This window comes from Suncus etruscus, chromosome 6 (genome assembly GCF_024139225.1).
Source record: "Suncus etruscus isolate mSunEtr1 chromosome 6, mSunEtr1.pri.cur, whole genome shotgun sequence".
NCBI classification, from domain to species: Eukaryota; Metazoa; Chordata; class Mammalia; order Eulipotyphla; family Soricidae; genus Suncus; species Suncus etruscus.
Window position 1 is genome coordinate 118,487,110 of NC_064853.1, and position 57,500 is coordinate 118,544,609.

A 57,500-nucleotide genomic window follows, 5' to 3' on the forward strand; every position below is an offset into this window, starting at 1 on the left:
CAGGCCTCCAAGTGAGCAGAGCAGCCCACACCCCTCATTTTTAATTCTTACTGCCGCCCTGTGTGAGCAGGAGGAGGCGGGCCGTTGTCAGGGTCCCTGGGAAAAGAAAGGACTTGCTGAGGAGTCCCAGCTGGTGAGTGAGGAGCGGCAGGGGGTGGGCGGTGGGAGCCTTCGTGCAGGGCTTCAGCCAAGGAAGAAGAAGCCACTTGGAGGGCCTGTTGAAGGGCAGAGTTTGGGGTAGAGGGTGTCCTGGCAGTTCTTAGAGTGCTTAGAAAGCCCGGATCCACTCCTGGCAGAACTTGGCTTACTTTTGTTTTCTTTGGAGGGTGGGCATATCTGGGTCAACTCCTGGTTCTGCACACAGGTATTATTCCTGGGAAGGCTTGGGGGGACCATATGGGATGTCGGGGATTGAACCTGGATCATCATTCACATGCAAGGCAAGCACCCTACTTGCTGTACTATTGCTCCAGACCCCTGTCAGTGCTTGGCATTGGTGGCATTAATGATACAGTGGTTGGGCCAAGTGATGCTGGAGCTCCCCTGGGCCGCTCTGGTGCTGATCAGGGAATCCCCAGATGTCTGGCATGGCTCGGGACATTAGAAAAGTTGTTTCGACCTGAGTCACTACATTAACATTCCTGCTTAAAACACTCAGGGAGGGGAGTTACAGAAGAGATAATGCAGTGGGTAGGCACTTGCCTTGCACATGGATAACTTGGTTTTGATCCCTCACACCTTACATTGTCCCCCAAGCACTGCCAGGAGTGATTCCTGATTGCAGGAGTCATCCCCGAGCAGCACCGATGAATGCCCCAAAGTAAAAATGAAAACAAAACAAACACTTGGAATGGGTTGGGTATTGGAGAGATAAGATAATAGGCAAGGCACTTTCTCTGCATTTGGCCAACCTAAGTTTGATCCCTGGTACCCCATAGGGTCCCATGAGCTCCATAAAGAGAAATTCCTGAGTAGAGTATAGAAGCCTAGAGCGCAACTAGGTGTGGCCCCAAAGTCAAAAAGACAAACAAACAAGCAAAACCACTCTTGGGGGAGAGGGAACTGGAAATACAGTATAATGGATTTGGGTGCTTGCCTTGCATGAAGCTGATCCTGAGCACAGTGTGGTCTATTGAGCACTATCAGGAATGATCTCTATACAGAGTCAGGAGTAAGCCCTGAGCATCATTAGATGTGGTCCCTAACCCCCCTCAAAAACAAACAAACGGGTCCGGAGAGCTAGCACAGCAGCGTTTGCCTTGCAAGCAGCCGATCCAGGACCAAAGGTGGTTGGTTCGAATCCCGGTGTCCCGTGCCTGCCAGGAGCTATTTCTGAGCAGACAGCCAGGAGTAACCCCTGAGCACTGCTGGGTGTGACCCAAAAACCAAAAACAAACAAACAAACAAACAGACTAACAGGTGTTGAAGTAATAACATAGTGGGTAGGCATTTGCCTTGCATGAGAGGACAACCCGGGTTCCATCCCTGGCATCCAGGGGTTCCATCATCCAGTATCGTCTCCCAAGCCTGCCAAAAGTGATTTCTGAGCGCAGAGGGCGGCCAGAACAATAATGCAGTGGGGAAGTTGTTTGCCTTGCACATGGCTAGGCTGACCTGGCTTTTATCCTTGGCATCCCACATACTCACCAAGCTCCACAGTGATCTCTAAGCACCCAAGCCAGGTGTAAACCCTGAGCATCAAAACAAAAATGACCCCAGGTTTCTCTAGCAGCTAGCTGCTTAGGGCTGGCTCCTCATTCCTTTTCCCTAGGTCTAATTTGTCTTTGCAGGTTCCACCCTCTGGACTCCCAGAATTGCTCCCAACCCCCGACCTTTTTCTGACTGGCTCCTCAGTCTCTTCTCTGACTCCTACCAGGGGCCTTCCTCGGGTCCATGTGTTGGATGGATGCCCACTCCTTTGTCTTCACGAATCAATTGTATTTGACATCACTTGCTAGCTTTTTGCTTTAGGGTCATCAGGTTCCCAGAGCCCACCAGGACCACAGTCAGTGCTTAGGGCTAGATGGGTGCAGGGCATCAACTCAGGGCCTCATACACCCAAGGCAGGTGTTCCAGTCCTTTGAGCCACCCCTTCAGCTCCTATGCTTCATATTGGTTCCTATCTATGCTTCCCTATCGGTTCTCTACTCCAGGCAGGCAGTGGTTCTTGGATCTTGAGCTCTTAGGCAAGTCTGCAGCCCCAGACCAAGAACAATGGCAGAAGTTAATATGCGTGCTTGGAAAAAGCCTGGTTAGTGGTTAGTGGACTTCATAGTTCCTTCCTTCCTTCCTTCCTTCCTTCCTTCCTTCCTTCCTTCCTTCCTTCCTTCCTTCCTTCCTTCCTTCCTTCCTTCCTTCCTTCCTTCCTTCCTCCCTCCCTCCCTTCCTCCCTCCCTCCCTCCCTTTTTCTTTCTTCCTTTTTATCATGGTTGTTTTTTTTTTATTTTTGGTTTTAGAGCCACATCCAGTGGTACTCAAGGGTTACTCCTGACTTTGTGTTCAGGGATCACTCCTGGTAGTGTTTGGAGGACCATATGGAATGCCCAGGATTGAACATGGGTCAGCTGCATGCAAGAAAAGTGCTCTAGCCCCACCTACTGACTCTTTCAATGGGCCACTTTGCCACACTTTCTGCCACTCCCTAATATCTTCCTTGTTTGCTCTTGTTTTTCTCATGAAAGAGTGATATTTTCCAGGTTACAGGATCAAAAAGGCAAAAAATGAAAACAGATCCAGTTTATGCCACCCATATTCACTGGAACCCCTAAACTAGTGACCCTCCTTTATATATATAAAATCTTTAAGCACTATGATTACAAGCATTATTGTAGTTGGGTTTCACTCATAAATAGAACACCCCGCTTCACCAGTGCAATATTCCCATTACCAATGCCCCCCCTCCTTCCCTAACCCTTGCCTGTATTTGAGACAGGCATTCTACTTCTCTCACTCATTAAGATTGTCATGATAGGGGCCAGAGTGGTGGCGCAACCTGTAAGGCATCTGCCTTGCCTGTGCTAGCTAGGACAGACCACAGTGGACCATAGTTTGATCCCCCGGAGTCCTATATGATCCTCCAAAACCAGGAGCAATTTCTGAGTGCATAGCCAGGAGTAGTCCCTGAGTATCACCAGGTGTGTCCCCAAAACAAAACAAAACAAGATTGTCATGATAGTTGTTAATGTAGTTATTTCCCTAACTGCACCACTGCTCTTTGAGGTGAGCTTTATATTGTGGCCGGTCCTTCCAGCCCACATCTCTATTGGCTCTGGGGATTACTATAATAATGTCCTTAATTTTTCTTAAAACCCATAGATCAGGGGCTGAAGCAGTGGCGGAAAGCGGTAAAGCATCTGCCTTGCACACGCTAGCTTAAGACGGACTGCAGTTTGATCCCCCAACATCCTATATGGTCCCCCAAGCCGGGAGCGATTTCTGAGTGTATAGCCAGGAGTAACCCCTGAGCATCACCAGGTGCAGCTAACCCCCCCAAAAAAAAAACCCCACTATAGAACAGTGAGACTATTCTCTCTCCCTCCGACTTATTTTACTCAGCATAATAGATTCCATTTACATCCACGTATAGGAAAATTTCATGACTTCATCTCTCCTGACAGCTGCATAATATTCCATTGTGTATATGTACCACAGCTTCTTTAGCCATTCATCTGCTGAAGGGCATCTTGGTTGTTTCCAGAGTCTGGCTATTGTAAATAGCACTGCAATGAATATAGGTGTGAGGAACGGATTTTTGAATAGTGTTTTTGTGCTCCTAGGGTATATCCCTAGGAGTGGTATAGTTGGATCATATGGGAGCTCAATTTCCAGTTTTTTGAAGAATCTCCACATTCTTTTCCATAAAGGCTGGACTAGACAACATTCCCACGAGCAGTGAATGAGAGTTCCTTTCTCTCCACATTCCTGCCAGCACTGATTGTTCTTGGTTTTTGTGATGTGTGCCAACCTCTCTGACCCTCCTTTTTATTTTCAGGGGGGGGGGCACATCTAGTGGTACTTAGGGCTTACTCCTTTCTGTTCTGGTCTTTTTTTTTTCCTACTTTTCTTTTTTCTCTTTTTTCCACCCCTACCCTAAGCCTGCCAGCATAACAGGCCCATTTTAAGTTTTTTTTTTTATAAATAATATCTTTATTTAAGCACCATGATTACAAGCATGTTTGCAGTTGGGTTTCAGTCATAAAAAGTACACCCTTTTGGGGCCGGAGTGGTGGTGCAGAGCAGTAAGGTGTCTACCTTGCTGGTGCTAACCTAGGAAAGACTGCAATTTGATCCCTCCCAGCATCCCAAGCCAGGAGCGATTTCTGAGCACACAGCCAGGAGTAATCCCGGAGCGTCATCGGGTGTGGCCCCCCCAAAAAAGTACATCCCCATTCACCAGTTCCAACTTCCCACCAATGCCCCCATTTCCCTTCTTTACCACCCCTGCCTGTATTCCAGACAGGTATTCTATTTCTTTCACTCATACCGTTGACATGATAGTTGTTGGTGTAGTTATTTATCTAACTGCACTCACTACTCTTTGTGGTAAGCTTCATATCATGGGCCGGTCCTTCTAGCCCTCAGCTCTATTGTCTCTGGGCATTATTACAACAATGTCTTTTATTTTTCTTAAATCCCACAGATGAGTGAGACTATCTTATGTCAATCTCTCTCCCTCTGATTTACTTCATTCAGCATAATAGTTCCCATGTCCATCCATGTATAGGAAAATGTCCTGCCTCTGCACTCAGGAATCACTCCTGGCAGGCTCCGGGAATGTATGGGATGCCGGGGATTGAATCTGGGTCCATCCCGGGTTGGCCATGTGCAAGGCAAATGCCCTATCACTGTGCTATTACTCTGGCTCTTAGTGTTGGGTTTTTTTTAGATTTTTTGTTGTTGTTGTTGGAAGTGGGCCACATCCAATAGTTCCCAGGGGAACAATAGTTCCTGTGCTAGGACTGGGACACCCAGGGCAGAGCTCTCCCATGTTAAAGCACACACTCCAGACTTGCAGTGTTTCCCTCTCAGTTCTAGACCTGTGCTCTGCAAAGCAGTGTTAGTCTACAGAAACTTCCTGCTGGTTCACTAAAGAGCCATTGCTGCTTCATTTGATAGTTTTCAGTAACCAATGCTGATTGGCGCATGAGATGGCTGTAAAACATTGTTCCAGCACATTGCCGCTGAGTTTCTGATGCAGAGATGGGCTGGGTGAAGGACACATCGGTGAGTGAGATATTGAATGAGTCACTGACCGGTTTCCTCGTAGGATGTGGCTGGCTCTACTTCTACTGCCTGGCCTTCACACCATGCCACCATCATTGAAAGCACATCTCGGGGCTAGAGAGATATTACAACAGGCAAAATGCTTACCACCAACATGGCCAGGAGTATTTCCATGAAAATGGAGCCAGGAGAAAGCCCTGGGCCTAGGTGGGTATGGGCTATATAAAAAAAAAAAAGGCACAAACATCTAGAGGCCAGAGAAATAGTACAGTGAGTAGGGTGCTTGCCTTGCATTTGGCAAGCCTAGGTTCAATCACTGGCAACTCATAGTATGACCCCACTCACCCACACATACTCTGATTCTGCCAGGAGTGCAGAGCCAGGAATAAGTACAGATCATCACTGTGTGTGACCCTCCAAAAAAAAAGATAAAGAAAAGAAAGAGGACACATGTGCCAAATTGTTTCCTCCTTTACAGGGACCTCATTCAGTAGGGCTTAGGGACTCCTCCTGGTCCTGTGCTCAGGGATTGCTCCAGGTGGTGCTTGGGGCCCATGGCATTGAACTTGGCCTGCATGTGAAGCCTGTACTCTGTCCATTATGCTTTCTCTCTGACCCCTGCAGCCTTTCTTTGCAGCTTTCCAGGGTTGGTACAGATGCCAAGTGGCAGCTTAAGATGCACTTCTTTGTTTTCACTGCCAGGAAAATGGCCTTTTTCAAATTGTGAGTTAATGCTTATGATGTTTTACGTGAACCTTCTCCATTTCCCAGTTTCTGTTGACACGACCAGGATGCATTTCTTCAGACCACTACTCAGAGGCTGATCAAATTAGAAGGCTCCCTCTAGCAGGTGCTTTTCAGTTGGCCATGCTCCCACCACACCCCCTTGTCTTGTACCCCTCCTTTCCTCACTTAAACTGCCTGCCTGACCGCAGGGATATCTGAATCCATGCCTTGAAACTCCCAAATGAAATCTTAACTTCTGAATAATATTGTGGCATGTGGGGAGATGGAGGCTGTGTGGCCATATGGGTGAACAGGCCTTGAATGAAATTTGGGGTTTGGGTTCTTGTCCTCAGCCATACTGGCAAGAGATGATGCAGGGGCTCAGTAAGGACACCTGATCTTGGCTTACTGGAGTCTCGTGTGTACTTTCTCTCGTTTTCAGAACCCTGGGATGCACTTGTGAGAGGAAGCAGGCAGTGCGGAAGTATCAGCCTGGCTCTTCTGCCATTGGAAGAACCACAGCACCCCAGGACCCCAGCCCACAGACCTCTGCTGCCCACAGGATGGGAGCCTGGGAGCAGGGAGACTGGCCATGAGGGACTTCCGTGACTCCTCCAGGCAGACCACCAGCCCTGCACCTCCCAGACACACTCCGGCTCCAAGCCCCATCATGGACTCCAGACACAGCAGCCCCACTGGGGTTGGGGAAGGGGTGTCCTGTACTGAGGCCTCTGGTGGAAGCTTGGCCTGCCCTGCCCTGCCCTGCACGCTTCCCCCAGAGGCAACCGCCAAGGGGACCTCGGGGACCACTGTAGCTTCCGTCTCAGGGACACCCGAAACCAGCCTGGCTTCGAAGCCAGAGACTGCGTCCCCCGAAGAATGCGACCCTTCGCAGGCAAAATGCGACCCTCCGCCTTCGGGGAACAGGAATCCAGAGAAGAATGCCCAGAACCCGGCAGAGTCCACATCCACCGGCGAGCAAGTTCCTGCAGCCTCGAGAAAAGCTGACCCAGTGCTCATGGGAAAGCCAGACGCGGCTGTCGTGGCCACCAGGGAGTTTGCGTCTTGTGGAAGCCTTGGTCCCGGGACCCCGAAGAAGGAGACGCCCGGGAATACGGGAGAAGGGCTTCAGGCATCCTCCCCTCAGGGAGGCCCTACCGCTGGGTGCTCAGCCAAGATAGAGCCTGGAACTCCGGGAACGCTCGGGCCAGGCCCCGCAGACGCCGCGGTGCCCACGTCCTCAGCGGAGCCAGCGCCTGCCCCTTCGGGGGTGACGGAGGCCGGCTCCCTGGGCAGAGGCGCCCTGGAGGCGTCTGCCAAAGCAAACCCTGAGGTGCTGGGGGCGCAGGGTCTGGGCCAGGGCCCAAGGGAACCCGCGGGCGGGAGTGTGCACACCACCCTGGACGGTCGATCGGGGACGCCCTCGGCCCAGGCCGCGGTTATGGACGGAGCAGCCGGGGCGCCGCAGCCGGTCTCCCCCGCGGAGGAGGGCCCCGGAGGGGGGAAGCCCGTTTCTCAGGGGGACACCGAGGCCTCCTCGGGAAGGAAAGAGCCCGTGGCTGCTGGTCCGGGAGGGACCGGGGGCGTGGAGGCCGTGGGAGCTTCCCCTGCGGGCCACGCCGCGTCCTCATCCCCGTCCCCGTCCTCGGTGAAGGAGGAGAAGGCAGGTCCCAGTGGAGAAGGCGCCTCGGTGCGCCCTTCCGGAGAGGGGCCCCCCGGGGCTCTCGGGAAGACGCTCGGGGGGTCCTCGGGGGTCCCGGAGGGCGGCGGGGCGCGCGCGGAGCCCGGCAGCCGCGCGGGAGCGCAGGGCTCGCAGGAGGCGGCGGCGGAGCCGGGGACGGAGACGGGCACGGGCGGCCCGGGAGCCTCGCGGCCGGACTCGGACTTGGAGAGGGCGCGGGGGGGCGCCTCCACCCCCGGGCCCAGAGCCGCGGGGAGCCGCGCCCGTCGGAGCGGGGCCGGGACCGGACGCGCAGGGCCCGCCGCCGCCGCCGCCCCAGGACGCGGGCACGCAGGCGGGCGCGCCGGTGTGGGCGTGCGTGTCGGTGGCGCTGAGCCCCGTGGCGCCGGCGGAGGGCGCGGACGGCTCTGCCTTCGGCTTCCAGGCGCCGACGCGGCGCGACGCGGGGCTGCAGGTGTCGCTGGGCGCCGCGGAGACGCGCTCGGTGGCCACCGGGCCCATGACGCCGCAGGCCGCCGCGCCGCCCGCCTTCCCCGAGGTGCGCGTGCGGCCCGGCGCGGGCCCGACGGCGACGGCGAACCCCGAGGCGGCCGAGCCGGTGCGCGACGTGAGCTGGGACGAGAAGGGCATGACGTGGGAGGTGTACGGCGCCGCCATGGAGGTGGAGGTGCTGGGCATGGCCATCCAGAAGCACCTGGAGCGCCAGATCGAGGAGCACGGCCGCCAGGGGGGCCCCGCGCCCGCCCCGCCCCAGCCCGGCCCCGGGCCCGCCGCCCGCGCCCCGGGCCCCGCCAAGCGCCCGCCCGGCCTCTTCCGCGCGCTGCTGCAGAGCGTGCGGCGGCCGCGGTGCTGCTCGCGCGCCGGCCCCACGGCCGAGTGAGGCGCCCCGGCCGGCCACGCCCGCTTGCCGGCCTTCTCAGGTTCCCTCCGTAGCCCCGGGCGCCCCCAAAGACAGACAGACGCGCCCCGCCGCCCTCCACGGCACCCCGAGCCTCCTGGGCCCTGTCCCCGGCGTGCCTGGCCGGAGAGCGCAGGCGGACCCCTGGGACAGGGATGCTCAAGACCCCCACCCCTTCTTGCCCAGGGGAAACCGGCTGCCCACCAATCCCTAGGCGTGCCAGTTTGGGCCGCGGTGCCCCCACCCCGTCCTGGTGTGCCGGTGCATCCCAGCACGGGGCCCCAGGTGTGGTGTGCGTGAGTGAGTGCGTGTCCATGCGGCGGGCTGGCCCCGGAGCCTGGGCATCTTGCATGCTGATGGTGACCCCAACTCCTGTCGCCCCACCCCACGAGCCCCACGAGCCCCAGCTCTGTCTCCCGTCCTCTCCGACCCTGATTCCCAGAGAAGCCCCTGACAGGATAAAGGCAGCAGCGGCAGGAGTGACCCGGGCACAGTGGCAAGACGGAGTCCCAGAGGGGCTCTGTAAGGTGGAAGATCTGGGACATGATGCAAGCTCATCGCACCCCACAATTGTCCTTTAAAAGCTGCTCTCCAGCCCCTCCCCCACGTGCCGTGACCCCACAAAGTCCCCTGTGACCTCTCAGTACTCCTGCCTTCCCGGTCTCCATGGCGATTTTTAGCTACACGCTGTCACCGTCTACGTTGGTAATAAAATCTCCCCACAACCGTTTGTTAGTATGATTGGTTTCAAGAAGAAAAGGGCAGGGCACACGACGTGTTAAGTCAGGGCGGGGTTGGGGTGGCGGTGATGGGGCCTTTTCCGGGTGTAGGCCAGAAGCTGGGAGGCCCCGTCATACTTTCGAGTCATCGCTGATGTTCAGGACAGGGTTAGAGAAGGCCACTTTCTGCTGTCCACCTGCGCTCTTCTTCCTGTCAGAGAGCACCATGCTCAGAAGTCCTTCATCATCCTCCACCTGACTGTCCAGGGGTACTTTATCTGCCTTCTTCTGATTCTGCTTGGATTGCTTCTGTTGGAAGAGGAAAAGGGGGTGAAAGGGGAGCCAGGTGATGGTATCTGGGAGAGGGCCTGACTTCAGGCCCATAAGTAGAATCAGTGAGCTGGGGAAGTGTCCCACCTGCTCCTCCAGGGATCCTCTCGGCTGGTGCCGGTGGAGAGGTGGCCCTGCCTGAGCTCCCCAAAGTCCCCCACCAGACACCTAGCAAAAACATAGTCACAGCCCAGGGTCCTGTGACCTGCCTGAGGCCAGGAGATCATTTTTCGGTCTGGTGTGCCTGGCAAACCTCGCATTTGGGCAGTGGCTGGAACAGGTAAGATTGCATGACTGCTCTGAGCTCTCAGAAGTCTCCCCCACAAAAATTTGGGAAGATCAGCGAGGCAGGACACCAGAGATCTATAGGGAAAGGCCCCAATATCTTCCCACCCGGCCAAGTGAGAGGAGAGAGAGGCTCCCCAGGGTGGTCCCTGGGCCCGGAGACCCAGGATAACCAACTGATGCAGGAGAGAGTGGAGTGTCCACCACTACAGGGAAACATGCAAGTTGTCCTGGGCCTTCTTCCCTCTTCCCTGGTTGGGCAATTTGGCCTTCTCTGATTGCCCAATCCGAGCTATCTTCTGAGTGGACTATCTGGGCTCCTTCCTCAATGGACAGTTTTGGATGGGCTGTCTTAGTTCCTTCCTTATTGGACGGACGGTCCCTGAGGCTCTGCCCTCAACCTTTCCAGGGTCTATCCCCCAGTGCTCCTTGTCTCAGTCTACAGATCTGCTCCACACTGGGATCCCCAACTTCACTACCACTCTGGAGCTCAGCTTTGACTTCCACCAGAGCCATCTGCTTCGTGCAAGCTCGGATCTGCTAAGATGGTTACCTTCGGCCTTGATTTTCCCCAGCACAACTTTTACTTCCAACGCATCTTCTTTTCCTTTTGTGTTTTGTTTTGTTCTGTTGTTTGGGGACCACATCTGGCAATGCTCAGGGCTCTGAGCTGAGGGATTACATTCTGGCAGAACCATTGGGTGCTAGAGATGGAACCCAGGTTGGTCACTTGTCTTACCTGCTGTACTATGTCTCCAGCTCTATCTCACCAGTTTCTAAATTGTATTTTATTTATTTATTTTTGGTTTTTGGGTCACACCTGGCAGCGCTCAGGGGTCACTCCTGGCTCCACACTCAGAAATCACTCCTGGCAGGCTCAGGGGTCCGGTCATATGGGATGCAGGGATTCAAACCACTGACCTTCTGCACGCAAGACAAACGCCTTACCTTCATGCTATCTCTCTGGCCCCTAAATTTTATTTTAATTTGGTTACCATACCTACTCATGCTCAGGGGACCATGCAGTGCCAGGCTCCTGCATGCAAAGAATCTGGTCCAGCTCTTTGACCCATCCTCCTGGCACCCCTTCTGTTTCTTACATATGTCAAGAGAGGACATGTGATTTCTAACTTTTGCTTTGCACCATGTGGTTTTCATAGGATTGAGCCTCATTAAAAATCCTGCATGGCGGGCCCGGAGAGATAGCACAGCGGCATTTGCCTTGCAAGCAGCCGATCCAGGACCAAAGGTGGTTGGTTCGAATCCTGGTGTCCCATATGGTCCCCTGTGCCTGCCAGGAGCTATTTCTGAGCAGACAGCCAGGAGTAACCCCTGAGCAACGCCGGGTGTGGCCCAAAAACCAAAAAAAAAAAAAAAAAAAAAAAAAAAAAAATCCTGCATGGCTGGATGTTTCAAACTTCACAGTTGAAAAAAAAAAAAACTGAGAACCTGAGGGGGAAAGTCAGTCCCCCAGAGAGACTGGGAATGAATGGAGGAGTAGGTAATGAACCTATTCCAAAACCAAGAAGGTCCCAAGGCAGATACAAGATGTGGCCAGGTCTACTGCAGCCTTTAGGAACTCTGTGTGAGCCCACTCCCTCAGAGAAATAAATACCCCAAGTCAAAAACCCCAGACATCATCTTGCCTTCCTTTCTGGCTTCTCCTTCTCCTTTCCCAGGTCCACAGAGTTTTCATCTAGGGAGTTGAGGCTGTGGGGAAGAATTGGAGTTTAAGTAGCTGGAAATTCTACCATTGTTTTCATTCCTATCATGATCACCATCACCGTTGTCACTACCATCGCCACCACCATTACTTTCATGATACCACCATCGTCACTACCGGTTACCACCACCATCTCCATGACTACCACCATCACGATTTCTACCACCACTCCCATAACCAGCACTTTCACTCCCATCACCATTTGATTATGACCATCATCACTGTCATTCCCACTCCTATCATCTTGATCGCCATCACCACCACTCTTGCCATTGCGATCAGGACCTCCATCCTACCACCACCTCCACCTCTCCCATTGTCCTCCCACCAACCCTCGCCAGCACTACCTCCACCAACACCACCTCCAATACCCTTCCCAGGGAGCCCTGCTGCAATGGTTACTACTCACCTGGTGCGGTCCATGTCACTGCAGGAAGATTGAGACTCGAAGCCCAGGTCCTTGGTGGCAAGGTTTAGCATGGGGTTGGCCCTGGAGAAAAGATGCAATCAAGCACCCATAAACCTCACCCACTCCAGAGGGCCTTTTCTCCACCCTTCTTCAACCCCCCACCCCCGACTCACCGGTCAGTGTTATACAGGTTAGTTCCTGGGATGGCCGAGGAAGAAGTGTTCACTCCGGCCACAGTCTGCCGAGCCTCCTTGGCAGCTTTTACAGCCCGAAGTTCTCGTTTGTAGCTGTGGAAACCGGGAGAGAAGGTCGGTGCTTAGCAGGCACAGGGTCCGCCCCACCACTGCTCTATATGCCAGTGCAGAATCTGAGAGAGTGGAATCATCAGAACCCTGGCAGGGCAGACTGGGCATTCCACCTCCTAGAGCACATGGGATTGGCCAGGGAAGAAAAGGGTTTGTCAAAAGCCACATATCCGGTCAATAGCCAGACCTTTAATTCAACTCCAATGGTGTTACTGATTGCAAAGATACTTAACAAGGGAAAAGAAGCAACAAAATATCTAAACACAATGTCAGAGGCACTGCCCTTCATAGGGGGTCACTGGTGGTGCTCTGGAAAGCAAAGCAGTCAGCCCATTGAACTATCTCTCCAGCCCTAAAGCAGCAATTATTTTTGTTTTCTGGTTCACACCCAATGGTACCTAGGGCTGACTCCTGACTTTGTGCCCAGCAATCACTCCTGGTGGAGTTCAGGAGACCATATATGGTGGTGGGAGTCAAATGTAGGTCAGTTATGTTCAAGACAAGCACCCTACCCACCGTATTATCACTGAGTCACTTGAAGGAATATGGGGTCCAAAGAATGGACCCAATTGTGGTATACTTCAAATCCTAGAGTACAAGCCAGGCTATGCAAGGAAGCAAGTTCCAGCCTAACTTGACTCCTTAAGGAGTGTTCTAGGGCTGCAGTCCTCAACACTAGTGGGCAGCCCCATTCCTGCCCTGCAAACACCTACATGGGTGTGACCCTGGCCCCATACTCAGTATTCAGTGCCCTCAGTGTGACTAAGCCTGGTTCTGGCCCAGCCCAACACTGTTCCAGTCCCAAATCTAGCACCATTGAGTGCCTGGATCCATCCCCCGTACTGCTGGGTCTAGTTCCCCTAAGGAAACACTATGAACCCAATATTGCCCGGGGTGAGAGGCACCACCAAGTCTTCTTGGGCTGAAAATAAAGCTGAGAGATGGAACATGCCCCAGCCACAGAGATCCCAGCAGGTCACTGGGATGGACAGGATAGCACTTCCATTTCCAAGCCCCAGCTCTTCCTCCACAGTGAAAAGCTGCAGAGGCACATGGGGAGAGGGGACACACACTCAGTAGGGCTATTGGGACCATGGGTGTCAGAGATGGAACTTGGGGTTCCCCTACACGGGCTCCAGCCCTCTGCACCATCTCTTTCGACTCCCGGTCCTTTTCCTTTTTTTTTTTTTTGGATTTTGAATCACACCCGGTGGTGCTCAGAGTTTACTACAGGCTTTGCTCTCAGAAATCGCCCCTGGAAGGCTCGGGGGACCATATTGGATGTTGGGATTCGAACCACCATCCGTCCTGGAGAGGCTGCGTGCAAGGCAGATGCCCTACCACTGTGCTATCTCTTTGGCCCCTCCCAGCACTTTTCACACCCTCCATTGTGCTGGCTGTGTAGCAGTGGGTGGGAGAGAGACCCCAGGGGCCCTCACCTCCTCCGCACACACACAAGAGATGTGATCATGATGATGATAAGCAGCACCAGGGCGATCCCCAAACCTATGATGACCCCGCTGAGCCTCTGTGTCACGTCTGAGTTCTGTGTGTCTTCGGAGCCCTAGAGAAGTAAGAGCAGGGGTTAAGGGGGTTCTGGTGTCTACATCCACCCCATTCTGTGACCTCTGCCCTGGCCCTTCTCACCAGCACCACCAGTCCCAGCTGCAGCAACTTCATCAGTGAGTCCTGGTCACCCCGGATCATCCTGGACACAGAACCCCACTTAGTCTTGAGGATGATGATGCAAGCACAGACACACGCATTCCCACCTCAGGCATCTGGCTCCCCTGTCCTGGCTCCCCCCCAAGACAGTCCCACTCACGTGCTCAGTTGGTCAAGTTTCAGAGCAGTGCCATTGGAGAAGACGAAGTATGCATCAAGGAAGGTGCGACCTTGGGCTCTGGGGCAGGGCAGGGGCGAAGGGTTAGCACCAAAGTGCCTGCCCCGGGCCCTTCCCACTGTGGGCTCTTGCCTTACCGCACACTGTTGTCTTTGTCCCGAATGCTCACGATGTAGACACTGGTCCTGGTTGCTTGGCCAAGAGCCCTGCCAAGAACACAAGGCTTACAATTGCTCAAGATAGGGGCTGAGACTAGGCCTGTGCTAGCACTCTGCCAGTGGAACTAAGCATTGTCAGGATTGGAAAGAGGTGGCCCCACTGGGTAAGCAGGGGTCACATTGGGGACACACTTTGAGGCTGTGTTTGCAACTTCAGGAATCAAGTGTTCTAGTGCAGTGGATCACATTTGCAAGTGGACATGGTAGCCCTTTGAGGCCTTTCTGCATGGTCAACTTTCTCCCAGGTAGAAAGGAGATGGGGTCCCAGACTATAATCAAAATGAGCAAAAAAGATCAAGTGTGGGTTGGGTTGGGGAGAAGGTCGAGAGCAATTTCATCCAGGTGCTGTCAGATCCAAGCTCTTAGGTTCTGTCTTCCCCTCTCAGGACTCTCCCAAGCCCCCAAACGTACTCCTTAATCTCCTCCACATTATCGCCCACTTCACTCTGGCTGGTGGAGAACTCCAAGGTTATACGGTAACTCTGATCCACAGTGAAAAGCTGCAGAGGCACAAGGGGACAGATGAGATACAAAGGGTGCAAAGGCTGGCAGAGGACACGGGAAGATGGCGGTAGCACCTGCAACTCACATTCAGGGTAGTTTCTGTTTGTAAGGGTGATCCAACAGAAGGAGTGTCCTGAGCCTGAACTGTCACTTCATAGGTGCCTTGGAGCTTGGAGTCAAGGCTGGTCACCAATCTAAGAATTGAAAAGGACATGCAAGTCTTGGACCCAAACAGGAGACTGATGGCAGCCACTTCCAAGATAGGATCTTGAAGTCCCACCCTGGCCCCTGCATGGCCCATAGTTACTCAATGCTGCCAGTAAACACGTTGGCCTCAGAGGAGGTGGTGACCCGGAAGCCATTGAAAGTTATCGTAGATCCTTCCTTAGGGACAAATTCCACTTTCTTGATGGAGAAGTGAATGATCCCATTTTTCCCTGAGTCTTTGTCTGTGGCCTGAAGCAAAAAATGATGACACTGGAGGTCATGCTGGCAACTGTTCCACACCGGGAGGCATTAGAGGTGAGGGGCCCCCGAAGCTCCCAGGAACCAAGGTCCCAACTCAGCCCCCTCTGTGGGTCTTTGTGGGAGAGACTCTCCTCCCTAGACTTCAGAAAGGGTGAGCAACTTATCCAGCTCAGACAGAAAGCACAGTGAGCTAGGTTTGAGGAGGTGGCTCAATACTAAGGCATTTTGAACTTGCATGTGTGAGGCCCTGGTTCCAGATCTGACACCATGTCCATAAACGTAGCCCCTTCAAAAAATAAAAAAGCCGAGGCCGGGAAGGTGGTGCTAGAGGTAAGGTGTCTGCCTTGCAAGCGCTAGTGTAGGACGGACAGCAGTTCGATCCCCCGGTGTCCCATATGGTCCCCCCAAGCCAGGGGTGATTTCTGAGCGCATAAGCAGGAGTAACCCCTGAGCGTCAAACAGGTGTGGCCCAAAAACCAAAAAAAGAACCCCCCCCCAAAAAAAAAGCCACCAAAAAGCAAAGGACCAGAATTAATTCAATCCTAAATAAGCAAATGGATAACTTAGCTCATTGTATTTTATTCTGTTTGGGGGAATATACCCAGCAATGTTCAGGGACTACTCATGGCTAAGCCCTCAAGGATCAGTCCTGATGATGTTTTTTGTTTTGTTTTGTTTTGGGTTTTTTTTTGGTTTTTGGTTTTTGGGCCACACCCAGTGACGCTCAGGGGTTACTCCTGGCTATATGAGACGCTGGGGGATAGAACCGAGGTCTGTCCTAGGCTAGCGTTGGCAAGACAGACACCTTACCTCTAGCACCACCGCCCCAGCCCAACATCCTGGTGATGTTGAGGGGAGTAGTCAGTACCAGAAATCAAACTTGGGCTTTCTAGAGGCAAGTCCATTGAGCTATTTTCCAACCTTGCTAAGCAATTGATTTGAATGAAGTTTGAATAAACTCAGACTCAACAGGCACCCCTAAAGAGGGCACTCAGATTTTCATTGTCTTGGTGCATGGTCTTGGGGTTATTAGGGTCCGGGACCACATCAGCAATGTTAGGGGCCCAAATGGATCAAACCAGGGTTCAAGGCATGAAAAGCAAGAGCCTTCACTTCTGCTTAGCCAAGTTGAGGATCTCTGCTGGAAGTGATCAGAGGCAAGGTTTTAGTTTAAGAAGCTGATTTAAAGAAAAGTATTTGGGAACTGGAGACAAAATACAGTGGTGAAGGCGCTTTTCTTGAACATGAATGACCAAAGTTTGGACTTCAGCATCCCATATGGCCCCCTGAGCCCCACCAGGAGTACAGAGCAGGAGTAAGTCCTGAACGCTGCTGATTGTGATCCCCCAAAAGTCAAACTAACAAAAAACAAACACTAAACAAAAACAATAAAAACATTTTGGGGAGCAGTGGAGAAACTTCACTAGGTAAAACCGGGGTAACTGACAAAGGGTGACGATGTACCTGGACAGATGCCACTTGCTGATTGGGTATCACCAGTTCCGGGATGATCACTACAAGTGGGGACGGGAAGAGGGTAAGTAGGCTAGAAGATGATGCCCACCCCCACCCTAAATGCTCCCCAGAAAACCAGATCAAGGCTGCTCCCTTTAACCTCTCTACTGCCTAGACCCCATCATAACTATCCACAACTTAGCGAGTTCATCCACCTCTCATGTGCAGATGGGGAAACTGAGGTCCAGAGAGAGTGGGGGAGGGGAGGTGCTCAAGTCAGATATGAATTTAAAAACAAACAGATACTTTCTGTTTGTTTTTTGTTTTGTTGGATTTTGGATTTTTAGGGGGCCACACCCAGTGATGCTCAGGGCTTGCTCTTCACTGCAGTCAGGGATCACTGCTGGCAGGTTTAGGGGAGCCTATAAAGCATCCTACCCACTGTGCGGTCTCTTCAGGTCTTCCCCCCTTTGTTTTCCTGTTTAACTCAATGGAGCTGCAGGACGAAGGGCTTTCTTCTTCTTTTCTATTTGTTTGTTTGTGTCACACCCGGCAGCACTCAGGGATTACTCCTGACCCTGGACTCAGAAATTACTCCTGGCAGGCTTGGGGAACAATGAGATGCTAGGGATTGAACCCAGGTCGACCGCACACAAGGCAAATGCCCTACCTGCTATGCTATTGCTCTGGCCCCCCAACTTTCCTCTTTTTTTTTTTAAGGGTTCATCTGTGGTCCAAGGAGGTTTATTTAAACTCCTAGGCTTTTCCTGGTCCTATGTGGGAAGAAAGGGAGCTGGCAGGGGTGGGGCTACTTACCGAAGGTTTTATTATTTTGCAGAAACTGGGGTGCGTTGTCATTTACATCCTGGATGGTGATGATGAGGCTTCCTGGGGGATGATATTGGTGGGGCTTGTCTCCAGAACAAGGCCTGACCCAACCACCCACCTTGCCTAACAACTCAGAGAGGGCAAGCAAACTGTCCAAGGTCACAAACCCAGAGACCAGCCCAGGGTCCTAGAGCTAGAGTACAGTGGGAGGACACTTGTTTTGCACTTGGAAGACCCAGGTTTGATTCCCTTATTCCCAATGTGATCCCCTGAGCAGTAATTCCTGAGTGCTCAGCCAGGAGTAAGCCCTGAGCACCACCAGGTGTAATCCTCCTCAAAAAGATCCCTGGCCAGGTAAGTCTCATCAGGTGGGTGAAAGACCTTGGCCTCAGATTCCTCATCTATAAAATGATAGGGGAGCATTTGATTTGTCTGGTTCTTAGGACCCCAGTATTCCCTTGGACCCCAAACTCTTCTGAGGAATGCCATCCTCCCCAAATGAAAAAATGCCTCTGATGTGGCTGGCATAGGATTCCATATATGTTGTAACTCTTCTTTTGGTTTCTGTTTTGGGGCCACACCCAGAAGTGCTCTGGGCTCTACACTCAGGGACCATTCCTGATGGGGCTCAGGGAACACTATCGGGTGCTGGGGACTGAACCCCGGTCTGTCATGTGCTAGTAAGTATCTTCCTCTATACAATCTCTCTGGCTCATGAATGTTTTGTTTGTTTGTTTGTTTGTTTATGAGTCACAACCAGTGGTGCTCAACACTTAGTCCTGGCTCTCTGCTCAGGTATCACTCCCAGAGAGGCTCAGGGGACCATGTAGTGCTAAGGATAGAATCTGGGGTTCCGCCAAAGAGATAGCATGGAGGTAAGGCATTTGCCTTTCATGCAGAAGGACGGTGGTTCGAATCCTGGCATCCCATAGGGTCCCCTGAGCCTGCCATTTCTGAGCATAGAGCTAGGAGTAACCCCTGAGTGCTGCCGGGTGTGACCCAAAAACCAAAAAAAAAAAAAAAAAAGAATCTGGAGTTCTTCCATGCAAAGTATACACTCAGCTCATTTTGAGTCTTCTTCCAAGTCTAGGCTCTAGTTCATGCAAGGTAGGGAATCCCAATTCAGGTGTTTTCACCTTAATAGCTTGCAGATGCCCCAAACCGGACTCCCTCACCATTGTTGCTGAAAGCCAAGAAGTTTCCGTCTGTCTTTTCGTCATAGGCTCGCACGACCAGTGTCACCTGGTTACAGGTCTCGTAGTCTATAGCCTCGCTCTGATTGATGACTACAGTGCCATTGGGCTGCACATCAAACCAAGTTGAACACAGGCTGCCCACATCCTTGCCATCCTTGGTACAGAAAACATTCACCAGTTGGATCACCACCTGGGCCGTGGAGTCTGGGTCCACGGCCTTCACCGTCGCCACCTCGCCATGCTGTGACCCATTTTCAGCCACGATCACGCCCTGGAGTGATTCAGCCACCAGAACGGGTGGTTCATCGTTCACATCTTGCACCCACACAAGCACGTTTGCTGTGGCTGAAGAGCTTCCAGGATCTGGGTTCTCTGCCATCACACTGAAGTTGTAGAGGCTCTGGCTCTCGTAGTCCAGACTCACATCGGGGGGCAGCCAGAGTAAGCCCTCGGCCATCCCGTCTTTCAACGCTGGGACGCCTTTAATGATGAAGTTTTGTGATCCATTTCCCGACAAACTAAAGCTAATGCGGTTGTTGGCCGTTGTCTGATCTGCATCTGAAGCAGTTATCTCACCCACCTGGACATCTGGGTACCAAAAAAAAAAAAAAAAAGCCTTCTGGCATCAGAGCAATAGTACAGTGGGAAGAATGCTTGCCTTGCATACAGCCAACTCTGGTTCCATCACCAGCATCCTAAAGGGTCCCCTGACCCCACCAAGAGCGACCCCTGAGTGCAGAGCCCAGAATTAGGTCCACCTACCCCTGGGCCTACCCCAGTGCTTCTCAAATAGTGGGGCACGCCCCCAGGAGGACCTCGAGGCTCTGTAAAGGGGGGCACGTTTGACCTCTGCAAACACTGTCCTAACAAGCTAAGCCCCATGTTATGTCTCTATGTTTCTGGAGCTGAGAGTTGCTGTGTCCTGCTTCAAACCCCGCTTTGAAAAACTATGCATTGCAAAACGTTCTCATTATAGCCATTAATCCAGACATCACCTCTGATTTAAAAAAAATCAGCTCAAATTATTTTATATATTTTTGTTTTGCAGGTTAAAGTTTTTTTTAAATAAAGATACTATTTATAGTCATGCAGGGGGCCGCAAAAATGTTTTCTTCTTCCTAGGGGGGGCATGACAGAAAATAATTGAGAAGCACTGGCCTAGTCCAAAAGCAAATAAAGCTTTCTGTCTTCATCTCCAATCACATTAGCCCCTTGCCTAAGGGGTACTTACTTGACACTCTCTCATTTACTGAGAACTTGTAGTTGGAGTTGCTAAAGACGGGCACATTGTCATTGACGTCCTGTGGACAGACATAGAAGTGAGCTCAAAGAACTCAGCAGCCCCCAAGATTAAGCCTCCTCGGAATCTTTGTTTGTTTGTTTGTTTGTTTGTTTGTTTTTTGGGCCACAGCTGGCGGCACTTAGGGATTACTCCTGGCTCTGTGCTCAGAAATAGCTCCTGGCAGGCTCAGGGGACCATATGGGATGCCGGGATTCAAACCACCCTTGGTCCTGGGTCGGCTGCTTGCAAGGCAAACACCCTACCGCTGTGCTATCTCTCCGGCCCCGCCTCCTCAGAATCTGGCTCAGAAACCAACCCTCCCTACTGGGTGTCTGAACCACTCCTAGATCACACACACTTGGTGTTCAGAAGTCTGGTGAGGAGCCAGGATGATGGCTCAAAGGGCTGGAGCATGGGCTTTGCAAAGCTGAATTCTGCATTTGATCCTCAGCTCCCCATGGTTCCCAGAGCACTGCTAGGAGGAACCTCCAAGCACCGTGCTGGGAGGGGAGAGCCTCTGGAGTTAGTTCCTGCCTTCGAATCAGCCAATATAATGTACTGGCACCCATTATTCTGATGTCTCTGTGATGGCCCTTTGTTCCAGAGAAATCCTACAGAGAGGAATCGCTTGCCTTGCATGCCATAGGCCCTGGTTGATTCCTAGGACTGCATATATTCCCCCAATACTGCCAGGGGTCAATCCTAAGCATAGAGCCAGGACTAGGCCCCCAGTTCTGCTAGATGTGGTCCAAATCTCTCCTTCCTAAGCAAAGACCCTTTGCCCATGTGTGACCTTGCTCTGTCTTATGGACTGGGAGAGATGGGTCCTAAGAACCAAGCAGGATACTTGAATCCCACTGCACCTCATTGTGTCTTTGTCTCTTCATTGATAGCATAGTAAGGACCCATCCTTTCTCTCTCGCACAGAGGATACAAATACTAATGGCTGAGGCTAGAGAGCTAGTATTGAGGGAAAGGCTCTTGCCTTGCATGCCGACAACCCAGGGTTCCAGACCCACCCCTTCCCACCCCCCCACCCCCGTACTACATAGAATCCTCTGAGAGCCACAAGGAGTGTTGACTGAGGACAGAGCCAGGAGTAAGCCCTTGAGCACTACCCAGTGTGGCCCCGAAATAAAAATAAATAATGATGGTGATTTCTTCTCTTTGCCTGAAAGTGGGGTTGGGGTGGGGTTCAGCTAGAACTTGATTAAGGGTCAGTAGAGGCTGACTAGAGAGGTCCTCAATTCAGGGCCCAACCTGTCCAGCATCCAGGACAAGCCCAGCCCTAGGACACACCTGTATTCTCCAGGTCCTGCCCCAGACCATACTCCCAACACACCCCTGACAGGACATGCCTCTAACCCTACAAACCCTTCCCAAGACCATACCCTGATGCCTGCCCAGGCACAGGCCCCTCCCTGGCTGAGCAGGCTTTACCTCCACAGTGATGGTGACATTAGCCACGGTACTTAGGACTGGGTCACCACAGTCACTGACGTTCACCTTCAACACAATACGACCATTCAGCCCCGGGCTGATGGCTTCTCGATCCAGGGGCTTCAGGTTGGAGAGGCACCCTGTGGCATTTATTGAGAAATTCTGGCTGTAGGTACTGTTTTCTAGACTAAACTTCAGGAGACTGTTGTTGGTTCCTGGCTGGTCATCATCAGTTGCCTGTGCAGAGATGCAGGATCAAGCGTGAGCCACTGGACACTTCCAGCAAACCCCAGCCCAGCCCCTGCCTAACAGTCTAATCTCCGCTGCAAGGCCAAATCATGAAGGGGTAGAATCAATCTTCCCTTTAAGGGAGTCAGATTTAAGGTCTTTTTGGAAGGGGTACACCTGGGATGCTCAGGGGTTACTCCTGGCTCTGTGCTCAGAAATCACTCCTGGTGGTAATTGGAGGACCACACGAAATGCAGATCAAACCTGAATTAGCTGCAAGCAAATGCCATAGCCATTGTTTTATCGGTCTGACCCCATAAGGTCTTTACAGTTCAGGATCCAACCCAGGGCAAGTTCATATGTAAAGCATATGTCCAACCCTGTGGTTTCTCTTTGGTTTGGGGTATTTTTTTTTGAGGGTCACACCCTGCAGTGCTCAGGGGTTACTCCTGGCTCTGTGCTCAGAAATAATTCCTGGCCAGCCCTAGAGACCATATGGGATGCCAGGAATCGAACTTGGGTCTGTCCTATGTTGGCTGTATGCAAGACAAATATCTTACTGCTGTGCCATTACTCCGGCCCCTCTCTTTGGTTTTAAATTTTTGTTTGTTTTGTATTTTGAGGGGAGTCACACCTGGCAGCACTCAAGGGTTACTTCAGGCTCTGTTTGTGCTCAGAAATAGATCCTGGCAGGCACGGAGGAACATATGAGATGCTGGGATTCAAACCACTGTCTGTCCTGGATCAGCAGCATGCAAGGCAAATGCCCCACTGCTCTGGCTGTTTGTTTTGATTTTTGTCATTGGACTTTTTTTGTTTTGTTTTGTTTTGTTTTGTTCGTTTGTTTGGATTTTTGGGTCACACCCGGCAGTGCACAGGGGTTGCTCCTGGCTCTATGCTCAGAATTCGTCCTGGCAGGCTTGGGGGACCATATGGGATGCTGGGATTTGAACCACTGTCCAACATACAAGGTAAATGCCTTACCTCAATGCTATCTCTCCAGCCCCAATTTTTGTCTTAGGACTTTTAAAAATCTGGTGATGTTCAGGGATCACTCGTAGCAGGGAATGAGAGACCATATAGGGTACCAGAAATCAAAGCCAGCTCAGCTGCATGCAGAACAAGCACCTAATCCACCTAATCCATTGAATCTCTCCAGCCCCTTATTTTATTTTGGAATATGTTAGCACAAAATCTTTTTTGGAGTATGTCAAAGACCTAAATCATAAAAAAGGAATATGTAAAGAGGCCACAGCGATAGTATAGCAGGTAGGGTGCTTGCCTTGCACATGGCCAACACAGGTTCGATTCCCAGCATCCCTGAGCCCACTAGGAGTTATCCCTGAGCATTGCTGAGTGTTTCCCATAAACACTGAGAGAAAAAGAGTGTGTGAGAGACAGAAGAGAGAGAAAAGAGGAGAGAGGAAGGGAGAGATGTAAAAGGCTGGAGAAAATGCATGGCATGTAGGAGACTGGGTTCTATCCTCAGCACCTCATGGTCCCTAAGTAATGCTGAGAGTGACCCCTGCGCACTGAGCAAGAAGCAATTCCTGAGCAACATCTGGGCTAACCCCAAACACAAAACAATCCAATAACATACAGAGCTCATGTCTCTGAGAACTGCTCTGGGCTAACCCTGTGTTGAGCACTCTGTAGCCATTTAGCTCATGATTCCCCCAACGACCAGAATCAACATCACTTTCCCCCCAAAAGAAAATGGAGACCCAGGGAGGCCACATGACTTTCTCGGTGCCACACAGTAGAACTCAGATTTCAACCCCATCGCCACACCTGCCACCGAGCCCTCATCCTGCCTACCTTGATGCATTCGGAGACTGTGCTGTTCTCTCCCTCTTTGACAAAAATGTTATAGGAGCCAATAATCTTGGGGGGGTTGTCGTTGATGTCCTCCAGGAAGACCTGCACGTTGGTGGTGTTGGATAGCCCTCCATTGTCTTTGGCCTCCAGTGTGAGGTAGTACACAGCTTGTGCCTCTCGGTCTAGCAATGTGCAGTTTTTTGCAGTTATTTTTCCTGAAGTAGAGTTAACCTCAAAGACATCGGCCCTGTGCAGGAAAGCCAGATTTAGAAGAAAAAAAAAAGATTTTTCTTGTTGTTTGGGCCATACCTGGCGGTGCCCAGGGCTCACTCCTGGCTCTGTGCTCAGAAATTGCTCCTGGAAGGCTCAGAGGACCAGTCACTTGGGATGCCAGGGATCGAACCCAGGTTTATGTCGTGCAAGGCAAATGCCCTGCCTGCTGTGCTATCACTCAGGCCTCGTTTCTTTTTCTTTCTTTTTTTTTTGGGGGGGGAGGGAGGTTTGGGCCACACCCGGTGATGCTCAGGGGTTCCTCCTGGCTGTCTGCTCAGAAATAGCTCCTGGCAGGCACAGGGGACCATATGGGACGCCGGGATTCGAACCAACCACCTTTGGTCCTGGATCGGCTGCTTGCAAGGCAAACACCGCTGTGCTATCTCTCTGGGCCCCTCGTTTCTTTTTTTAAAAGCACATCCATTACAACCGTGACGCCATAAGTTAGATCCTTGGTGTTCTCCACACGCACATAGCATGGTCCCTGTGATTCTGGGACCCCAGCATGACAACTAATAAGTCTTCGATTTTCTGCTCAGCCAGGGCAGGTGAGATTCAATGAAGGTGAGACTCCTGGCAAACAAACTCTGCCACAGCTGCGTGTGCCCGCATGTATATGAGTAGAGCTCTTTTGGGGAGACTAAAAAATAGGCACACCAAAAACAAACTTGGGGGTAGTGTTTGCCTTGCACTCAGCTTTCTTGGGTTTGATCCTCAGCACCCCATATGGTCCGCTGAGCCTACTAGGAGTGATTTCTGAGCACAGAGTCAGGAATATGGTCTGAGCACTCTATTTGTGGTCCATCAAAAAGAAAAGAAAACATGCCAAAATATAAAAAATAAAATAAACGTAGAGCAGGGCCAGGGAAATGGCACAGGAGTTGAGGGACACACACTTTGCATGCATAGGATTCCAGTCTAATCTCTGACACACAAACACACATCCCAAGGGTTCAAACTACACTGCATCATTGAGCCTAGCATGGAATCATCCAGCCTTGTGAGCTGAGTGTGGCCTTGAGTAACCCCCAGGCTCTCAGAGCACTGCTTGGGAGACCCCTTCAAAGCAGAAAAACTAGGTTGCCAAAGCAAATTTGAATCTCAGGTAAACTTAAAATAGTACAAAAGGAGAGAAATTGAGGCAGGTAAGGCTTCTGCCTCACATGCAGCCTGCCTGGGGTGCAATCCTCAGCATTTCAGATAGTCTCCTGAGTCAGCCAGGAGTGATCCTTGAGTACAAAGCCACGAGTAATCCCTGAGTACTTCTGGGTATGATACCATCTCCCCAAATAGTGTAAAGGCCAGAGAGATCATACAGTGGGAAAGGTACTAGCTTTGCACATGTCTAACCTGAATTTGATCCCCACACTCAATATGGCTGCCCGAGACCCGCAGGAATAAGACCCGAGCATAAATGACTGTGCCCCTCCTGCCAAAAAAATTAATGAAGGAAACTAACACAGTTTTTGCAAGGCACTCATATTGAAATTACATTTTTATTTTCTTTTTTTTTTTTTTTTTTTTTTTTTTGTGCCACACCCAGCACAGGGGTTACTCCTGGCTCTATACGTAGGATCTGGCAGACTTGAGACCGTATGGAACGCCGGGGATTAAGCTCAGATCAGCTGTGTGCAAGACAAATGCCTTGCCTGATGTGCTATCACTATGACCTCAAACTTAAATTTTTTAAAGCCAATTTGGGGAGGCTGGAGAGATAGTAATTGATAATAACTAATAAAATGCTTACCTTGCACATGGCCAAACTGGGTTTGATCCCCGGCGTCCTACATAGTACTCTGAGCATGGCCAGAAGTTATTCCTGAGTGTAGACTCAGGAGCAACCCCTCACAAAATCACCAGGGCATGTCTCCAGAACCAAATTAATTTTATTTTTTGGATTTTTGGGCCACACCCGGTGATGCTCAGGGATTACTCTGGCTATGCACTCAGAAATTACTCCCGGTTTGGGGGACCATATGGGACACCAGGGGATTAAACTGAAGTCTGTTCTGGATCAGCTGCATGCAAGGCAAATGCCCTACAGCTGCACCATTGCTCCAGGCCCCATATTAAATTTTAGGGGTCACACCCAGCAGCGCTCAGGGGTTACTCCTGGCTCTATGCTCAGAAATTGCTCCTGGCAGGCTCGGGGGATCATATGGAATGCCAGGATTTGAACCACCATGCAAGGCAAATGCCCTACATTCATGCTATCTCTCCGACCCCCAAAATTAATTTTTTTAATAAAATAACAAATCCTTTAAAGAATATAGTAGATAAGGTGTTTGCCTTGTATGTAGTCGACCCAAGTTTGATTCCCATTGCCCCCAAAAACTCCCCTGTGTCTTGTTAGAAGTAATCCCTGGGCTCAGAGCCAGAAGTAAACCCTGAGCACAACTCAAAAACCAAAAAGTAAATAAAGGAAGATGTAAATCGGGGTCCTATGTACCTGCCATCACCCATTTATTCCCTCCTCCACACACAATGCTTTCCTTACCCACTTCCTGGAAGCAGTGTATAGTTGATCACACTCTGTTCATCCTTGTCATAGGCCTGTAACACAGACAAATACACAAGAGAAAATTTGCAGGGCACAGTCCTTGAAAGGGACACCCTGTTCTGTTCCCAGCCCTAACAGAAAAACACCTCAGATTCTCACAGAAGCAACTCCAACACGGGCCACCACCCTCAGACAGACAAAGGCAGGACAATCTATGTTATATATGCTATCTTCTTTATATATATTTACATATATATGCTAAATATGTCATATATATTTGCACACTCACTGTGATATTTTGGCAGACGACATCATCCTTACAGTGCTCCTTGACAGTGCAGTTGTACAGGCTTTCGGGGAAGGTGGGTCTGTGGTCATTAATGTCTCGAAGGTGTATGGTCACCCAAGCTTTGGTGGTATTCCCACTGGCTGTATCAGTGGCCATGACCTGGGCACAGGGGAAGCAACCTCAGGGGAAGCATAGAAGTAAGAGGGCCCAGGGATCATGCTCCCCAGCTCCCTGGAATACCCCTTACCTGAACCTCCATCTTTATTTTTACTTCATAGTCGACCAGTGATGGATTTTTCACCAGCACCTGCACTTCAGTTGAGCCCGCAGCACGCTCTGGGGAGACGCTAAAGGCAGCAGCATCAGGACCCTCAAGGCTCAGCAGGAAGGTTCCATTATTACCCTGTGGAGGTGGGGCTGAGTCGCAGGAGCCCCAACCACTGCTAGGCACCCCCACACGTCTGCCTCCCAACCCTGGCCACAGGGAGCTGGTGGAGCATGGCCAGCTACCATTTCAGAAGACAATGGAATGGGGTCAGAGTAATAGAAAGCAGTAAAATAGGGCCCGGAGACATAGCACAGCGGCGTTTGCCTTGCAAGCAGCCGATCCAGGACCTAAGGTGGTTGGTTCAAATCCCGGTGTCCCATATGGTCCCCCGTGCCTGCCAGGAGCTATTTCTGAGCAGACAGCCAGGAGAAACCCCTGAGCACCGCCGGGTGTGGCCCAAAAACAAAAAACAAACAAACAAAAAAAAAACAAAAAGAAAAAAAGAAAGCAGAAAAATAGGAAAGCAGAGAGGGCACTTGCTTTGCATGCAGCCAGCTTGGGTTCAATCCCCCACATCCCAATGGGCCCCTGAGTCAACTAGTAGTAATTTCTGAGGGCAGAGTCAGGAGTAAGTCCTGAGCTCCACTTGGTCTAGCCCCCGCTACATCCTCCCCAAAAAAGAAGACACTGGGAGCAAGAGAAGCCTGGAGGGTGCTGGGAATTTATGCACTAACCAGTCCCTAGGTTTTGGGGTATGGGAGCCCACTAGGATACAGGAAACAAGGTCTGGACACCACGCATTGCCATTAAGCACTATTCTGAGCCTCTTGTAACTTTAACCCCTCAGCAATCCCACACTCACATCAACAACCATCATCACCCAATAGCACCAATAAAACATCCAAACCATCACCCAACATCATAACAACAATCAATACCACAATGTCACAACACCAATGCCATTAACACCATGACAATACTCAATACCATCAATACTATAACAACATCCCAAACCCATACAAATACCACCAATGCACACTGATACTGACACCTAAATTTCATACCACTAAAACCCATCTATATTAATATCAAATACTGCTAACAACCCAAAACCCAACATTCACACCAACATCAGCACTCATAGTAACACCCAACACAGCAACACCCTACACCCAGGTCAATATCTAACACCCAAAACCCATAACAAAACTAAAAAACATTCCAACACTCAAAACCATCACTATCCAGTTCCTCCACTAGTACCTGCCACCAGCACTCTACAACCACACTAAGAGTAGCCAACACCAGCCATACCGAATTCCCATCCATTACCCAAACCATATTTACTCCAGTCACTGCCATCCATCAATTCAACACTCCGCCCAGTTACTTTCACCTAACACCATATTCCACTCTGCATTAAATGTCAACTCAGTATCACTAAGTACTATTAAATGCTACCCATTCGTTATCATTAAATATCACCCACATTTCATAACATTCAGTACCTTAAGACATTAATATACTTAAGATACCTTTTTAAAAATGAGGCTGGAGCAATTAGCACAGTGGGAAGGGTGGTTGCCTTATATGCCTTATATGCAGCTGACCCAGGTCTTATCCCTGGCACCCCATCTGGTCCCCTGGGAACTACCAGAAGTAATTCCTGAGTGTAGAGCCATGAATAAGCCTGTGGGGAGTAATCCCTGGGCATCACCAGGTGTGGCCCAAAAACAAACAAAAATTTATACCTAAATTTATATCTATTCCCCTCTGTTAAACTATTCTCCATCCCTACCAGTGCCCTGAGCACAAGGCCACTCATCAGCTTGACATCAGCTACTATTGGTGAATACCATGCCACACCCACTACTAACATTCCAGAGTTCACTCTGCCCCCATACCATGTTCAGTCGCTCATCCTCCCAGCTCTCTTCCTGTATTGTCCGAATGTTAGGGTGAACCTACCTTATCTGGGTCATAGACCACCATGGTGAGATTGTCGATGGGGATACGGGTGGATGCATGCTCATCCACAGAACCAGAAAAGTTATGTTGCTTTAATTGGGGTTCGAAAGAACAGTCCGGGAGGCTGCAGTTAAAAAATTCAGGATCATGATCATTGATATCTGTCACTCTCACTGTCACCCATGTGCTTATGCTGGCCTTCTGCCCAAATATATTCTCATTTTCCTCGGTGGCCTAAAAGCAGAACAGAGAACACAAAACTAAAGTCAAAGAACAGAAACTCATGGGGTTGGAGAGATACACAGTGGTTAGGGCACTGACCTTGCACATAAGTGACCCAGGTTTGATCCCCAGACACCCTGTGGTCCCCTGAACACCACCAGGAGTGATCCCTGCGTGCAGAGCCAAGATCCAGTCCTGAGCACAGAGCTAGGAGTGATCCATGAGCACTGATGGATGTGACATCACAAAGAAAAGTAACATCAAATAGCCAGACTCAGACATCAGAAGTTGAGAAGTGATGATGCATAAGGGGTGTGGATCTCTTACCGTCACCAACACCCGAACCTCTTCATTCTCCTCCAGAAGTTCCTCACGGTCCAAGGAGCCATCGACTTCAATCACTCCACTGGAAGGATCAATGCGAAACCAGCCAGGCTTGGTGGAGTCTGAGGAAGGGAGAAGGGACATGCAGCATCTCTACTCACAGGGTTCCCCCACCCTCCCCTGTCCCCACCCAGCCCGGGATGCCCCCAGTTCTCACTCGTGATGCTGTAGACCAATTTCCAGTTGAGACCTTTGTCACCGTCCTGAGCTTCCACCCTCAACACAGATGTTCCCTAAATGGTCACATGATGGGGAAGGGTAAGCGCAACACTTTTCCAATTCTCATCTTTCCCAAAAACCCTCCTGGTCCTCTCCAGACCTGGATTGCATCCTCAGCCACTGAAGCAGAGTAGAATTCCTTAAGAAATTGGGGGTCTAAGTCGGCCTCATCGATCACGGTGATGGACAGGTAGAAAGGCGTGGAGCACTGGGTATAATTTTTTTCACCTTTATACTCGCCCCCTGAATCCTGTGGGGAGACCAATCCTCTGTGAGCCCAGAGATGGGCTCCCAGATCACCTTACCCCCATGTCCACCTGCACCCCCACTCACACAGGCTCCAAGTTTCAGCTGATAGGAGGAACTCTTGTTGTTATAGCTCAAATTGCCTTTGAGAATGATGGAACCATTCTTCTCTATGGTGAAGAGTTCCTTGGTCTCAGCGTTGTTGGGGATAAACTAAGGTAGAACATGGTCAGATTAGGCCCCACTTTTCCCCACAACCAGCTCTGTTCCCAGAGACACTTCTGAGAAGCAAAGGGCTGAATGGAAAATTGCTCTAGCTAGTAAACCAGGGGTCACACACATTGTCAGTAGTTTGGGGTTTGGGTTTGAATTTGGTTTTTGAGCAGTCCATGGGGCTTGCTCCTGGCTCTTTGTCCAGGGATCACTCCTGGTGAGGCTCAGGGCAACCTATGGGATGCTGGGATGGAACCCATATTGACTGCATAGAAGACAGTTTCCTTCCCTGCTGTGGAATATCTCTGACTCATGTCTGTGTGGCTTCTGTTCCTTTTAGTCTTGTTTTGGGGCCATACCTGGAGGTGCTCAGGATTTCCTCCTGGCCCTGTGCTCAGGAATCATTCGTTTTGAGCTCAGAGACCCTATGGATGCCAGGGATTGAACCCGAGTCAACTGTGTGCTAGGAAAGCACCCTTCCCATGGTACTATCTCTTTGACCATCTGCTCTTAAGTCAGGACAGAAGCCAGAAGGAGACACACCAGACTTCAAAGTCCATCCACAAAAAGGACTTGATGCCTTCCCCAGGGCGGTAGGGCCAAATAGGGTTGACTGTGGGGAGCAGTCCATTCCCAGTTAAAGGAGGCTGGGAATGGAGCAGGACCACCCCTACTGCCATTCCCCCCCTCCCCCCCGCAAGGAGAGAGGGGTCCCTGCTGGAGTGTAAAGTGCTGCCTCTGGTGGCTTTTTTTTTTGTTTTGTTTTGTTTTGTTTTGTTTTGTTTTTGGGCCACACCCGGTGATGCTCAGGGGTTACTCCTGGCTGTCTGCTCAGAAATAGCTCCTGGCAGGCACGGGGGACCATATGGGACACCGGGACTCGAACCAATCACCTTTGGTCCTGGATCGGCTGCTTGCAAGGCAAACGCCGCTGTGCTATCTCTCCGGGCCCCTCTGGTGGCTTTTAAGGAGTCTGCCCTTACCCCATCGATGTAGTAGTTCACGACACCTCCCGAACCTGTGTCTGGGTCTGTCGCAGTCGCATTGTACACCACGGAGCCAGGCGGCAGGGTCTGTCAGGAGAGAACCTTTAATATGAGCAGCAGGAGGAGAAGCAGACAGGAAAGAGGCCCCAGAACCACAGGGATAGAACCAGCAATTTCTTTTGGGGGCCAGATGTCATTTCTGAGCCCAGAGGCAACCCTGAACACCGCTGGGTGTGGCTGAAAACCAAATGCAGTCAGAGCTCTCTGCAACGAGGCCGCAGCCGGGATGGCTGGCCTCATTCTCCATCCTCCAGCGTTTGGTCTGTTTGGGGGCCACGTGTAGCCATGTGCAGGGCTTACTCCTGGCTCTGCATTCAAGAATTACTCCAGAAAACCAAAACAAACAAGCAAACAAAACAATGAAAGTAGGGGCCGGGCAGTGGCGCTAAAGGTAAGGTGCCTGCTTTGCCTGCGCTAGCGTTGGATGGACCGCGGTTCGATCCCCCGGCGTCCCATATGGTCCCCCAAGCCAGGAGCAACTTCTGAGCGCATAGCCAGGAGTAACCCCTGAGCGTTACCGGGTGTGGCCCAAAAACCAAAAACCAAAAAAAAAAAAAAAAAAAAAAACAATGAATGTAAGTCCCGGGGCCTGGAAGGTGGCGCTAGAGGTTAGGTGTCTGCCTTGCAAGCACTAGCGTAGGACGGACTGCGGTTCTATCCCCCGGCGTCCAGTATGGTCCCCCCAGGCCAGGAGCAATTTCTGAGCGCATAGCCAGGAGTAACCCCTGGGCGTCAAACAGGTGTGGCCCAAAAGCAATGGAAAAAAAAAAAAAAAAGAAAAGAAAGTAAGTCCCAGTACTAGTAGTAGGCTTGCTGCTCACAGACCACCTCCTTACCCCAACAGTTTAAAATGAACCCACTTCCCTCTTTCCAGAGTGCCAATTAGAGCAGTCCATATTTTTTGATGGCGGCATGATGAAGATGGGCCAATGGGAGTGAGTTCTGGGATTTTGGCTGGATGCATTGAGAAGCAGTTGGTGGAAGTCCAAAACTAGAGTAAGGGGCCTGAGTGACAGCACAGCGGTAGGGTGTTTGCCTTGCATGCTGCGGACCTGTGGTGGATCCAGATTCTATTTCTGGCGTCCCATATTGTTCCTCGAAGCCTGCCAGGAGCGATTTCTGAGTGCAGAGCTAAGAGTAGCCCCTGAGTGCAGCCAGGTTTGGCCCCAAAGCTGAGAAATGAATCTGCAGCGAGCTAGTACAGTGGGTAAGATGCTTGCCTTGCACATGGCTGACCCTGGTTTGATTCCAGGCATCCCATGTGGCCCCCAAGTCCCAGCAGGAGTGACCTCTGAGTGAAGAAGCAGGAGTAAATGCTGAGCATCGCTGGGTGTGCTCTCCCCCACAAGCAAAATGAAACAAAGTTGGAGGTAAAGTGAAATGTTTTTGCATGAATGTGGGGGGACAACGACACCCAACAGTGCTGGAGGTCATCCTTGGGCATGAAACAGTGCCAGTAATTGGATCATCCATATTCCTGCATGAGGAGCAGAAGCCTCATCCCTTGGAGCCAACTCTCCAGCCCTGAAGTTATTCCCTTTTCAGTGGCTGGTTTGAGTAATTGTTCCAGCTATAACTAGATTGACCTCTGCACTTTTTTTTTTTTTTTTGTGGTTTTTGGGTCACACCCGGCAGTGCTCAGGGGTTATTCCTGGCTCCATGCTCAGAAATTGCTCCTGGCAGGCATGGGGGACCATATGGGATGCCGGGATTCGAACCGATGACCTTCTGCATGAAAGGCAAACGCCTTACCTCCATGCTATCTCTCCGGCCCCGACCTCTGCACTTTTTAAATACATAAAAATAATTTTATTTTTGCCTTCATGACTGGCAGATCCCAATCCAGTTGGACTGATTGCATTGTCCTTGATAGATCACTGTTCATGGAGGCAAACTCAGATTTGATTCCTGCAACAGCCACCTCCATCATGGACACCCCAGGGAGCTTCAGATCTTCTGGGGTTCCTGCCTCCTACCATGCTCCCTCATAAGAAAGGCATTACCTCATTGATGCTGATAGAGAGGACTGTGTTGCTAAAAATGGGTGGATTGTCATTTCTATCTTCTATTATCACTGTCATTGTCCTTGATATCTGCAGATGAGAAAGCCCAGGTGAGCCTCGAAATGGTGTGTGTGAGAAGCAATTCTGAGGGCTGAGGTGGAAACAACCTCTGACCCCCCCCCTCACCAACACCTCTAGGTGAGGCTAGGGAGGAAGAAAAGAAAGATGGAAAGAGAGAGAAAGGGGGGCCGGAAAGATAGCATGGAGGTAGGGCGTTTGCCTTTCATATAGAAGGACGGTGGTGCGAATTCCGGCATCCCATATGGTTCCCCAAACCTGCCAGGAGTGATTTCTGAGCATAGAGCCAGAAGGGATGAAGAAATATAAGGAGAGAGGGAGGGAGAGAAGAAGAAAGAAAAGGAGGGGAGGAGAGAAGGAAAAAGTAATGAAGAGAGGGAGGGAGGGAGGGAGGGAGGGGGAGAGAGGGAGGGAGGGAGGGAGCAGGAAATCCTCTCAACTTACCATTTCATTGGAATTGCTCACGAAGATGTTGATGGGGAAAAAAGGCTGTGTCTGAAGATAGCAGAGAGAGGGGACCCTTGTAAGTGCCACTCAGGACAGGGTGACCAGAAGGGGCCTCCATGAGACCCTGGTTTCCAGGGGTTCTCCTGCCTCCAAGAGCCTCAAGAAGCCCTATACCTCATAATCCAGTGGGACCTTCAGTTTCACCTGCCCGGTACTGGCGTTGACACTGAAGAACTGGGAATTGTTGCCATTAATGCTGTAGGTCAGGGAACTGTGATCTGGGTCTGTGGCCACCAGCCAGAAGACCTCATCCCCTGTGGAGATAGACAGGAACCAGGACTGTCAGGCTCTGCAGTCAACTGAAATCTGGGATCCCCATCCCCCCAGAGCCAACCTGTGAGTCACAGATCTCAGATTTAGAGTTGGTTGTTTTGGGGTTTTGGGTTTATGGGCCATACCCAGCAGTGTTTAGGCCTCACTCCTGGCTCTGGGTTCAGAAATCACTCTTTGAGGAGCTCAAAGAACCCTATGGGGTATCAGGATTTGAATCTGGGTTGGTTTCTTGCAAGATATGTGCCCACCCTGCTGTGCCATTCCCCATACTCCTAGTATTGATCATAGAGCACAAAGCCAGGAGTAAGCCCTAAGTACCATGGGGTATGACCAAAATAAAAACCAAAATTAATAGATAAAAATTAATAGAAGTAAAAGAGAGGGCCAGAGAGATAGTAGAGTAGTGAAGACGTTTGCTTGCATGACTGACTCAGGTTTGACCCTAACACCCATAATGTTCCCTGAGCCTTGTCAGGAGTGATTCCTGAGTTCAAAGGAGCAAGTCCTGAATACCACCAGATGTGGCCCCCCAAAAGATAAATTCATAAACAGATAAATTCACAAAAATATAAATATAAAAATTCCAAAATGCATAAATATGTACATAAACAAGGAAATTTTAAAGGGTACTGATTTTTTTTTTTTTTTGGTTTTTGGGCCACACATGGTGCTGCTTAGGGCTTACTCTTGGCTCTGGAATCAGAAATCACTCCTTGCAGTGCTTGAGTAACCATCCTATATGCCAGGGATTGAGCCCACAGGTAAGACAAGCTCCCTACTCCCTCCTGCCCTTGAAGAAATAGTTTAAAGTAGTAAAGTAGGGACTGGAGATATAGCATGGAGGTAAGGCATTTGCCTTCCATGCAGAAGGACAATGGTTCAAATCCCGGCATCCCCTATGGTTCCCCGAGCCTGTCAGGAGAGATTTCTGAGAGTAGAGCCAGGAGTAACCTCTGAGCACTGCTGGGTGTGACCCCCCTACCAAAAAAAAAAAAATAATAATAATAATAAAGTGGTAAAGTGTATGGTTGTTAAGTATATGCAATGTTGTGGTCCTCTAGCACCCCAGGATGTATAACCCCAAACGAAAGCACAATTTAGTTAAGTAATTAACAAGGAGGCCAGATATGGATGGAAAGCTAAAGTACATGCTGGTGATATGAGTCACCAAGTTCCATCCCTGACACCCCAGATCCCCGGGCCCTACCCTTGCCTTGCCAACCTGGAACACTAAACCTTTGGTCCTGTTGGTATTTCCACAGAGGCTACTGAGCTTGGAATACCCCCTACAGAATCAATCAGTTCAATCAGATTCAAGGCAAAGATGATGACACAATCTGCATCTATGTCCTTTTTGATAGATTAAGTCAAAAAGAAAAATGCAAGGGTCTGATCAATAGTCCAGCTGTAAGGCATTTGCCTTGCACATGGCCAATAGGGTTCAAACCCCAGCATCCCATACAGTCCCCTAAGCCTGCCAAGAATGATTCCTTAGTTCATAGCCACTAGTAAGCCCTGAACACCACTAGAAATGCCCCTCCCACAAATATATTATATACATATTTTATATATATATATATATATATAAACTTGGACTATAAATAGTCCAGTGGGTAGAACATTTGCCTTGGTCAACATAAATTTGATAGGCTGAGGCCCTGCAAGAAGTAATCCCTGCAGAGCTAAGAATAAATTTTGTCATCACCTGTGATGACCCCAAACAAAAAACAAAGGGAAAATGCACTTGAAATAATTTCATTTCTGGACACAGAAGATCAGTGGGGGGACCCTAGTGAACCCCAAGTCATGAGTATTTCCTGAACTCTTCTAGCCTGGACTGAAGACCCAACCAAGCAAGGAAGGCTCTTAAAGAACCTGCAGGCAGCCTTTGCCCCTCTGGCCAACCTTGATGCAGTGGGAAAGGGGTGGTCCCGGGGGAGGAGCTGGGTCCCTCTCATGACACTCACCAACAGGGCAGTCTTCTGGAATTTTCACACTTGTCATATTTGGGAGGAACGATGGTATTCCTTTGACGGGCACTGTTGAGACACAGCATGCTGACACCGAGGGATCTCCCCAAAACAAGCCCCCATCTGCCCCTAGGGGGCCTCGTTTTGACCTCAGAATCTAAAGGAGATACCTAAAGTATCTCCCATGGGGGCCACCCACTCTTGGGCAACCAAACATAGGAGGATCTCAGCATCCCCCTCATTTCTTGGGAGTCCCCAAGAATTAGTGCTGTTCTCTTTTTTTTTTTTTTTTTTTTTTTTTTTTTTTTTTTTTTTTTTTTTTTGGTTTTTGGGCCACACCCGGTGACGCTCAGGGGTTACTCCTGGCTATGCGCTCAGAAGTCGCTCCTGGCTTGGGGGACCATATGGGACGCCGGGGGATCGAACCGCGGTCCGTCTCCTAGGCTAGCGCAGGTAAGGCAGGCACCTTACCTCGAGCGCCACCGCCCGGCCCCTGTGTGCTGTTCTCTTGAAGTGGGTAGCACCTACCAGACACCAAGAAGACAGGAAGCAGGAGAAAGGACAGCCAGGGCCATGTCTTTGCCATCACTCAGAGGGATCTGGGACAGAAGCAGAGGAAGGACTAAGACAATGCAAGAATAAGGCACCCTGGGTCCCTGCCCAAGGACCAGACCCAGACAAATAGTCAAGGACCTCTGAGTGGTCACTAGCAATCCCACCCCCCCTAAAAACACATGCACACAAAACAGAGAAAATTATTTTCCCTCTCTGCCACCATCTATCCTCCCAGTTCCCATTTAGGAATCCACCCTCAGGTCCAGATGCCCAGAAACAACCCCTCTTCAGAACGACTACATTTAGGACTAGAAAGTTAGTACAGAGGGTCAGAGAGATAGCACATCGGTAGGGCGTTTGCCTTGAATGCTGCTGACCCGGGAGAGACTCGGTTCAATTCCCAGCATCTCATGTGGTCCCCCAGCCTGCCAGGGGCAATTTGAGTGCACAGCCAGGAGTAACCCCTGTGGCTGCTGGGTGTTGGCCCTAAACAAACAAACAAACAAACAGAAAGGGAGCTCTCATGTTAAGTGAGATACTTTAATTTGTTATTCATTTAATTTTGGTTTGGGAGGACACCAGCGGTGCACAGGGAGTAATCCTGTGTCTGCAGTGAGGGATTACTGCTGGTGGGTCTCTGGTGGTCCTTAGAAGATGCTGAAGATTGAACCCATGTCTGCCACGCGTGCAAGGCAAGAGTGCTACCTGCAGCTCTGTCTCTCAGACCCCTCGGCTCCTTTGCATGCACATCAACCAGCAATCACCTCCCTTCCCCACAATCTCAGCCTCCAAGAAGGTCTCCTTCAGTCTCTCATGCCCAGCCCCTTCTCGCCAGACCCAAACAACACCCCATGCCTGTCACTCACCCACCCAGCCCTCTGCGCTGGCTGCTCTCTCTTTCTCTCAGTGCAAGCGGCCTCTTTAGATTACCCTTTCAAAGCTCCTGATGGAGGAAGTAGCTGCGTTATCTCCCTTGGGGTCAGCCTCTCCCACAGGACTGGGGGAGATGCAGGGCGAAGTCCAGGGGTGAGCTGGAGTGACGGAATGAATGATGGAATGAGCAGGTGAATCAGCCGAAGGTACCTCTGAGTTGGGGCAGAGGGTGATGGCACTGGATAAATCCACTGTAATCTCAAGCGAGTACATTGATTTCTCACTACCTCAGTTTCCCCATTTACATGTCAGTAAGAACAGGAGCACTGGATTGGAGTGATGCTTAAATAGAGCCTGGCTCACAGTGAGTGAGCATTAGCTATTTTTGTTTGTTTGTTTGTTTGTTCACAAGCCCTGGGAATGCTCCTGATGTTGTCCAAAGATTCATGCAGGGGTCTGAGTGATAGGACAGCTTGTTGAGCATTTTCCTTGCACGGGACTGACCTGGAGTTGATCCTTGGCATGCCATCTGGTACCACTGAGTGTGGCTCAGAGTGAGGTTGGGGGAAACTGGTTTATGCAGTGCTAGGAATCAAACCCAGGACTTCCCAGGCAAAGTCTGCACTCCAGCCTTTTGAGTCATCTCCCAAGATCTTTTCTAAATTTAATTTTATATATTTTTTAGTTTGGGGGCCACACACAAGGTGCTTGGGGTTTACTCCAAGTGGTACTAAGAAGGATACTATGAGGTGCCAGGAACTCCTGTTAGCCACAAAAGTAAGATCCTAGCTGCTTATCTCTCTAGACTCTGTTTCTTTAATTTTATTTCTGAGCATGGTGCTGGGATTGTATCCAGGGCCTCACACTTACTCGACCGTTGGAGATTTATTCTGGACTCAGTGTTGATCAAAAAGTTTGCTTGTGGGCTGGAGCAATAGCACAGCACAGGCAGGGTATTTGCCTTGCATGCAGCCGACCTGGTTTGATCCATGGCATCCCATAGGGTCGCTCAAACCTTCCAAGAGTAATTTCTGAGTGCAGAGCCAGGAGTAGCTCCTGAGTGCCACCAAAAATAAAGTTTGTTTGTCTCTTGGGGCTGGAGAGATAGGACAGTAGAGAAGGCAATTCCCTTTCCAAACAGCCAAGCTGGATTTGACCTCCAGCACCCCTGAGGGTTCCCTGAGTCTTTCCAGGAGTGATCCCTGAGTCCAGAAGCAGTAGTAGGCCTGAGCATCGCTAGTGTGTGAGTTAAACAAAAATAGTTTAAAATAAATAAATATAAATAAATAAATATATCCCAATGTAAAATAATAGCTAAATAAAATAGATCCATTTTAACTACTTTAAAAAATAAAAAGGGGGGCCAGAGAGATAGCATGGAGGTCAGGCATTTGCCTTGCATGCAGAAGGATGGTGGTTCTAATCCTGGCATCTCATATGGTCCCCTGAGCCTGCCAGGTGTGATTTCTGAGCGTAGAGCCAGGAGGAACCCCTGACTACTGCCGGTGTGACCCAAATAAACAAAAATAAACAAACAAACAAATAAATAAAAAGGGGGCCGTAGTAATAGTAAAGCATGGAAGGTACTTGCCTTGCACGTGGCTGACCAGAGTTTGATCTCTGACATCCCATAGGGCCATCCAAACCTACCAGGAGTGATCCCATTGTATAGAGATGGGAATACGCCCTGAGCACTGCTAGATGTGGCTCAAAACAATAAAAAATGTCAGAGGTAGTACAGCAGGTGCTTGAGTTATGTATGTCCCAACCAGGTTCAGCCCCTGCATCCCACTGTGTCCCACAAGCTTTGCAGAAGTGATTCCTGAATGCAAAACTGGATGTAGTTCACCCCCCCCAATAAGACCAAAATAAATAAATAAAAATGCTAAAGTGTTACAAGTTACGGAGACTCTGGTAGACAGCCACTAAGCTTCTGGGAGCATTTTCAAGAGTGTGGGGTCTATTTTCTGGTCCTTGTGCTGTAGGAAAATTACTGCACCCCCTCCCAGAGTGCCTGCCACAGGCACAAAGAATGACCCTGGCCCATGACTCAGCACTTCATCCACTTGGCGATAAACTGCCAGCTGAGTGATGTACCTCAGAAGTAAGACTCTCCAACTCTGTCCCTCTACTGGCCCATGAGTCAACCCTGGGGTCCCACCCAAGCCATAATGACTGGGTGACTGTACTTTCCAGACGCCTGGGGTAGTGAGGTAATGGGAGCATAGTTGAGACGACAATCAGCAAAATCCCTAAAGGCTGAGTTGAGGATATGGAATGAAGGTTGGGCAAGGCACTTCTTGTTCTTCATGGGGGAACCACCCTGGCTTCCACCCCACCCCCAACTGCCCATTGAAAGGAGACATAGGTAAGGAGACAGCTCATAATTCTCCTTGTCCTTCTATCTCCCAAGGCCTACACTCAGCCCATCAGGGTGTTTCCCTAAAACAAAGGCCAGTTACTTTCCACTTTCAGGGTGCTGATTGGCCAGTGGAACACTAGGGCCATCTCCAGCTTTTTTCTTTGTTTGTTTTTGGTTCATACCCAGCAATGTTCAGGGCTTACTCATTTGTTGTTGTTATTTTGTTTTGTTTTTGGGCCATACCCAGTGACACTCGGGGGTTACTCCTGTCTCTGTGCTCAGAAATCGTTCCTGGCTTGGGGAACCATATGGGATGCTGGGGATCAAGCCGCCATCCCTTCTGGGTCAGCCGCATGCAAGGCAAATACCCTACTTCGGTGCTATGGCTCTGGCCCCATTATCAGGGCTTACTCCTGACTCTGCACTCAAGGATCACACCTGGAGTGCTCAGGGAACTATATGGGATGTTGGGAATTGAACCTGGGTCAGTGCATGCAAGACAGATGCCTTCCTTGTTGTACTATCACTCCACCCCAGCCACTTTCCAGCTTTAACCTGTGCTCCAGGCCTAAGGCATTCTGGATATGTTGTTCTTTCTGAGAGTAAAACCCTTTTTACAACTCTTTTAAAACTCTTTTTTTTGGGAGGGGGGCATACCTGGCAATGCTCAAGTCACTCCTAACTCTGTGCTCAGAGATCACTCCTGGCAGTGCTTGGATGATCACTTAGGATGCTGGTGTTCAAATCCAGGTCACTTGTGTGCAAGGCAAGTGCCTTATCTACTGTACTATTGGTCTGTTCCCTAACCCCCCCCCTTTTTTTTTTTTTGGTTTTTGGGCCACACCCGTTTGACGCTCAGGGGTTACTCCTGGCTATGTGCTCAGAAATCACCCCTGGCTTGGGGGGACCATATGGGATGCCGGGGGATCGAACCACAGTCCGTCCTATGCTAGCTCTTGCAAGGCAGACACCTTACCCCCTAACCCCTTTTAATACTGAGGTTCAAATCAAGGTCAGGAGTAATCACTGTGAGCAGAGCCAAGAGTAAGCCCTGAGCACTTGCAGGCAAAAATTAAAACCAAAAGTTTTTGTTTTGCGGGATTTTGGCCACACCTGACAGTGTTCAGGGGTTACTCCTAGCTCTGCACTCAGAAATTACTCCTGGCAGGCTCAGGAACCATATGGGATGCCAGGGATCGAACCTGGGTTGGCTGCATGTAAGGCAAAACTTTACCTGCTATGTTATTGCTCTGGCCTCTAAAAACAAATTAAAAGAAAAAAAAAGAAGTGGAGAGTCTGGAGCAATAATAGTACAGTGGATAAAATACTTGACTTGCATGTGGCCAACCCAGGTTTGATCTCCAGCATCCCAGTGATTCCTGAGTGCAGAAACACGAGTAATTCCTGAGCAGCAGTTGGCGTGGCCCCCTCCCAAAACAGTGGGACTGGAAAAGCAAGAGGAAGAGAAAGAACCAGCAGGTAAGGCACTGGCTTAGCAGGTGGCTGACTCAGTTTCCCGGGAATAGCACAGCATCTCCAGAACCCTACCAGGAGAGATTCCTAAGCCCTGAGCACTGCTGAGTATGCCCTGTCTCCCAAAGAGAAGTAGTAGCAAGGAGCAAGAGAGATATAGTGGGTTACGATGCTTGTCTTAAGGAACTTGGCAGAGCAGAGTTAGATCCCTGAATAGGGTTTCCCTGAGCAGTGCTCGGAGTGATCCCTGATCACAGAGTCAGGAGTAAGCACTCACCACTGCTGAATGTGACCCAAAGCAAAATTAAACAAGCAAAAGGAAATCAACAAAGGGCCAGAGCAATATAGCAGTTAAGGCAGACCCTGGTTTGATCCCTGGCATCCCATATGGTCCCCTGAGCACCACAGGGAGTGATTCCTGAGCACCTCTGGGTGTGACCCAAACCCAACTCCCAAAAAAGGAAATCAACAGTCTCTAAGTGAATCTTCCTGGAATCACAAAGTATGTGGTGAATTCCCCGTGGTGATAAAGTTCTCTTGGGAGGTGAGCAAGAAACTGCCCTCAGGTATTTATTTCCACACCCCATTCCCAGGATGGTCAGGAGCTGTGTAATGATGGAACTTTGTCCCCATGTTCCCTCCTCAGCCATCTGTGATTCCAGAAGAGAAAGGGGACCAGTCAGGACAGGGATTAGAATCCCAAGAAGCACGGTCTCTAAACTTGCCCCAGGCTTCTGATTTTTCTCTTCTTTATTGTCCCTTAGAATCTATTATTATTGTTGTTATTATTAATACTATTATTGCTAGTGAGTCACAGCCAGAAATGCTCAGGACTTACTCCTGGCTCTGTACTTGGGAATCACTTCTGGCAGTGCTCAGGAGATCGTATGGGATGCTGGGTATTGAACCTGGGTTGGGCACATGCAAGGCAGATGCCTTACCCATTGTACAATTCTCCAGCCCCCTTATTATTGTTATTGTTATTGTTATTTTGGTTTTTGTTTTTCTGGATCCACAAGCTATGCTCAGGGACTACTCCTGGCAGCATTCAGGGGACCCTATAAGGAGTCTGTGATGGAACCTGGGTTGGCATAAAGCAAATTCCTTTAACCCGTTGCTATCCCTCCACCCTCAGCCCTAAATCTTTTATTCTTGATAGTGTTGATGCTATATTTGGGCAACACTTGGTGATGCTCAGGATTTATTCTTGGCAGTGCTTGGGGAACAATATGGGATGCCTAGGATTGAATCCAATCAGACATGGGCAAGGCAAGAGCCCTCCCCTCTGCACTATAACTCTGGTCCCAGGCTTAAACCTCTCTTGGAATCCTACTGGCCTCACCTTCCAATATTCTCCTCCCTCTTCTTCTCTTTCTTTTTATTTTAACTCTCCTCCCCTCCTTCTCTTTCATTCAACTCCATGTATCTCCTTCTTGCTCTTCTTGGAATATTTTCCCCTCAGCTCCCTCCCTTTCTTGGGGAACCACAAAAAGCCTGCAACACCGATCAATAGCCAGGCAAGACAATGAAAGACATTTTGCATTGACTGTGGAACATTCTAGAATATCCCACTGTCAGTTCCTTATCCCAACCTGGAAACGATGCACAGAAAGGGGAGGTCCTTCCCACTTCAGTCCAAGATGCCAACAACTAGGACATTGTCTTCCTGCTTCCCCTTCCTGCGTAGAGGCCTCTGGGTTTCCCATAATTTTGCTTTCAGCTACAAAGCCATTTTTGCAAACCAGCTCGATTTTCCAGTCCAGAGACTCATCTTCTGGACAGGGGTCCCTGACATTGAGGGACAGAGCCCAATGGATACAGAGGAAGAACTGCTTCAACTCTGGTGGGTTTCTATCTCATTTGTTCTTTCTCTCTTTTCTCAGGTTATTTGTGTTGAGCACTCAGATGCACACCCTCAGGTGTGACTGCATTCCACCCTCCCCCACAAGTTTCAGAGTTTGGTGCCCCCTCCTCTGACCCCCAAACTCATGGTTGGTATCCAGTCAGGATATGTGGCAGAGCTAATTAAATGTAAAGTGAGCAAAATTGCTGATGGCTGAGTACTGGAAGGTGTGGCCTTTCCACTGTCCATTGCTCACTGCAGTGGGCAGCCTCGATAGAATGATCTTCCTTCCTCTGCCTTAGTTTGCCTTCTAAGACATGGGATGATGGAGCTGAAGCAATAGTACAGTGGGGGAAGGCCTTTGCCTTGCATGTGGCCCAGCTGGGTTCAATCCCCAGCACCCAGTATGAGTTCTCGAGCCCCACCAGAAGTGCAGAGCCAGGAGAAAACCCTGAGCATTGCTAGGTATGGCTCAAAATACAAATAAACGGGGCCGGGCGGTGGCGCTAAAGGTAAGGTGCCTGCCTTGCCTGCGCTAGCCTTGGACGGTCCACGGTTCGATCCCCCGGTGTCCCATATGGTCCCCCAAGCCAGGAGCAACTTCTGAGCACATAGCCAGGAGTAACCCCTGAGCGTTACTGGGTGTGGCCCAAAAACCAAAAAAAAAAATACAAATAAACAATAAAAATAACCAAAATAAGAAAAGAAATGGGACAAAGTGGTAGCACAGTGGTAGGGCGTTTGCCTTACACATGGCTGACCCAGGATGGACACGGGTTCAATCCCCAGCATTCCATATGGTCCCCTAAGCCAGAAGCAATTTCTGAGTGCAGATCCAGGAGTAACCCCCGAGCACCACCAGGTATGGCCCAAAACGCCAAAAAATAAAAAGGAATCATGAAGGGTCTGAGCAATTGCTAGATGGGCCAGTTAGAACTCGGGCATCACATCCACCATCCTGGCTTTGATCCCCAGCACTCATAGGACTCCCCAAAGCTCCACCAAGAAGAGGCTCAAGGGACCCAGGTTGCTGTGGATTGGACCTAGGTTGGTTGTGTGCAAGGCAAACACCCTCCCCACTGTACTATTTCTCTGGCTCTATCACTTCTGCTGTTTTGTGTATTTTCCCACAATTCTCCAACTGCACCAGGTCGACATTCTCCTGGGATCTGGCTGCACACAGATGCTCAGCAGCCTAGAAAGAGATTTATTGTGTGTGTGTGTGTGTGTGTGTGTGTGTGTGTGTGCAGGTGGCTCAACAGGCTGAGTTCAGGCTTTGGATAAATGAGGTTTTGGCTCCTGACACTGCATAATCCCCTGAACACCATGAGGCAGGATAGTTTGCAGGCACCTCTGGCTGTGGCTCCCAAATAAAACAAACCAAACAATCATAAAGAGGGTCAAAGGAGATATAGTACAATGGGGAGGGCATTTGCCCTGAATGCAGCCAACCTGGGTTCAATCCCCACCATGCCTCTAAGGAGCCTCTCACCTCCAATAGGAGTGATTCTTGATCTCAAAGCCAACTTTTTGTTGTTGTTGTTGTTTTTGGGCCACACCCGGTGATGCTCAAGGGTTACTGCTGGCTATGTACTCAGAAATCGCTCCTGGCTTGGGGACCATATGGGACACCAGGGAATCAAACTGTGGTTTGTCCTGGATTAGCCACGTGTAAGGCAAATGCCCTACTGCTGCACCATTGCTCAGGCCCCTGGACCCCAACTTTTTTTTAAATAAAAACAAATGTATGTCTTCCAGCCAAGGTCAGACACAGGCTAGTCAATATATAAGAGTCTTGGACCAGCTCTCTTCTGAGCAGCCCTGACTTCTAAGGGTTGTGGTCTGCACTCCCAAGAGTAATAAGCCCATCCAGTTGTGAGGAGGGTCCTGCCCAGGAGTCCCTGTACCCACTGTGCCCAACTCCAGGCTACAGAGAATTGAACTGGTTATGATTCTAACTACTACTACTACTGATGATGATGATGATGATGATGATACTACTACTACCATTACTACTTCTTCTTTGTCTTCTTCGTCTTCTTCATCTTTTTCCCACCCTCTCTCCCCACTGCCTTCATCATCTTCTTTTTCTCCTCCTCCTTCTTCTTTTCCTCCTTCTCCTTCTCCTTTTTTTTTTTTTTTTTTTTTTTTTTGGTTTTTGGGCCACACCCGGCGGCACTCAGGGGTTACTCCTGGCTGTCTGCTCAGAAATAGCTCCTGGCAGGCACGGGGGACCATATGGGACACCGGGATTCGAACCAACCACCTTTGGTCCTGGATAGGCTGTTTGCAAGGCAAACACCGCTGTGCTATCTCTCCGGGCCCCATCTCCTTTTCCTCTTCCTTTTCTTCCCCCTCCTCCTCTTTTTTCTTTCTCTTCTATTTCTCACTCTTGTGAGAATCTAGCCTTACTAAGATCTTCCTCATGGTTCTGGTCTCAGGGATCACACCTGGTGGGGTTCTAGGAACTCAATACAGTGCTAGATACCAAATTCATGAATTAAAAAAATTCTCCATTTTAGAGGAAAGAATGATAGTACATTTGCTTTGCATGCAGTCAACCTGGATTCAACCTCTAACAACCCGTATGGTCCTTCAAGCCCTGCCAAGAGGGATTCCTCAGTGAAGGCAGCTATAAATCCTGAGTGCAATTGGGGGTGGCTGAAACTGCCCAAAAAGAAATTGTGAGTAAGGACAGATCGCAGACCCCACTCCTGGACCCCGCTATCCAATCTGACTCAAGCTCAGCATCTGGGAGCTCAGATCTCTTTTTTGAGTTCTGGAGTACACCAGGCATATCCACCCTATTCCACCACCTGAAGCTTCTTTAAACCTGAAATTAATTATTTCTTTCCCTCTTTATCATTGTGGGTTTGATCTCTGATTGAGACCAAGTCACCCTGTGTTGTGCAGGGCAGGAATTCATCAACCCCCAAAGGCACTTAAATTTACCCCTCACTACCAGGAACTGAGGCCTTACAGCTAGGGTAGAGCTCAGTTCCAAGCAGCAGCCTCGCCCCACACACACACACACCCCAACCCAGCCCTGGTGCTTGTTCTTCCTCAGCAACTGTGGCACCCCAAATTGGCCTTGGAAGGAAAGCACCCAACTCGATCTGCTGGAACCCCTCTCAGAACAGCCTGTTTCTCCACTGCAGCAGGCCCCACTATTTCCTACCTGTGCCCCCAAGGGGCGGTGGGTGGTGGACAGGCACCAGTGATCGCAGATGGGCACCCTCTGGACCTGCTGCTTTGCTGCTGGCAGACTTTAGCACCATCACCACCTCATCTGAGTAATCATTAACCCACCAAGGAACCGCACCTTCTGGGTGGAAAGGGGAAGAAGGGCCAGACCAGGCCAGAGACCCATTGCAAACCCCTGGAGGCTTGGGAATATAGTCATCTCAGGGAACCCAAGCAGGTAGGACCCCTAGGACAGAAAAGGCCCCCGAAGGAACCTGAAAGATAGCCCAGCAATTAAGGTGCTTGGCTTGAAGGTGACTGGCCCAGGTTCGATGCCAGCATTTGTAGCCCAAATACAGCCAGGTGTAAGCCTTGAGCACTGCTGGGTGTGGTCCCCAAACCAAGAAAATTAAATAGAATAAGTCAGGGTTTTTTTTAGGGGAGAGTGTCACAAACAGCGGTCGTCAGTGGTTACTCCTGGCTCTGTGTTCAGAAATTATGCCTGAAATCGCAGCTGGAGCAGTGGTTCAAGCCATAAGGCATCTGCCTTGTGTGCGCTAGCCTAGAACAAACCACGATTTGATCCCCTGGCGTCCCATATGGTCCCCTAGCCAGGAGCAATTTCTAAGCGCATAGCCAGGAGTAAGCCCTGAGTGCCACCGGGTGTGGCTCAAAAAGAAGAAGAAGGGCCCGGAGAGATAGCACAGTGGTGTTTGCCTTGCAAACAGCCGATCCAGGACCAAAGGTGGTTGGTTCGAATCCCGGTGTCCCATATGGTCCCCCGTGCCTGCCAGGAGCTGTTTCTGAGCAGACAGCCAGGAGTAACCCCTGAGCACCGGCCGGGTGTGGCCCAAAAAAAAAAAAAAAAAAAAAAAGAAAAACAATAAGAATAAGAAGAACAATGAGAAGAAGAAGAAGAAGAAGAAGAAGAAGAAGAAGAAGAAGAAGAAGGGGGCCGGGCGGTGGCGCTCGAGGTAAGGTGCCTGCCTTACCTGCGCTAGCCTAGGAGACGGACCGCGGTTCGATCCCCCGGCGTCCCATATGGTCCCCCAAGCCAGGAGCGACTTCTGAGCGCATAGCCAGGAGTAACCCCTGAGCGTCACCGGGTGTGGCCCAAAAACCAAAAAAAAAAAAAAAAAAAAAAAAAAAGAAGAAGAAGAAGAAGAAAAGAAATCATGCCCGAAATGTCTGCCATAGAGACAGGCAGGGAGAGGACAGGATGAAGGGTGGGAAAGAAATGGGGACACTGGCTGCGGGAAATGTGCTCTGGTGAAGGGATGGGTGTTGGGCATTGTATGACTGAACTTCATTCTTGAACAACTTTATAACTGTATATCTCATGGTGATTCAATTAAATACTTAATTTTATTAAAAAGAAGAAGAAATCACCTTGCATGCTCAGGGACTGAACCTAGGTTGGCTGTGTACAAGGCAAACGCCCTTCCCATTGTGCATTGCTTTGGAACCCTAAATAGAATAAGCTGATCAATTCATTGACGAGCCAGAGAGAGTACAGGACTAAGGCGTTTTTCTTGAATACAGCTGACCTAGCATGAACTAGGGTCCCCCTGAGCCCCACAGAAGTGATCCCTGAGTAGAGTCAGGAGTGAGCCCTGAGCACACTCAGGTGTGGTCTACAGACAAACAAACAATAAACAAACAAACAAACAAATAATGGATCGGAGGAGCCTGCAGAGACAGTGCAGCAGGGAAGGCAAATGCATTGCAGATGGCCGAGCAGGGTTCAACCCTGTTCTCCACCACAGAATTCATGAGAACAAGACCAGGGAAGCAATGCAACACATGGTGTGTCCACATGGATCAGGGGTCCTCAAACTTTTTAAACAGGGGGCCAGTTCACTGTCCCTCAGACCATTGGAGGGTCTGACTATAGTAAAAACAAAACTTATGAACGAATTCTTATGCACAATGCATATATCTTATTTTGCAATGAAGAATCAAAACAGATACAAATACAATATGTGGCCCATGGGCCATAGTTTGAGGACCACTGATGGATAATGTCCTTTAGATATACAAAGAAAGAACACATGTGCCTAGAAAAATTGTAAAAATCTCAGATTTTCTCTGTCAGTGTGCTGAGAATGTGACTTGCTCAGATTTATTTTTTTTTTTAAATCAGGTATCACAGGGCTGACGCAAGTTTGATCCATCCCATATGGTTCCCGACTCACCACCAGGAGTGATCCCTGAGTTCGAACCAGGAGTAACCCCTGAGCACTGCAAGATGTGGCTCCAAAACTAAAAACAGATAAAACAAAGCAAAAACAAAGGAAGGACACTCAGAGATGAGGAGATGGTTCTATAGACTACAGACTCACATCTCAGAAGGTTATGCATTAGATGGTCCCCTGAGTGGTCACTACGAGAAACGTCCTCCCCCCACCAAGTAAAAAGTTAGATATATAGCTGCTGAGCACCACTGCATGTGAGCCAGAAAAGAAAGAAAGGAAATAGGAAGGGGCTGGAAAGATTGTACAGTGGAAAAGATGTTGCTTTGAACATGGCTGATCAAAGTTTAATCCCTGACACACTATGGGGTCCCCCAAGTCCCATCAGGAGTGATCTCTGAAAATAGAACCAGGAGAAAGTCCTGAGAAGCTCTGGGTGTGGCCCCAAAACCAAGAAAAAAAGGCAAAATAAAAGGAAGGGGAAAAAAGAAAAGAAAGAAAGAAAGAAAGAAAGAAAGAAAGAAAGAAAGAAAGAAAGAAAGAAAGAAAGAAAGAAAGAAAGAAAGAAAGAAAGAAAGAAAGAAAGAAAGAAAGAAAGAAAGAAAGAAAGAAAGAAAGAAAGAAAGAAAGAAAGAGAAAGAGAGAGAGAGAGAGAGGGAGGGAGGGAGGGAGGGAGGGAGGGAGGGAGGGAGGGAAGGAAGGAAGGAAGGAAGGAAGGAAGGAAGGAAGGAAGGAAGGAAGGAAGGAAGGAAGGAAGGAAGGAAGGAAGGGAGGGAGGAAGGAAAGAGGGAAGGGAGAGAAGAAAGTGGGAAGGAAGGAGAGAAAGGCAGAAAGAAAAGAAGGGAGGAAGGAGGGAAGAAAGGGTGAAAGGGAGAAAGTAAGAGAAAGAAAAATTGGAAGGAAAGATGAAAAGAAGGAAGGGAGGAGAAGAAAGAAAGAGAAAAAAGAGGAAGGAAGGAGGGGAGGAGGATGAGAGCACTCTGGGCTAGGGATGAGACTCATGGATTATTGCGCATACTTTGCATGCAGGAGTCCAATGTTCAGCCTCCCACACTGAGCACAGTGTGCTACCAGGAGTAATCTTCAATAAAGGAAAGAAAATCCTAGGGCCAGAGAGATAGTACAGAGGAAAGTACTTGTCCTGCACAAGCTAAGCCATATTTGATCCTCAGCGTGGCGTGGGGTCCCTCCAGCACCACCAGGTGTGATCCTTGAATACAAACTGCAGTAAGCTCCGAGAACTTAAAAGTGTAACTCCGCCACATCACCCTCACAAAGGAGAAAATGAACAAATTCTAAATTTATGCCATGACATGAATTAATAATATAGATTAATCTTGAATATATGATGGGAGGCTGGGAGTAGCTAGTTGCTTTGCACACCACAGATCTGGGTTTGATACCCAGTACATCATGTGTCCAGAGCATCACCAGGAGTGATCCCAGAGTCAGGAATAAACCCTGAGCAAGTCAGCTGTGATGAGAGAGAGCGGGGGGGGGGGGGGAGGGGGGGCGGGGAGGAGAGGGAAATAGAGAAAGAAAGGAAAATGAAAATGAAAGAAACTGATATGAGGTGAAATAAGACAGGCATAAGAGGAAAAATGGTGGGCCCGGAGAGATAGCACAGTGGTGTTTGCCTTGCAAGCAGCCGATCCAGGACCAAAGGTGGTTGGTTCGAATCCCGGTGTCCCATATGGTCCCCTGTGCCTGCCAGGAGCTATTTCTGAGCAGACAGCCAGGAGGAGTAACCCCTGAGCACCGCCAGGTGTGGAAAAAAGAATGTGTTTGAAAGCCATGGACACTCACTACAGTGCTCACTACAAGATTGTTTTAGTGTCAGGTCCAGAGTGATAGCACAGCTGTAGGGTGTTTGCCTTGCATGTGGCTGACCTGGGGAAGACCCAAGTTTGATTCCTGGCATCCCATATGGTCTCCTGAACCTGCCAGGAGTGATTTCTGAGCACAGAGCCAGGAGTAACCCCTGAGTGCAGCTGGGTGTGGCTCAAAAATCAAACAAACAAAAAGAATGTTTTAGTGTCAATTTTAATATGTCTATAATAACTTTTTTTTGTTTGTTTTTTGGGCTACATCCAAAAACATATTATTATATTACGTTATATTATATTATATTAGAATCCAAATACAGTGCTCATTATGATAATGACTTGACAAATATTCTGATCTATTCATTTTCCATTTGATTATGCCTGCTAATATGATCTAATGTTTATGTCCACCAATAGCATTGGAATAGGCATCTGCTTGCATGCATAGACTCTTGCTACAGTGCTCATTTGTTGAGCTGTCTAATGTCTATATTGTATGTTCGTCTATATTGTACATAATGTCTATGCTGTATATAGTCCTTCCCCCTGTTATATGTAGCCCTTCCTTTTCCCCCTCCCCTGCTTACGACTTTACGAATCCTTTTCTATACTTTCACTCTATACCCCTGATTTGTTATTTCTCTCTATTTAGCCCTTTTTACCCTTAGTTCTTTTTGTTTTGTTTTTGTTTGTTTTTGGGCCACATCCAGTGACGCTCAGGGGTTACTCTTGGCTATGTGCTCAGAAATCGCTCCTGGCTTGGGGGATCATATGGAACACCAGGGGATCTGCCGCAGACCGCTCACCCATCGGAGGGCAGCACTAAGGTCCTCCTCAGAAGACAGGTGGGCAAGGGGTCAGCGCAACAAAAGACTCGAAGTCTTGGGTGCTGGAAAGTGGCTGAGAGCTTTAGCTTGAGGGGCCTGGAGATGGCATGAAGGTAAGGCATTTGCCTTGCATGCAAAAGGTCGGTAGTTCAAATCCTGGCATCCCATATGATCCCCTGAGCCTGCCAGGAGCAATTTCTGAGCAGAGAGCCAGGAGTAATCCCTGAGCATTGCCGGGTGTGACCAAAACAAAACAAAAACAAAAAATAAATAAGAGCTTTGACTTGAGCCTCAGCTACAGAGCAACTGCATTTATTTCTCTAGGTTATTTATACATCTAAGAGCAGAATATTGGCCAAAAAATCAAAATATATTAATTTACAGGTTCCTCGTTCCAATACATATTTAACACACATTAGCAATTTTCTAAGCATGCTGACCTTATCAAGAGTCAGATTACTATTTTTAAACAATGGCACTCTGGTGATTGTAAGCATTTACTATATGACCTAAGACTGGTGGTTAATGTGGTTAATCTTTGCTTGATTTTAGAAACTTGCCCAGCCTGAGCTGTGAGCAGGATTTTTGTTATATTTAAAATGTTATAGATCCATCATTTAAAATCTATGTCTGGGGGTCCAGGTTTAGGTCTCCAATCATGTACTGGTCCAAGCCTTCCAAGCCTTTTCTTTCTTTTTTTTTTTTTTTTCCTTTGGGTCACACCCGGCGGTGCTCAGGGGTTACTCCTGGCTGTCTGCTCAGAAATAGCTCCTGGCAGGCACAGGGGACCATATGGGACACCGGGATTCGAACCAACCACCTTAAGTCCTGGATCGGCTGCTTGCAAGGCAAACACCACTGTGCTATCTCTCTGGGCCCTCCACAGCCTTTTCTGTTTGCCTTTTTAATAACTCCTTTTGTCCCTGTGAAGATGACATTAAAGAGGCATTGCCCATATTAATATTTCTAAAAAGGGCAATTTATAATAAGACACTCGTTTTCCTTCATGCACCACTCCTCTGTTACCAGCCTCATCATACACTCCTGTATAAAGTAAGGGATCAGGTGTAGTTAATCCTATGCTAAGTGGGCCATAATCTAGTCCTAGATATAGGTGGTTCCCATCATTTGCCCTGTATTAGATACAACTATCGTATGCTTTGCTTTTTCTTAGAAACATAAATCCTGTTTCCTTATCATGATCTATTTCTGCTTTAATATAGGAATACTCATCTGAATCTATCACAGTTCTTCAAGTGTCTCCAGCTGTCAGGTTTTGTGCTACGGGTTTTCCCTAGATTCTTCTATCAGAGACTCTTCTACTTGTAACTGATTCAAAGTTGTGGCTAAATGATTCTTACATTCATTCTTCTTAAGATTATTAGTGATAGCTTTTAAGCAAAATTCTTTGAATTTTTTTTTTGGTTTTTTTTTTTTTTTGGATGGGGGCCACACCCGGCGGTGCTCAGGGATTACTCCTGGCTGTCTGCTCAGAAATAGCTCCTGGCAGGCACGGGGGACCATATGGGACACCGGGATTTGAACCAACCACCTTTGGTCCTGGATTGGCTGCTTGCAAGGCAAACAACACTGTGCTATCTCTCCGGGCCCAAATTCCTTGATTTTTATCTAAAGGTCTTATCTATTAGGGATCGGAACTCCTCAATTTTTTATTGCAGATGGCCTTTCACCCTGAATGTTTGTCATAGTGACTCAAAGTAGGCTTCAATCTATTAGGCATCAACTGTTCACCTCTGAAACTTAGATCCCGTCTTGGAACCAGCACGGTTTTCTGTACCAGCACCAGGAATCAAACTTCTATTGAGGAAGGCCCTGATGTTGCCCTGGGACCAACTTGCTCCAGGATGGGTTCATATGACACCCGATGACTTGGAAACAGCAACAACTTTCTTTCAGGGTGGGTTTCCCTGCCTCACCAACCAACGATGAGATGAAACCAGAGATACATCTTTTGTTTTTGTTTTTGTTTGTTTTTTTTTGTTTTTGGGTCACACCTGGCAGTGCTCAGGGGTTACTCCTGGCTCTATGCTCAGAAATCACTCCTGGCAGGCATATGGGACGCCGGGATTTGAACCACGTACCTTCTGCATGAAAGGCAAATGCCTTACCTCCATGCTATCTCTCCGGCCCCAACCAGAGATACATCTTGACACCCTGACTTCAACATAGAACCTGTGCAAAAACCAAGCTCTCTAATTACTGAAGCATGACTGCGACAACTGTAATTGAAAAGAACTTTTTCAGGGACCATGAAGAAAGACTTTGGATTTAGACAACTTAGTATGCCTGGAGCCTATAGTTCATCTTTTGGCAGGATGCTTCATGGGTAGGGACAACCCATTTTTAGACTAAAGTTTTTTTTCTTCTTATTTTTCCTCAACTTTTGTTGCACCTATGCAAAAAAAACTGCAATCGCTTTTTTATCTTTTAGATAGGGGCTACTGCCTTTTTTATAGAATTCTTGAGACAGGAATTACTTTGTTTTACCTCATATTTCTGCATTTTTTTCTATAAAATTAAGAAAAGAAGAGCCGGAAAGATAGCATGGAGGTAAGGCGTTTGCCTTTCATGTAGAAGGTCATCGGTTCGAATCCCGGCATCCCATATGGTCCCCCGTGCCTGCCAGGAGCAATTTCTGAGCATGGAGCCAGGAATAACCCCTGAGCACTGCCGGGTGTGACCAAAAAACCAAAAAATAAAAAAGAAAGGGAAAAAAGAAAATGAAAAGGATGGGGAGTGCTTGCTTCAGCAGCACATATACTAAAATTGGGACGATACAGAGAAGATTAGCATGGCCCCTGCACAAGGATGACGCGCAAATTCGTGAAGCGTTCCATATTTAAAAAAAAAAAAAAAAGATGGGGACCAGGGGCCAAGTGGTCTCAGGGCCAATGTGGAGATAAAAAAAAAGGACAGGACTGGGGCTGTAGAGATAGCACAGCAGTAGGGTATTTGCCTTGCACACAGCCAAACCAGGATGGATGGTGGTTCAAATTCAAGCATCCCATATGGTCCCTGAGCATGTCAGAAATGATTTCTGAGCGCAGAGCCAGGAAGTAACCCCTGAGCGCTGCCGGATGTGACCCAAACAGCAAAAACTAAAAACAAAACAAAACAAAATAAGGACAGGACTAAATATTCGAGCCAAAATCAACAATAATAGAATCAAGAGACCCAAAATATAACAATCTAAACTTAAAATGGGCCTGTTATACTAGCAGGCAAAGGGCAATGGGTGGTGGTATAGGATGCACTCTGGGTTCATTGGTGGAGAGAGTTCTTCCAACTGCTGATGGAATTGTCCCTGATTGTATGCCTAAAATCCAACTATGAAGGACTTTGTAAATCACAATGGTTTCAATAAAATAAAATTGATAAAAAATAAATTACTCCTGGCAGGCTTAGGGAATCATATGGTATGTGGTGGATCTAGCCCAGGTTGGCCCTACTCAAGGCAAACACCCTTCCTATTGAGCTGTCACTCGGGCCCCCCAAGAGTAATCTCTGAGTTCAGAGCTGGGAGTAAGCCCTGATTGCCACTGGGTGAGGACCAAAAAACAAAACAAAAAGTGTTTTTGTGGGGGCAGGAGTGATAGCATAGCAGTAGGGCGTTTGCCTTACACGCAGCTGACCCAGGATAGACCTGGCTTCAATCCCCAGCATCCCATATGGTCCCCCAAGCCCGGAGTAACCCCTGAGCATCACTGGGTGTGTTTTTTGGTTACTTGTATTTAAACATACGGCTCATTCCTGGCTCTGCTCAGGGATCACTCCTGGTGTGGTTCACTGGGGAATATATGCAGTACTGAAGATGAAACCAGGATTGGCAGCATGCAAACCAACATCTTCACTGCAGGCTGTCTCCCCAGCTGTCCCCAGACCTTTGGTCTGTATTTGCATGTCCCAGCCCTGGTCTGGGTGACCTGCATGTCACAGAGATACCTATCCAGTGGCCTCCAGGTGACCCCAACAACTCCCAGATTGGACTTTGCTAATCCAGGTCTGAGTAACAGGCTCTGATGCATTGGCTTCAGGGAGTGGGGTGGTGAGACAGAAAGTAGGGCAGAGAGGTCTGAACTCATAGGTTTCCCCACAATTTTCCATTTGGGAAAGTATTGCATCCCCCAGAACAACTTTCCAGGGTGTGAGTGTAACTATTATGTGAATGACCATTGAGCCAGGAAGACCAAGTGGAGCTTTTTGTTTATTTGCTTTTGTTTTTGAACCACGCCCAACAGGGTAGTGGGCTAGCATATGCGAGGTAAACCTCACCAAATGGAACTTTGAACATATTAGATTGTCATGGGGCCAGCGAGGTGGTGCTAGAGGTAAGGTGTCTGCCTTGCAAGTGCTAGCCAAGGAAGGACCAGGAAGGACCACGGTTCGATCCCCCGGCATCCCATATGGTCCCCCCCAAGCCAGGGGCAATTTCTGAGCGCTTAGCCAGGAGTAACCCCTGAGCATCAAACAAGTGAGGCCGGAAAAAAAAGATTGTCAGATGGTTTCTATGAACCCCCAAAAATGCCTCCTTGACGAATAATGGGTGCTTTATATTGGAGGGAGTTTGGTGGTCAAACCTAGGACTTCCTACACTGAAGCATTTGTGCAATTGTTGAGTTCTTTGAATACTTGGTTGCATGTGTCATATACATTCATGAGAAATGATGTATTTGCAGGATGTGAGGTGTATTAATGGAGGCTGTTACCTCTGAGTATTAGATTTCAGAAAAAGGGAAATTATTGTTTTGCTCATTTGTTTGCTTGTTTGGGAGCTACACCCAGCAATACTTAGGAATTACTCCTGGTGGTGCTCAGAGGATGCCAAGGACTGTAGTATATCTTCAGCCTCAACACAACCAAATTTTAAAAACAGAACAAGGACACCTGTACCACATGTCGCTGCATCTCCCCTCTTGAGATGTGAACATTCCTACTCATGCTGGCTTGTGTACTGGACTCTCTCCACTTTGGAAAAGCCCATGTTCTTTCTTTTATACTTTTTGTTTTGGCTTGGTTTTTGGTTTGGGGCCACACCTGCTGACGCTCATAAATTACTCCTGGATATGCACTCAGAAATCGCTCCTGGCTTGGGGGACCATATGGGACACTGGAGAATCAAACCACAGTCAGTCCTAGGTTAACGCATGCAAGGCAAACACCCTACCACTTGTGCCACCGCTCAGGGCCCCTCTTTTCCTTTTTAAACTTTATTGATTGATTGATTGGTTGGTTGTTGGGCAACACACAGAGGCGCTTAGGGGTTACTCCTGGCTCTACACTCAGAAATCGCCCCTGGCAGGCTGGGGACCATATGGGTGCTGGGAATCGAACCAGGTCCCTCCCAGGTCGGTCACATGCACGGCAAATGCCCTACTGCTGTGCTATCTCTGGACCACATGTTCTTTCTTCTTCTTCTTTGGGGTGGGCATACACCCCATGACCCACAGGGGTTACTCCGGGCTATGCACTCAGAAATCGTTCCTGGCTCGGGGACCATATGGGACGCTGGGGGATTGAACCAAGGTCCGTCCTAGATCGGCCACATGCAAGGCAAATGCCCTACCACTGCGCTATCACTCTGGCCCCCATGTTCTTTTTTTTTTTTTTTTTTTTTTTTTTTTTTTGGTTTTTGGGCCACACCCGGCGATGCTCAGGGGTTACTCCTGGCTGTCTGCTCAGAAATAGCTCCTGGCAGGCACAGGTGACCAAATAGGACACCGGGATTTGAACCAACCACCTTTGGTCCTGGATCAGCTGCTTGCAAGGCAAACGTTGCTGTGCTATCTCTCCGGGCCAAAGCCCCCATGTTCTTTAAGAGCAGTTACTTTCTTCCTTTCTTACCCTTTACCTCCCCTTCCTCGGTACCTTCGAAAAAACCATGTTTTTACTTCACAAATAAATAAATAAAAACAGAAAGAATAAATAAAATAAATAAAAATAAAGAGAGAGAAAGAAAGAAAGAAAGAAAGAAAGAAAGAAAGAAAGAAAGAAAGAAAGAAAGAAAGAAAGAAAGAAAGAAAGAAAGAAAGAAAGAAAGAAAGAAAGAAAGAAAGAAAAAAGGAAGGAAAGTAAGAAAGAAAGGAAGGAAGGAAGAAGAGGAGGGAGGAAGGAAGAAAGAAAGAGAGAGAAAGGAAAGAAAGAAAGAGAGAGAAAGGAAAGAAAGAAAGAAAGAAAGAAAGAAAGAAAGAAAGAAAGAAAGAAAGAAAGAAAGAAAGAGAGAGAGAGAGAGAAAGAGAGAGAGAGAGAAAGAAAGAAGAAAGAAAAAGAGAGAGAGAAAGAGAGAGAGAAAGAAAGAAGAAAGAAAGAA

At 49.2% G+C, this 57,500-nt stretch overlaps 2 protein-coding genes and 1 non-coding gene across 3 annotated transcripts; 2 read left to right on the forward strand and 1 right to left on the reverse strand.

Annotated features, from left to right (window-relative positions):
• Positions 1-6,418: 6,418 nt before the first annotated feature.
• On the forward strand, positions 6,419-8,510 carry GPRIN1 (G protein regulated inducer of neurite outgrowth 1). The gene is made up of 2 exons (XM_049775642.1): positions 6,419-7,796; positions 7,876-8,510. Exons 1-2 carry the CDS (start codon positions 6,542-6,544, stop codon positions 8,508-8,510), a joined length of 1,890 nt encoding a protein of 629 aa, XP_049631599.1. The 5' UTR covers positions 6,419-6,541.
• Positions 8,511-9,379: 869 nt separating this feature from the next.
• Positions 9,380-51,155, reverse strand: CDHR2 (cadherin related family member 2). The gene is made up of 31 exons (XM_049775643.1): positions 51,152-51,155; positions 46,323-46,469; positions 33,910-34,049; positions 33,733-33,783; positions 33,211-33,354; positions 31,145-31,234; positions 30,036-30,161; positions 29,803-29,952; positions 29,641-29,716; positions 29,427-29,545; positions 28,878-29,111; positions 26,889-27,044; positions 26,642-26,800; positions 26,350-26,405; positions 23,580-23,826; positions 21,534-21,770; positions 20,043-20,112; positions 18,791-19,399; positions 17,604-17,675; positions 16,797-16,846; positions 15,172-15,320; positions 14,950-15,058; positions 14,772-14,860; positions 14,280-14,348; positions 14,125-14,202; positions 13,947-14,007; positions 13,739-13,863; positions 12,168-12,281; positions 11,995-12,075; positions 11,509-11,572; positions 9,380-9,556 (listed from the first exon to the last, which is right to left on the reverse strand). Exons 1-31 carry the CDS (start codon positions 51,153-51,155, stop codon positions 9,380-9,382), a joined length of 4,053 nt encoding a protein of 1,350 aa, XP_049631600.1.
• A 2,774-nt stretch (positions 51,156-53,929) lies between these two features.
• LOC126012993 (U6 spliceosomal RNA) lies at positions 53,930-54,036 on the forward strand. Its single transcript, XR_007497332.1, has one exon. It is a non-coding gene; the product is annotated as a U6 spliceosomal RNA (small nuclear RNA).
• Positions 54,037-57,500: the final 3,464 nt, after the last annotated feature.

Bases quoted from the DNA above. Each gene is read 5' to 3' on its own strand.
- GPRIN1 (XM_049775642.1), top strand. From the start codon at position 6,542: ATGAGGGACTTCCGTGACTCCTCCAGGCAGACCACCAGCCCTGCACCT. The intron at 7,797-7,875 runs GCACGGGCGGCC...CCCCGGGCCCAG, and splicing joins GGAGCCGGGGACGGAGACGG to AGCCGCGGGGAGCCGCGCCC.
- CDHR2 (XM_049775643.1), bottom strand. The intron at 30,162-31,144 runs GTAAGGGCAGAC...GTTCTACCTTAG, and splicing joins TGAACTACTACATCGATGGG to TTTATCCCCAACAACGCTGA. The intron at 14,349-14,771 runs GTACGTTTGGGG...TGTTCTTGGCAG, and splicing joins AATGTGGAGGAGATTAAGGA to GGCTCTTGGCCAAGCAACCA.